The sequence below is a fragment of the Peromyscus eremicus genome, chromosome 12 (genome assembly GCF_949786415.1).
Source record: "Peromyscus eremicus chromosome 12, PerEre_H2_v1, whole genome shotgun sequence".
Lineage (NCBI taxonomy): Eukaryota > Metazoa > Chordata > Mammalia > Rodentia > Cricetidae > Peromyscus > Peromyscus eremicus.
In genome coordinates this window covers 39,667,445-39,733,501 of record NC_081428.1, presented here as the reverse complement: position 1 = coordinate 39,733,501, position 66,057 = coordinate 39,667,445, and the positions used below count along the sequence as shown (strand labels likewise).

General features: G+C 42.2%; 3 protein-coding genes and 1 non-coding gene across 4 annotated transcripts; all 4 read left to right on the top strand.

Annotated features, from left to right (window-relative positions):
• The first annotated feature begins 9,382 nt into the window (after window positions 1-9,382).
• LOC131922501 (putative tRNA (cytidine(32)/guanosine(34)-2'-O)-methyltransferase) lies at window positions 9,383-10,978 on the top strand. The gene has a single exon (XM_059277309.1). The coding sequence runs from the start codon at window positions 9,703-9,705 to the stop codon at window positions 10,471-10,473; it is 771 nt and encodes a 256-aa protein (XP_059133292.1). The 5' UTR covers window positions 9,383-9,702; the 3' UTR covers window positions 10,474-10,978.
• Window positions 10,979-16,973: 5,995 nt separating this feature from the next.
• Rpl24 (ribosomal protein L24) lies at window positions 16,974-23,333 on the top strand. The gene is made up of 6 exons (XM_059277083.1): window positions 16,974-17,133; window positions 17,242-17,317; window positions 17,821-17,931; window positions 21,416-21,552; window positions 22,023-22,086; window positions 23,214-23,333. The coding sequence occupies exons 1-6, from the start codon at window positions 17,129-17,131 to the stop codon at window positions 23,292-23,294; spliced, it is 474 nt and encodes a 157-aa protein (XP_059133066.1). The 5' UTR covers window positions 16,974-17,128; the 3' UTR covers window positions 23,295-23,333.
• A 2,826-nt stretch (window positions 23,334-26,159) lies between these two features.
• Window positions 26,160-59,095, top strand: Zbtb11 (zinc finger and BTB domain containing 11). Its single transcript, XM_059277084.1, has 11 exons — window positions 26,160-26,694; window positions 33,502-33,737; window positions 35,215-35,446; window positions 42,898-43,739; window positions 44,061-44,237; window positions 48,438-48,683; window positions 51,188-51,332; window positions 52,881-52,998; window positions 56,083-56,241; window positions 56,354-56,529; window positions 56,980-59,095. Exons 1-11 carry the CDS (start codon window positions 26,385-26,387, stop codon window positions 57,495-57,497), a joined length of 3,159 nt encoding a protein of 1,052 aa, XP_059133067.1. The 5' UTR covers window positions 26,160-26,384; the 3' UTR covers window positions 57,498-59,095.
• Window positions 46,214-46,318, top strand: LOC131923004 (U6 spliceosomal RNA). The gene has a single exon (XR_009382462.1). It is a non-coding gene; the product is annotated as a U6 spliceosomal RNA (small nuclear RNA).
• Window positions 59,096-66,057: the final 6,962 nt, after the last annotated feature.

Sequence of the window (66,057 nt, the reverse complement as noted above, 5' to 3'; positions counted from 1 at the left end):
ATTGGTTCAGTCTAAAGATCTGATTCTGAAGAAAGAATAAGAATTACCCCTTCCTTTTAACCAAGAGACCCTTTACTTAGAGAACAGTCTTACTATTTTATATGTAAAAGTACAAAGCAAGCCATGTATGGTGGCCCAAAGCTTTAATCCCAGCAGTCGGGAAGCAGAGGCTGTGAGTTAAAGGCCAGCTTAGTCTATACATCGAGTTCCAGGACAGCCAGAGCTACAGAACAGAGAAACTCTATCTTAAAAATGAACTGGAGTTATAGGCAGCTGTGAGCTGCCGTGTGAGTGCTGGGAACCCAAACCCAGTCCTCTGAAAGAGCAAGTGATCTCAGCTATCAAATCATCTCTCCATCCCTGGGGATTTTCTTTTAAACTCTAGCAAACTCGACCTTGGGTTTTCTTTTGGGTCCATTCTTAAGTTCTTTCACTAATGAGACTAAGAATCCCAAGAGGAGACCCTACATTCCCCTGTAACATGTGGTAGCTGTGACGGGACTTCCCAAAATTTCCAGTAACAGAAACAAGCCACCGTTTTAGGGCAGGACACCAGCAAACCCACACACCAAAGTAACAGTTCCTCTCTTGACCTTGGCCAGAGCCATAGTGTTCTTGGTTCCTGTCCTGGATCAAGAGTAGAAAGATGCCAAAAGGAAGTTCTGGTTGCTGGACCAGTTTCTTGTTCTTTCTTCCTCTAAGCATCCATTCCTGGAGATATACCTGACAGTGTGACCAAAACTCCAGTCCACAACTTATCCCTGCCGGTGAACGAGTCTGGAGTTGGACCTCTGGATTTTCATGGTGGGAATGGATGAGATCTATTCCATGATTTCATCTCCTCTCCTAAATGATTTTACTATTTGAGCGGGGGAGGGGGGAATGTTATAGTTGTCTTAGGAGATATTGAAGATGCCAGGACTTTGTTGAGACCTTTTGAAGGAAACCAATTTCATCCTGGTAAAAAGAATGGAATAGCTCTGCTCTTGGGTGGAGACATGACATTCTGATTGCTCCAAAGAGTAGAACTTTTTGTTTTGTTTTGTTTTGTTTTTGTTTTTCGAGACAGGGTTTCTCTGTAGCTTTGGAGCCTGTCCTGGACTAGTTCTGTAGACCAGGCTGGCCTTGAACTCACAGAGATCTGCCTGCCTCTGCCTCCCGAGTGCTGGGATTAAAGGCATGCGCCATCACCGCCCGGCAAGAGTAGAACATTACATACTACTTATTGTTGCTTCCGTTATGACTTCATCCAACTAGATGTGGTGGCACACACACCTTTATTCCAGCACCAGAGGCAGGCAGAGCTCTGTGATTGTCACCATCCACCATATGACTGGGTGTCTGGCATGAGGCTGCTTACAAATATCATGGCTTTCTCTCTCCCTCTTCTCTATCTCCATTCTTCCAGTAGCTGCTCATATTTACAGCTTGCCTGTCCTGTTATTTTTCTTTCTTTCAGATGCTAATAACATTGTCCTCAAACTTCCAAGTCTGTTTCTAAATTATTTTACTAAATTATTTTGCACACCTTTAATCCCAGCACTCAGGGAGGTAGAAGCAGGCAGATCTCCATGAGTTCCAGGCCAGCCTGGTCTACAGAGTGAGTTCCTGGACAGCCAGAGATGTTACATAGAGAAACCCTGTCTTGAAAAACAAAAACAAAAACAAAACAAAACAAAAAAAGACTAAGACACCAAAAACATTATCAAAGAATCCAATATCCTGATTTACTTTTGAAGATTTTATTTGTGTGTGTGTGTGTGTGTGTGTGTGTGTGTGTGTGTGTGTGTGTGTGTGAAGGACATCCAATGTGACCACCAGTGTGGATTCTGGGAACCAAATTCAGATTCTCTACAAATGCAACCATCTCTCCAAGTCCCTGGTTTATTTTGTCATTTTAAGGCTCCTCAGAGGGTCCCCACTTTAATTCTGACAATTCTGACATTTCTTTTATACCTGGAACAGGCTCAGAGGACTGTGGAGGAGAAGGTAAAAAAAAGGGCTCCAGGTTTCTCCTAGTTAGCAAAGTCAGTATTTAGAAAGGAGACCCGGGGGTGTTAGTGGGTGAAGGGACTTCAGGAGCACGGATCCTTTCAAGTTTACAATAGTAGCTGGGAGAGAGTTTTGTTTGATTCATCTGCCCTGAGTTCCTCAGGTAAGGGCCCTTAAAGGTTAGATGTTCCCATATGATCAAGTGATCCAGCCATCCTTCACAGTCATGACACAGATATACTTTTGTGTTTCAGGTACCAATTTGACATCTAAAATCAAACCACTGACCTTTTAACCAAATTGCCTTCTTGCCTGAATATTAAGCCCTGCAATTTCTGAATGAGTTGGAGAATTCTGCTAATTACACCCGCAAGCCTCTCAGAAAGGTAGTATTTCTTGGCAGGCACAGACTCTGCTTCCATTTCTATCAGCACTGTATATTCAATCCCCAGCTCTGTCTCCCAATTTCATCTGCCCACTGTTACTGGAATGATCCAAGCAAGACAATGCCCTTTATCACAACACTCTCACCCTCAAAAACTTCCTACTTGAAATTCAACTTCCCAAGGCCGAACCAAAGCTGGCCTCACTCGACTTCCCACCATTCATTCAGACTTCCCACCATTCATTCATTCCATTCATTTTCACTGAGGGACTGACACAAAGAAACGTGTGTTTAGAAAAGTTCAACTGCTCATATAACAGGATGAATTGAAAGGTAGAAGAGCTCAGGAAGGAGGCTTGTAATAGCGCATGGGAACGTCCAACAAGGTTCCAGGAGAGGATTATATACAAAGTTCAGATAACACAGTTAAGAGACCAAGTCAACACAGGACTAAAATAGCATTTGTGTGTTTGTTTTTTGAGAGAAGGACTACTCCACAGCCTAGGTTGGCATCACACTCACTAAGATACTCCTGCCTCAGACTTCTGCGTGCTAGGATTACTGACACCGCCACCATGCCTGGATACATTTGTGGATACTGCAATCTGCCATACAATGAAGGTGCTTCGGTAATTAGGATTGAATTTATCATGTCTGAAAGAAAAAAGTATAACTTTGATGGTTGCAAGTTGTCAAGTAAGTTATTGATGTGCACATGTAGGCGTCAAAGAATTGTTGTGGGAATTGGTTCTCTCCTACCATGTGAGAATAGGGGATAGAAGTCAGACTTGGTAACAAGTCTCATCATGAAATAAATAATAGAGGGGCTGGAGAGATGGGTCAGCAGCTGAGAGCATTTGCTGCTCTTTCAGAGAACTGGAGTTAAGTCTCCAGCACCCACATCAGGTGGCTCATAACTGCTTGTAACTCCACCTCCAGGGATCCAACTTCTTGCCTCTACAGGTACCTGCATGCATATGTACACATACACTCACACAGATAAAATGTGGTGATATTTTATCTGTGTACCCCAATAAAGCTTATCTGGAGATCAGAGAAAAAGCCAGCTACTATATTAAACAGAAGTCAGGCAGTGGTAGTGCACATCTTTAATCTTAGCATTCAGGAGGCAGAATCCATCGAGATCTCTGTGAGTTCAAGGCCACACTGGGAGCAGAGCCAGGCTTGGTGGCACAAGCCTTTAATCCCAGTACTAATCATAGAGGTCTAGAGGTCTATACAGACAGACAGGAAGTGATGTAGCTGGGTGGAGAGAGGAAGTGAGATGGCATAATAGAAAGACATATAGGCCTGGGTATACAGAAAGTAGCTTTCTCTGGAGGATGAGGTGTCGGTGAGGTGAGGTTGGCTGTGGCTTGTCCTATTCCTCTGATCTCTCAGTTTACACCCCAATATCTGGCTCTGGGCTTTTTTATTAATAAGACCATTTAGCAATTAGTCTTACATCATAAAACATAAAATAATTCTTTAAAAAAAATAAAAAGAATCAGATGAGCAGGGGTAGCACACACCTTTATTTGTTTTGTTTTGTTTTGTTTTGTTTTTGTTTTTCGAGACAGGGTTTCTCTGTGTAGCTTTGTGTCTTTCTTGGAACTCACTTGGTAGCCCAGGCTGGCCTCGAACTCACAGAGATCCGCCTGGCTCTGTCTCCCGAGTGCTGGGATTAAAGGCGTGCGCCACCACCGCCCGGCCGGTAGCACATACCTTTAATCCCAGCACTCAGGAGGCAGAGTCAGATGGATCTCCAGGCCAGCCTGGTCTACAGAATGAGTTTCAGGACAGCCAGGGCTACACAGAGAAACCCTGTCTTGGAAAAAAAAAAATCAAAAGAATTACATTTCACTTTACATAAAATGCCCTGAAATTAAAATTTCAGGGGACTGGAGAAATGGCTTAGCAGTTTCCAGAAGACCTGCATTTGATTCCCAGCACCCACATTCACAACCATCTGTAACTCCTGTCCCAGGAGATCCAACACCCTTTTCTGGCCTCCATGGACACCAGACACACAGTGGTACATAGATACACATGCAACCAAAACATTCATACACATAAAATAAAAATTTTTTAAAGTTTTTAAAAAAGAGTAACTTAGGAGGCTAAGGATAGCTAGCACACATCAAGTCTTGGGTTTGATTCTCCAGCACTTTATATGGAATTATATGTCTATAACCACAACACTTATAATCACAGTGCTTGGAAGGTGGAGATAAGAGGACTGTGGTGGTTTGAATGAAAATGACCTCCATAGGCTAGTACATTTGAAGGCTTGGTACCCGGTCAGTAGAACTGTTTAGGAAGAATTAGGAGGTGTGGCCTTGTTGGAGGAGGTATGTCACTGGAAGTGGGCTTTGAGGTTTCAAAAGCCCACATCAAGCTCAATCGTTTCTCATCAGGATGTAAAGTTCTCAGCTATTGCTCCAACACCATGCCGCCTGCTTCCCACCAAGATGATCAAGGACTAACCTTCTAAAACTGTAAGCATGCCCCTCAAATAAATGCTTTCTTTTATATGAGTAGCCTTGGTCATGGTGTCTCTTCACAGCAATATAACTTTGATAAAGATCAGAAGTTCAAGGTCATCTTCAGCTACAAAGTGAGTTCAAGGCTAGCCTGGGATGGCTACATGAGATCTTATCTCCAAAAGAAAAAAATAGTTATTTGTTAGCCTATGCCTGGTTGGTGGTGCTAGGCAGTGGTACCTACATACACAGTGTATATCATTGCCTTGCCTCTGCATTTGCACCCAAAATGGAACTAATGTTGCTTGTAAGATGGAGTCACCAGAGCTAACCATAGCCTTAAAACCACTGTTTTTACAAAATCTGGAGGAATTTAATGACATGTATGCTAGTTAGTTTTTTGTCAACTTGATACAAACAAATTAAGGAGGGAACCATAATTGAGAAAACGCCTCCATAAGACTGGCTTGTAGCCAAGCTCATGGGCATTTTCTTAATTAGTGATGGATGTGGGAGAACTTAGCCACTGTGGGTGGTGCCACCCATGAGCAGGTAGTCATGGGATGTATATGAAAGTAAATTGAAGGCTAGAGAGTTGCCTTAATGGATAAGAACATGTGTTGTTTTTTTCAGAGGACCCAGGTTCGATTCCCAGCATCCACGTGGTGGCTCACAACCATCTGTAACTCCAAAATCTGGGAATCTGATGTTTTCTTCTGTCCTCTGAAAGCACTAGGCAGACATGTGGTATATACATACATACATGCAGGCAAAACATACAAATAAAATAGTAACATAAAATTGTGTTTGTTTGTTGTTGTGTTTTTGTTTGTTTGTTTATTTGTTTGTTTTAAGAAGAAACTTCTTTGTGTAGCCCTGGTTGTCCTGGAATTTGCTCTGTAGACCATACTAGCCTCAAACTCAGAGATCCACCTGCCCCATCTCTGACATGAGTGGGCCACCAAAACCAATGTAAAATAAATCTGTGTGTGTGTGTGTGTGTGTGTCAGAGAGAGAGAGAGACAGAGAGAGAGAAAGAGAGAGAGAGGGAGAAAGAGAGAGAGAGAAAGCTGAGCAAGCTCTGGACAGAAAGCCAGCAAGCAGCAGTCCTCCATGGTGTCTGCCTCCAGTTTTCGGCCTTGACTTCCTGCCCTGACTACCTTCAATGATGGATTGTGATGTGGAAGTGTAACCAAAATAAACCCTCTCCTCCCCAAATACCAAGTTGCTTTTTGGTCATGGTATTTCATCACAGCAGTAGAAATACTAAGCCAGCAGAGCACAGCCTGATGTCACAACTCAACCCCCTGAGTACTGGAACCACAGGTGTACATCAGTACTGGTTTTAGCGGTGTTTTACAGACCTCCACGCAAGTACAAAGGAAATTTCTGTATTTTAGAATAAACTTAACTCTGTTCACCTAATTTCCAGTAAAAATTCCAGCAGTGGCACACGCCTTTAATCCCAGCACTCAGGAGGCAGAGCCAAGCAGATCTCTGTGAGTTCAAGGCCAGCATGGTCTACAGAGAGAGATCCAGGACAGGCACCAAAACTACACAGAGAAACCCTGTCTCGAAAACAAAAACAAAACAAAAGAAAGAAAAAAAAGAAAGAAAGAAAAAAGAACTGATTACCATTAGGCAAAACTGGAGAGAATAATATGAATTATTTTGGTGAACCTTGATATTTCAATCACTACCCATTCCTGGCCAATCAGTCTTTCAAACATGCCTTTGTGGATGACCCTTCTCTCACATTATTTTAAGGCAAATGTAGACTTTGTTATATCATCTTTAAGTACTTAATATGTAGTTCTAAAAACCAATGCTAAGATTAAAAAGTAACAGTTTTATTACAATGTGACCAAAATTAACAGTAACTAGTGTCATCAAAAATCCAAAGGTATCCTAATGTTCTTCCCAGCTTGTTTGTTCAAACCAAATACTGTATTTCTGTTACTGACTTCCATGTAATGACTCGCCCAAGGTGACGTCCTCTTGTCCTAGTTTGAGCTGACCCATCCTCCCAGCCCCCACTAACCACATCCTGCTGAGCACTGCATTCTCAGGCAGCTGCACCTGCACTCCTGGGGACACCATTGCTTCACAACACAAAACATTGTTTTAATCAACTCAGCTAAGACATTGGAAACGTCTACACGCTGGCCTGCCTCTGGCATGATGTGATTGTGGGTTTTCTACCCTGCTTTTCTATGGACCAAGAGTTCTTTTCAGTCAAAGCCTGCTCTTGATCTCCAACAAATAAGGGACTCTTAACCTGACCTTCATTGAGTGGCATTCTCTTGTGTCTCAAGTGGGTACAACAATTAATATGCCAACTTACATGTTCAGATTGTTATCAGTATTGTGTGGTGTCTATCTGCACACAAAAATGTTTTTCCAAGAAAAGCTTTGTAAAATCACATTCCATACCATGACTGACAAGTAAACATTAATTTTTTTTTGGGTTTTTTTTTTTTTTTTTTTTTGGTTTTTTCGAGACAGGGTTTCTCGTGTAGCTTTGCGCCTTTCCTGGAACTCACTTGGTAGTCCAGGCTGGCCTCGAACTCACAGAGATCCGCCTGGCTCTGCCTCCCGAGTGCTGGGATTAAAGGCGTGCGCCACCACCGCCCGGCTTTTTTTGGTTTTTTTGTTTTGTTTTGTTTTGTTTTTCGAGACAGGGTTTCTCTGTGTAGCTTTGGAGCCTGTCCTGGAACTCACTCTGTAGCCCAGGCTGGCCTTGAACTCACAGAGATCTGCTTGCCTCTGCCTCTCGAGGTAAACATTAATTTGATGACAGGCAATAAACAACTTTGAAAAAATTAAAACAAAATCATTATGAAAAGATAGAGATGTAAAAAAAGAATTTAATTCCCATTAGTAGGCTTTAAATTTTTGATCACATTTGTGTGTGTGTGTGTGTGTGTGGGTGGGTGGGTGTGTGTGTGTGTGGGCAGGAGGAGGTGTGCATGTATACCATGTCACATGTTTGGAAGTCAGAGGAAAACTTACAGAATCAGTTCTCTCCTTCCACTATGTGGGCCTTAGGACTCCAACTCAGGCTGTCAGGACTAGCAGCCTGACTTTTACCCAGTGAGCCATTTCACAGGCTAGCAGATTTGTTTTTACAAAAAGCTGTACTCAGGGCTGGAGAAATGGCTCAGCAGTTAAGAGAACTAACTACTTTTGCAGAGGACCAGGGTTTGAGTCCCAGCACTCACATGGCTGCTCGTAACTGTCTGTAACACCAGGGTTTCTGACATCTTCTTGTAACCTCTGTGGTCACTAGCTGCACATCGTGCGCAGACATACATACACCCAATATACATAAAATAAAAATGAAGGTTAAGTTTTTTAAAGCTGTATTCATTATATTAGAAATTGTGTCAGTAAGAATGCTGTGTAAACTTGTTTTCTTTTCCTTTGCCGTATATGTACCAACATGATATCTTCAACTTCTCTTACCTCAACAAGGCTGAAAGTATTCGCTATTTGGCCTTTTACAGAAGACATTTGCCGTTCCCTATCCAAGAGGAAGTCAAATGGAAGTAAGAATTTTGCCAGTGAAAAGGGGAAAGTCTTTCTAGACAAGGACAGACTAGGCACATGAGGATGGGCCAACGGAGTTTGTGGAAAAGAATAGACAAGTATTGCAATGCCAGGCCCTTGCGAAACGTAGATCGTTCCTTTTCCCGTGTTTGCCTTTCTGAGCCAAGCTGTAATATCGGATTCTTCCAGAAGAGGGCTCCCTTTATTTAGTTTGTTGAAATAGAAAAAGCCAAAAGGAAACTTTGAAAGAACTTTACAGCAAACATTTATATACTTATCACTTTGATTTCATCACCAACATTTTATACTTTTTTTAAATCACATATCTACTCATCTATCAATAAATCATGTTTTGGATAGGTGACTACACCTTTCTTAAAATAGATCAGCACGTATTGCACTTACTGGTAATACAAATTATGTAGTTTCCTTTTTTGAATGTTGATTGTTTTTATTTTTGCAGTGCTGGAGCCTTAGGCATGCTAGGCAACTACATCCATGGTTGGAGCCCACTAGGTTTCCTAGTGGCTGTACCCAGCAGGACTGCATAAGAGGTTGATTGGACCACGGGCCTGGGTACCAGATGACTGTAACTAGCAAGGGGGGAGGTCCTTTGCTCCACCCCGTGGCATTTTTATAAGTAGACCTTTGGAATAAAATTCTGGGCCCCCATTTGGATAAGGATTCAGGCCCAGCCGAGTCTATTCTGTGTTTTTCTCTCTATTTCTCTCTATATATTTTTTTTGTTTTTTGTTTGTTTTTTAATGTTTTTTTGTTTTGTTTTTTTGAGACAGGGTTTCTCTATAGCTTTGGAGCCTGTCCTGGACTAGCTCTGTAGACCAGGCTGGCCTTGAACTCACAGAGATCCGCCTGCCTCTGCCTCCCGAGTGCTAGGGTTACAGGCGTGTGCCACCACCGCCCGGCTACTCCCCCTATTTCTAACTAAGTCTCTTATCCCTCATTCCTCAAGAGTTCCTAGAACTGTTTCACAATGCAAAGTTTGCTGAGTTGCGACAACCTCTAGGATAGCATCAGCTCGCTGCCTGCCAGCAGAGTGAGATGGGACGGACGTCAAAGGATAAACGGGATGTCTACTACCATCTGGCCAAGGAGAATGGCTGGCGGGCCCGGAGTGCCTTCAAACTACTTCAACTGGATTAGGAATTCCAACTCTTCCAAGGTGTGAAACGAGCCGTTGACCTGTGTGCGGCCCCAGGCAGCTGGAGCCAGGTGCTGAGCCAGAAGGTTGGGGGCCCGAGTTCCGGTCAGGTGGTGGCTGTGGACTTGCAGGCTATGGCTCCACTCGCAGGTGTGATACAGATACAGGGGGACATCACTCAGCTTTCCACTGCCAAGGAGATCATCCAGCACTTTGAGGGCTGCCCTGCCGACCTAGTAGTGTGTGACGGGGCTCCTGATGTCACTGGCCTCCATGATGTCGATGAGTACATGCAGGCCCAGCTTCTGCTAGCTGCTCTCAACATTGCTACGCATGTCTTGAAGCTAGGAGGCTGCTTTGTAGCCAAGATATTCCGAGGCCGGGATGTATCTCTTCTCTACAGCCAGCTTCCTGTCTTCTTCTCCAGTGTGTTCTGTGCCAAGCCCAAGAGCAGCCGGAACTCCAGCATTGAGGCCTTTGCTGTTTGCCAGGGTTATGACCCTCCTGAGGGCTTCATTCCAGACCTGACCAGACCCCTGCTGGACCACTCGTACGATTTCAACCAGCTGGATGGTCCCACCCGTATTATTGTGCCCTTTGTGACCTGTGGGGACCTCAGCGCCTACGATTCGGATCGCAGTTACCCTCTGAATCTAGAAGATGGCTCCGAGTACAGATATACTCTGCCCACACAGCCCCCCATCTCACCCCCATACCAGGAGGCCTGCAAGTTGAAGAAGAATGGACAGCTGGCCAAGGAGGACTTCCCCCAAGACTGCTCCATCAACAGAATAGACAAGCTGTCCCAGCCTCTGACTGTTCCTCAGTGTCTTGCTCTGCTAGCCCCCAAGGTGGAAGACAATGAAATGAATTGTTCATCTAAACACGTTAAGGATTTGCAGTAAAACTCAAAGTAATACAACTCAGAAGCTGCTGCCTGTCAGAAAAACCAGAAGCTGGCTTGAGGAGTTTGCTAGCCTAGAGTGGAGATCTGCAACAACTCCATGACAACAAAGAACCCGAGGAAGTCTGCAGAGCTGCAGTAGGAATTTCTGGAGACTGTGAGCACACGCCTCTTCTTTCAGCCTCTCCTGGGGTGTCCTGAATAGGTTCAGGATTTCCTCTCCCCCGCAAAGTGGGGGTTCTTACCATGGATAACCATCAGGGACCTCCACCAACTTGATGGAGAACAGTGTTACACCTTCACTCTAACTGAAGTTCAGCTTTACTTATTCCCAGTCAATGAACATTGGCAACCAATCAATGGTAAAAGCCCTACCTATGCAAGTCCCTTCCCTTTTATGGTACAGTTTACAGGCATCTGAAATACTGCTCGTATTTCTCACTGCTTTGGATAATAGCAGATTTTATAAATCAATCCTATAATTAAACATCCCGTCTATTACTGCATCCCAATTTTTCCTGATTGGTTGGTCAGGTATTTTTAAGATAGTATCTTCCTATATAGCCTAGACTTCCCTCAAACTCAAGATCCTCCTGCATCTGTCCCCTGAGTGCTGAGATTACAGGCCTGTGCCACCAAACCTGGCTGCTGTATCGCAGTTTCATTTCAATTAAATAGACGGTGATAACTGTAAAAAAAAAAAAAAAAAAAAAAGAGTTCCTGGAGTAAATAAGTGTGGGGGCTGGTCTCCCACACTCCATTAATACCATCAGAATGTGACCCCAGTCTTTCCGTTACCTTAGAAGACAGACTTGAGCAATGGAGCTGGGAGATGGGGTCCCAGGAGACCAACCATCAAAGCTCTGTTTTTTTTTTTAATTTATTCATTATGGAGGCTGGAGAGATGGTTCAAGGGTTAAGAACACTGACTATTCTTCCAGAGGACCGGGGTTCAATTTCCAGTACCCACATGGCAGCTAACAACTGTCTGTAACTCCAAGATCTGACACCCTCACACAGACATACATGAAGGCAAAACACCAATGTACATAAAATAAGAACAAAAATTATTTTAAAATTTTTTCTTTATTATATATACAGTATTCTGCTTGCATATGTGCCTGCATGCCAGAAGAGGGCACCAGATCTCATCATAGGTGGTTATGAGCTATTACGTGGTTACTGGGAATTGAACTCAGGTCCTTTGGAAGAATGGCCAGTGCTCTTAACCTCTGAGCCATCTCTCTAGCACCTTGCTCTGATCTTTTTTTTAATGCCAACTTTCATGCTAAAACCTAAATTCAAAAAATTACAAAATGAGCCGGGCATGGTGGTGCATGTCTTTAATTCCAGCACTCAGGAGGCAGAAGTAGGCATATCTTTGTGAGTTCCAGGACAGCCTGGTCTACATAGTTCCAGGACAGCCAGGGCTACGTAAAGAGACCTTGTCTCAAAAAAAACAAAACAAAACTAAAAGAAAATGTTTTACTGATAGTCATGAGACCAATCATGGGACCTTTTGTGGTTAAGAAAAAAAGGGGGTGGGGGGCTTGGTATGATGGCACGTGCCTTTGATCTCAGCATTTAGGAGCCAGAGGCAGGTGAATCTTTGTGAGTTCAAGATCATCCTGATCTACATAGTGAGTTCCAGGACAGACAGGATTACATAGAGAGACCCTGTCTCAAAATAAAATAAAATAAAAAACAATAAAATAAAAGAGGGCCAAAGAGATGGCTCAGCAGGTAAGAGCATTGACTGCTCTTCTGAAGGACATGGGTTAGATTTCCAGTACCCACAGGGTGGCTCACAACTATCTGAAATACTAGTTCAAGGGCATCCAATGCTCTCTTCTGGCCTTTATGGGCACTGCGTGCATATGGTACACAGACATACACACAGGCAAGACACTCGTACACTAAAATAAGTAAATCTCAAAAAAAAATCTTTTTAAGAATTAGATAATTATAAGATAACCAAGAGCCAGGCGGTGGTGGTGCACGCCTTTAATCCCAGTGCTCAGGAGGCAGAGGCAGGCGGATCTTTGTGAGTTCGAGGACAGCCTGGTCTACAGAGCGAGATCCAGGAAAGGTGCAAAGCTACACAGAGAAAGTCTGTCTCGAAAAACCAAAAAAAAAGAAAAGAAAAAGATAACCAAGAAAACCACAGCTGCATCTTAGTGTTATGTCCAATGGTCAGGAGCTTGTTCCTGCCACATAAGATACACATGTACACCGAGGAGGGATGTGCATGTCCAATTACTGCTGCCATCGCCACTCCTATGGGCGTTTCTAGACAAACAGGGGAAGAGGAAAACTATAAAAGGGATGTCCCATCAGCTGTGATTTGGGAAGGGAAAAGCATTACCCCATGAATATGCTAACCACCTCATAAATATTCATAAACCTTCTTTACACCTCCCAAGGCAGAGCTGACTGGGCTGACAACTCCCAGACACCCCCTCCTTCTGTCCCCTCCACACCAATCTGTCTTTGGAATGCTTGCTTTGCAAGGTTAAATCAACTTCTGTTTAAAGTGAGTCTTCCGACCAATTTCTTAGCTCCAGAAACCAAGAGACCCCCTAATAACACTTAGAAGTAAAATTTATATACAGTGAAATCAACTAATTTTAAATGAACATTTCCCAAGTTTAGACAAACTGAAATTAACCCAGATCCCACCCAAATATAGAATGTTACCATTAACACACAAAGTGCCCTCCTTACCAATCACTCCCACTCCCAACTAGCAGGAACCACTTTTCTTTTTCTTTTCTTTTTTTTAATTTTATAATTTAATTTTTACATATCAGCCACTGATTCCCTTGTTCTCCCCCCTCCGGTGCCCCCCTTCCCCCCAACCCACCCCCCATTTCCATCTTCTCCAGGGCAAAGACACCCCTGGGGATTGAGCTCAACCTGGTAGATTCAGTCCAGGCAGGTCCAGTCCCCTCCTCCCAGGCCGAGCCAAGCGACCCTGCATAAGCCCCAGGTTTCAAACAGCCGACTCATGCAATGAGCACAGGACCCAGTCCCACTGCCTGGATGCCTCCCAAACAGATCAGGCTAATCAACTGTCTCACTTATCCAGAGAGCCTGATCCTGTTGGGGGCCCCTCAGCTATTGGTTCATAGTTCATGTGTTTCCATTCGTTTGGCTATTTGTCCCTGTGCTTTTTTCCAATCTTGGTCTCAACAACTCTCACTCATATAAACCCTCCTCTTTCTCGCCATTTGGACTCCTGGAGCTCCACTTGGGGCCTGACCATGGATCTCTGCATCCAGTTTCCTCAGTCATTGGATGAGGTTTCTAGCACGACAATTAGGGTGTTTGGCCATCCTATCACCAGAGTAGGTCAGTTTGGGCTTGCTCTCGACCATTGCCAGCAGTCTATTGTGGAGGAACCACTTTTCTTATACTCCTCCTCAACAGGCTAATTTTGACGGGTGTGGAATGAGATATTACCCACTCCTGGCCAAGCAGTTCTTCACACATGCCTCGAGACCTGTAACCCTCTCAAGTTGTCTTAAGGCAATTCTTAGACTTCATGGTATATCTTCTTCTTTTTCTTCTCCTTCTCCTCCTTCTCTCTTTTTTTCTTGGTTTTTCGAGACAGGATTTCTCCGTGTAACAGCCCTAGCTGTCCTGGAACTCACTCTGTAGACCACCACCGGCGTTATAGCATCTTTTGTTGTATGTCTTATTTTTGTTTATTTGTTTTTGCTTTTTCGAGACAGGGTTTCTGTGTAACAGCCCTGGCTGTCCAGGAGGTGGTGGTGAACGCCTTTAATCCCAGCAGCCTTTAATCCCAGCACTCGGGAGGCAAAGGCAGACAGATCTGTGTAAAAAATGGGGAGAGAGAGAGAGAGAGATAGAGATAGAGAGAGAGAGAGAGGGAACCAGGCATGGTGGCTCACACCTTTAACCCCAGCACTTTGGAGGCAAAGGCAGGCAGATCTCTGAGTTCTAGTCCAGCCTGGTCTACAGAGAAGTTGCAAGACAGTCAGGGCTACACAGAGAAACTCTGTCTCAAAAAAAACAAAAACAACAAACAAACAAAAACAATAACAACAACAAAAGTGAAACAGTGCCAGGTGGTGGTAGCACACGCCTTTAATCCCAGCACTTGAGAGGCAGAAGCAGGCAGATCTCTGTGAGTTCAAGGCCAGCCTGGTCTACAGAGCTAGTTCCAGAACAGCTGTTGCATAGAGAATTAAAATCAATCAATCAATCAATCAATCAATCAATCAATAAATAAATAAAAAGAGAAACGGTGAGCTGATAGATCAGGAATCAGCCAGTGGGCCTTTTGAACAAACATATCATCAGGTCGCTAGGCATCAGTAAAGGCGGTAGCCCTTCTCTGTCTTGGTGTGAGAAAATATCACATTAAAAAGCAAATGAAGAAAGTGCTACTGAAGATGGAGAAATACATTCAAGGAAAAAGAGAATAGACTTAGTTCTTCTAACGGCACCTTTTCCAACCCCTTGGTGTTACACTGGGCCTTGCAAATCATGTGTGCTGCCAGCCCTGTATACATCTCCTTTTCTCTCTTTGAATACAGCTAGAGCAACTGTTGTCTTGTTTCTTACACATTAATTTTTGTGAATTGCATTCCCGTGGAGACATTTGACACGTGCCTTTGTCACCTATATTCCCTAAAATTGGTAGATATAAAACCTTGGCTAAAGACTTTTTATTTTTAATGTGTGCATGTGTGTGGTGCACTGGCCCACACATGGAAGTTATGAGGTAGTCTTGGTTATCTTCTTCCAGTGATCTTCACTTTGTGGTTTTAAAATTAAAAAATATTATTCTGTGGGTATAATGTCTCTCTGTGTCTGTGCGAGAATGTGTACACCACAGCAAGCGCAGGAGATTAGGGGACAACTATGTAAGGTTGGTTTTGCTTTCCACATTCACGTAGGTTCTGGGGATTGAACTCAGGTCATCAAGCTTAAAGGGCAAGCATTTTACCTGCTGGTCCATCTCAACAACTTCAAGTAATTTTTATTTATTTATTTATTTATTTATTTATTTATTTATTTATTTTCAGTTTTTCAAGAGAGGGTTTCTCTGTATGTATTCTGGCTGTTCTGGAACTAGCTTTGTAGACTCAGGCTAGTCTTGAACTCACAGAGGTCCGCCTGCCTCAACCTCCCCAGTGCTGGGATTAAAGGCATGTGCCATCACCACCTGGCCAGGAAGTTCTTTAAAATAGCTGTTTTGTTTATTTGCTTGTTTGTTTTTCAAGACAGTTTGTGTTGCCTCAACTGTCTTGGAACGAGTTCCAGGCTGGCTTTTTAACTCACAGACATCTGCCTGCCTTTGCCTCCTTAGAACTGGGATTAAATGCCTGCTCCACCATTGCCCGACAAAAATAGATTTTTTAATTAAAAGCTTTATTTATTTATTTTTAGATTTATTCATCTTATTTTATGTGTCTGAATGTTTTGTATGAATGCATGTACATGCACCATGTGCCAGCGTGGTGCCAATTGGAGGTCATCAGACAGGGCTGGATTCCCTGGAACTGGAATTACAGATGGTTGTGAGCCACTATGTGGATGCTGGGACTCAAACACCAGTCCTCGGCTAGCACAAGCGCTCTTAACTTCTGAGTCATCTTTCCAGGCCTAAAATAGCTTCTCTCGCTCTGTCTCTCAAATTTATTTACCTTTATGTGCATTAGTGTTTTGCTTGCACGTATGTGTGTGAGGGTGACAGATCCCCTGGAAATGGAGTTATAGACAGATGTGAGCTGCCATGTGGGTGTTGGGAAATGAATGCGAATCCTCTGGAAGAGCAGTCAGTGCTCTGAGTCGCTGAACCATCTCTCCAGCCTCCTAAAATAGCTTTTCTGAAGAAAAGAAAAAAGTAAGAAAAAAAAAAAAAAGTTTAACTGTGTGTGTGTGTGTGTGTGTGTGTGTGTGTGTGTGTGTGGTGTGTACACCGAGACTTGCGGCAGTCTGCCTTCGTTCCTGAGTGCTGGTATCACAAGCGCGGGCTGTCTATTTAAACAAGCGGCTATTTTTAGTTTTGATACAGGCTCTCACTGCACAGCCTCGGCCCTCTCTTGCCACGCAGATCAGCCTGCAGGAGGCCTCCCAGAGAGAGCTAGGGTTGAAAACCTTGCGCCACCGAGCCGGGCTCAAAGTATTAAATTTTTTCTGAAATTGGAGATTTAACTCAGGGTTTTGCGTACCACTCGCGCTATCTCTGGGCCATTCTGTCGGCTACTACGATTTAATTTTGTTTCAAAAGCAAAGGCATGATGTGACCGTCCTAAGAAGAGAAGAGACACGTGGAACACCCCTGTATTTTGTCCATGTTCCCCGCAAAAGGCTGCCTCTGGATTCTAGAACACTTGCCTGCGGGAAACGGAAGGACACAGAACCAAAGTCCAGCCTGTCTTTTTGACGGCCACCTGCCTGGGCCTTACAGAACCTTGGAAGGACAGTGTCTGTCCGTAATTTGGGAAGAAAGCTGTTGCTAGGAAACCGAGAGCCGACTCCCGGACGTGACGTCATCACAGGGCGCCGGGGTCCAGGGAGGGGATTTAGGGAGGAGATTCTCCCCCGCCTATAAGGTGTTTTCCCATGATTCATCCTTTCTCTTCGCCATCTTTCCGTCCTCCGGCCGGCCGGCAGCTTTCGCCATGAAGTAAGCGAGCTCCCTGTCTCCCAATCCGCCTCCATCCTGCGGCAGAGTGCCCGGGGATGGCTTCCCCTTGCCGCGCACACCCTAACGGGCTTTGGGCTTTCCTTCCAGGGTCGAGCTGTGCAGTTTCAGCGGCTACAAGATCTACCCCGGACACGGGCGGCGCTACGCCAGGACCGACGGGAAGGTGAAAGGGCGGCTGGGCCGGCTCGGGACCCCGGCGAGGGAGAGGCCGGTCGGCCGGCCAGTGGGGGGCCGCGGGGACCGCGGGGCCGCGGGGCGTGGGATGGGAAACCTGGGTGAATGTAGATGGAGGTGAACCAGCCCGGAAGTGAGTGCGCTGGGTCACTAATAATAGCCACGGGAAAGAGAAATGACCGGGACTCGGAGTGATCTGGCTGCTTAACGGGCGGCCGGTCTTTTTTTTTTTTTTTTTTAACTCTGAGAGGGCTAAAAGCCACATTTCCTCAAAACGTAACGCCATCCGACCCTTGGGGACGAGTGTAGATTCGCCTGCTCCTGAGAAAAGATGAAATGTGGAGACCTTCATGCCACCCAGTTGCCTGGCGCTTGTGTCACAGACGACCGAAACGAGAAAACTAGAATAAAAATGGGATAAGGATTTTTCGATCTCAGCCTCTTATACTTTGTATAAAAGGAGTGACTAATTTATGAACTTGTTAACCCCAGGTTTTCCAGTTTCTTAATGCAAAATGCGAGTCCGCATTCCTTTCCAAAAGGAATCCTCGGCAGATAAACTGGACTGTCCTCTACAGAAGAAAACACAAGAAGGGACAGTCGGTAAGTGGAGTGCATCTTGCTAGCCTCTTAAAATTGCGCTGTCAGATTTTGCCATGTTAAACCTCGATTAAATAAGACTATGAAAATGGGCCCTTAAAATTGAAAGCATCAAGCGAGTGACAGATCACAGAACTAGTGTCGCCTTGTATACCATAGACTCGGGCTGTGTGTGGAGGTTTGAAAGGATCCCCTCTACGGTTGCGGAGTCCCTTAGGATGTATGGTGTTGCAGTGGATAGAGGTGTGGTGGTAGGACTACAGCCTAGGTCGTCAGGAGGCTTGGCATGTTTGGGGCTTACGAGTTTCTAGCTATCTGTTATAGTAAATAAATAGCACCAGATGTGAAATACGTCATATGGGCATGGTCACCACTCTTGTAATCCCAGTGTTTGGGAGGTTTCGGGAGCAAGATGGTGAGTAGTTCAAGGTCAACCTAAGCGCACATTGTTTCCCAAGCAGAACACAGGGGGTTAGTGGAAGGAAGGATTAATTTCTAATTTCATTTACTAGATCTTTTTGAATGCCCCAGTGGGGGTCTTACCGGTGTTGGTGAGGATGTAGAGAAACCTGAAACTTAGTACATTGCTAAAGTGAGATGACGCAGCTGCTGTGGCCAACTTTGTGTAACTCAGAGTTAATTTTGTTTTGTTTTTTGAGACAGGGTTTTTCTGTAGTCCTGGAACTATAGACCAGGCTGACGAAAAGTTAAAAATCTTAAAAATTGTAACATCTGGAAGTTCCTTTCTAAGTATTGAAAGCAGGTACATAAAATGTAATAAAATTTGGTACTGAGCTTGGACTGCTGAGACGAGAGAATTGACTTTGAGGCTAGCCAAGGCTACAAAGTAAAACCCTTTCTCCAAAAAGGCATGTACTTTGGGTTGAATGTTGAAGCTAGAAAGTTTGCCATTTAGGGTTCTTTTTTTTTTTTTTTTTTTTTGGACAGGGTTTCTGTGTTGCCTTGGCTGTCCTTGTCCACTCTGCCTCTGCCTCCTGAGGAGTGCTGAGATTAAAGGCATTTGCCACCACTGCCAGCTTGTTTTGGGATTCTTAAAAATAGTTGCATGTACATAAGATTTTTTGTGATGGGACCCAAGTCTAATAGAACCCATAGTTCTATTTCTCTTTTAGCCTAAAGGTGTTTTTTTTTTTAAGCAGTATTTATTTTTTAAAAAAGTTTATTTTCCTTCATTTTCCATACCAATCCCAGTTTCCCTCCCCCCTCACCCCATCCTACCCCCTTATCTGCTCCTAGAAAGAGTAAAGCCTCCCTTGGGGAGTCAAAAAATCTGGCATACTAAGTTGAGACAGGACCAAGCCCCTCCCCACTGTGTCAAGGCTGAGCAAGGTATCTCACCCTAGGGAATGCGTTCCAAAAAGCCATTTCATGCACCCAGGATAATTCCTGATCCTACTACTAGGGGCTTCCCAAACAGATCTAGCCACATAACTGTGAGCCACATTCAGAGGGCCTATTCAGACCCATGCATGTTCCCCAGCTGACAGGCCAGAGTCCATGAGCTCCCACCAGCTTGGGTCAGCTGTCTCTGTGGTTTTCCCCATTATGATCTTGACCTCACTTGCTCCTGTAATCCCTCCTCCCTCTCTTCAGCTGAAGTTTAGTAGCTCAGCCCAGTGCTTGGTTGTGGATCACTGCATCTGCTTCCATCTGTTACTGGATGTAGGTTCTATGATGACAATTAGGATAATCACTAATCTGATTATAGGGAAGGTAAGTTCAGGGACCCTCTTCATCATTGCTAGGAGTCATAGCTGGTGTCATCCTTGTGGATTCCTGGGGATTTCCCTAGCACCAGGCTTCTCCTTCCCTAACCCCCTAATGGTTCCCTCAACCAAGATATCTCTCCCTCTCCAAGATATCTCTCCCTCTCCATCCCTTCCTCCACTCTGCCATCTCAGTCCCATCCCTCCCTCCCCCAGTTTACCCAGGCGATCTTAACTATTTTCCCTTCCTGGAGCCCTCCATGTGTGACCCTCTTAGGGTCCTCCTTTTTACCTAGCTTCACTGGGGTTGTGGGTTGTAGCCTGGTTATCCTTTGCTTTGTGTCTAATATCCATTTAAGAGAGTACATACCGTGTTTGTCTTTCTGAGTCTAGCAGTGATTTTTTTTTTAACCTGTATTTTGTCAGCAATCCCTCACATGAACTCAGCATTGAAATTGAAATTTCCCATTTGTTGTGGTGGTGGTCCGATACCCTCCATGGGGAGGCAAGTTTTTGGTTAGGAATATGCAGCCACATACATATATGCAGTGGGATATTTAGCCTTTTAAAGGGTGAAAAACAGCCAGCTTTGAAGATAGGCTGAGGAAATAGGCTAGACCAGTGGTTCTCAACCTTCCTAATGCTGTGACCCTTTAATACAGTTCCTTCTGTGGTGACCCCCAACCATAAAAAATTATTTTCGTGTTACTTTTATAACTAGTTTTTTTGCTACTTTTTATGCATCATAATGTGAATATCTGTTTTCTGATAGTCTTAGGTGAGCTACGTTGAAAACTACTGAGCTGGGCTAGGCCAAAGGTTTTACTTTTATGAGGTGCCTAGAATAGGCAGATTAATAAAGACTGAAACATGAGGGGGGGATGGGGAATGGAATGGAGTTTTTTTGTTTGTTTGTTTCTTATTTTTGTTTTTTTTGGTTGGTTTTTCGAGACAGGGTTTCTCTGTGTAGCTTAGTGCCTTTCCTAGATCTTGCTCTGTAGACTAGGCTGGTCTTGAACTCAGAGATCCGCCTGGCTCTGCTCGCCCAGTACTGGGATTAAAGGCGTGTGCCACCACCACCCTTAGAGAATTGTTTTAGGAAGGACTTGGGATGAGAAATGAAACAAATTTTGGCTTTTTCTACTTTAAGATTCAATCTTTGTTTTAAAAAAAATTTTTATCAGGGTTTCCTTGTGGAGCTTTGACTGTCCCGGAACTCACTGTGTAGTCCAGGCTGGCCTTGAACTCAGATTAAAGGCGTGCACCACTACTACCAGGCTACACTACGAGATCTTGTTTCTCATAATAACTATAGTATAGACTTGCAGTATAGAATCTACAGCAAACTTTGGGTTCCTGGATATTAAAGCTTGGAAGATTTTAGTATTCTCTTCCTAAGCCCTCTTCATAACTAGATTTCTTGAGTCTGTAAACAGTCTTGCTAAGTCATTTTTAGAATAGCCTTTAGAAGTACTCTTATGTGCGTGACGTTTGCCTACATGCTTATAAGTGCAGTGTTTGTGCCTGGTGCCTGCAGAGGTCAGAGATAGTGTCGGGGCCCTGGTACTGGAATCACAGGTGGTTGTGACCCAAGGGGCCAGGCATCGTGGTACACACCTAATCCCTGCCCTGGGTTTTGGCAGGACTACAGAGAAGTCTGTCTCAACACATACACACACAGAGGAAACTGTTCTTAGACTTTAATTCCCACTTCCAAAGTCAGTGAGTAAGGTCGATCCAATCCTCTCTTTGCTCTGTAGGAAGAAATTCAAAAGAAAAGAACCCGCCGTGCAGTCAAATTCCAGCGGGCTATCACTGGTGCATCTCTTGCTGATATAATGGCCAAGAGGAACCAGAAACCAGAAGTTAGGAAAGCTCAGCGAGAACAGGCTATCAGGTAAGGAAATGCTGCACCATGAACATGGCAGCTACTGGGGTGACTAGATGGTTTTTCTGGTACAGGAACCTAATCTCATGGGACTGTCAGTTGTTAGAAGCTTAATGCAGGCATATACTTTAAATATGATTTGTTGAGTCTCCGTAGTCAGTACAGTTCCACATGTTAAGCTGACTTGGATAATGGAATTTATTGGCAACTCTTTGGAGCTGGTTTTTGTGGGGTTCTTTGCTAAGCTCTCCCTGTAAAGCCCCACTGCCCTTGGGTTTATGATCTTCCTGTCATGGCCTCAAGGGCTGTATGTATAACTAGGCTTGTACCATTGAGCCTGGTTCTGGATTTTGGATTTCATTCACAAATATGGGGAAGGAATATGATGGTTCCACCTGTCCAAAACTCTGGCTCCTTACCAATAAGTTGTGTCCTTAAAGAGTAAAGTCTTTGGCTTACTGTTGCTTATGACTCCACAGGGCTGCCAAGGAAGCAAAAAAGGCTAAGCAGGCGTCCAAGAAGACAGCAATGGCTGCTGCCAAGGTAACTGGGGGGTCTTCTTGGGTTCTTAGTGTAGGACATGGTACCTTTAATACAAGGGTTAGTAAAGGACAGGTGCAAGTTTCTATTGGAAATGGTCGTAGCTAGTTTCCAGGGGAATGGTTATATATATCTCAAATTTCTAGTGAGTCTCAATTTTAGATGCCTTAAAAAAGGGAACTTGAAGATAGCTTTTCTTTGTATTAGTTGAGATGAGTCACTGTAACCAAGGCTGGTTTAGAACTATGGACAAGACTTGTCTGAATTTAGGGACAGTCCTGCTGCCTAGATAGGATTATGTGTACGGTCCCTTGTTCCCAGCTTGGCTTTTGTCTTTTTAAGACTTTGAAGTAATTTTACACTTGGACTAGCTATATAACAGTACAATGAGTTTACCCAGCTTTTTCTAGTAATTAAAAAAAATTAAAGCCAGAAAGTTAGCAACAGTTTTTCATTTTTGAGTGGGCAAGATGGCTCTGCCAGAAAGGCCCTTGCTGCCAACCCTAGTATAGCCCTGGAGACCACAAGGTGAAAGGGAAGAACCAACACTGTGAGTTGTACTGTACTGACTTCCACACAGGTGTCATGCAAGACCCTGCCCTCAAGGATAGTAAACATTTTAAAGCAGTGATGGCTCTGGCTCAGCGGGTAAAGGCACGTGTTGCAAAGCCTGGTTTGATCTTGGAGGGCTGTGGTAGTGGGAGAGCTAATTCTGACAAGTTTTCCATGTTGTCTACATGTGTGCTGTGGTGTGCCCCATCCAAAATAAATTAACACATACGTCATTCTTAAATGGCTGTGTTTGTAAGTAGTGTGAGACTCCAGTCAGAGCATTGTGAAGACTGGGGACAGCAACAGTTCAGGGGACAGGAACAGTTCAAGGCCAAGGCCTGAATGTCTTTCAAGAATACCCAATTGTTACTAACAATTCAGGATCCCATACTACATTGTATCTTCTTACTGTTCAATCTGTAACAATATTATATGATGGAAATGAACTTTAAGCATAGGTTACTTTGAAGTTGGTAATAACACAGTTAAATTATTAGGACAGGACAGGTAGTAAAGAATCAACCATAAGGGCAAAGTGGCGAAATCCTATTGAATAATGTCCTGTTATTTTTTTACAGGCCCCTACCAAAGCAGCACCTAAACAAAAGATTGTGAAGCCTGTGAAGGTCTCTGCTCCCCGAGTTGGTGGAAAACGCTAACTTGGTAGATCAGAGTTTTGAATAAAGATCAATCTCTAACTCTAGGTGTTGGATTTTTTTTCTCTTTAATAAAACATGCAGTTGTATTTGGGGTGGGGTGGCTTAGCCACAGACTGTTTATTTAGCTTGCCTGAGTTCTTACAGTCAGTCTCCAACTAAAAGTGTTTTATTTCTTACTGGCTATGGTACCTGTCACACTTTTAATCTTCATCTGAGCACTCAGGAGGCAGAGGCAAGTGGACCTCTGAGTTCCAGGACAGCCAGAACTACATGCTAAGAGACCCTGTCTGGAAAACTTAAAAGTTTCTTTCTCAGCAATAATACCTCCTAATACAACCTTAGTTGAAGAGATGGGAAACAAAATGTGAGCTGTATTTGGAGCACAGCTATGATCCCAGCGCTTGGGAGACAAGAAAACAGTTCAAGCCCAGCCTCCATGAAACCTCTTTACCTCCTCACTACCCCTAAAAAATGTAGGGTTTTCTTGTATATGGTAAGCATTAAAAGCATATTACTTTAACATTAGGAAGCTTTCAATCCTAGGATGTTGCAGTATTTGTTTAAACTGGTAAACTTCAATACCTTTTCTTAGTGATTAGAATCATATTGGGTAGAATCATATAGGTTTGGCCTTCTATTGATTAGTACCTCAGCTATCCTTGGCTGTTAGAAGTTAAATTATCAATCTATGCTTCCACGATGAGCTTCAGTGAAAGTCACTGCTGCCTTGTGTAGTTTTTAGATTGAAGACTGTTGGAACCTCAAGATTGTCTTATAGCTTTAGTGTAAGGATTATATATAGTGAGTGCACCAATACATCCTGCTGTTTTGTTGTTGAAACATCTGTCACTTTGGCTGTCCTGAAATTTCCAGAAATTGTTTCAAGTCAAGGGCCACTGCCCTCAGTTTTTGGGGGGTAGGAGGCAGAAAGGTAAGGGATATATTGCCTACTCTGGCCTTCAGCTAAGTAATTTTCTTGAGTGTTTGCAGTACAGTTGCATGTGCTACCATGTTTAGCCTTTTGGGGGGGGGGTTGGTTTTGTTTTTGGAAACTTTCTCTGTAGTTCTGGTACCCTGGAACTTTGATTTGTAGGGCAGGCTGGCTCCAAACTTTTGAGATGCCCCTGCCTCTGCCTCCCAAGTGTTAGCATTAAAGGCATGTGCCACCAGTGCCCAGCTCAGTATTGCTTAAATGTGGTATAATGTACTTGTTTCTTGAACTGAATAAAGCCGTGTCAAATTTTAAATTTTCTCAGAAGTTCAAGGTCACCTTGGCTATGTAATGAATTTGAGTCAAGCTTGGAGTACACGAGACACTCTCAACTGACAACTTTCCAACTGAGCCCCCAGTTTGTTAGCCTGCTAATAGGTGTATATGAAAGTGAAGCAGATGTAGTCAGCTGCCTTTAATTTCAGCATGCAAGAATGAGGATTATCCCTGCAGTGGTGGCATACACCTTTAATCCGAGCATTGGGAGGCACAGCCAGGGAGATCTCTTGAGTTCAAGGCCAGCCTAGTCAACAGATCCAGGACAGGCAACCAAACTACACAGAGAAGCCCTGTCTTGTAAAATCAAAAAAAAAAAAAAAAAAAAAAAGATTGTTAAGGGTTTGAGACCAGCCTAGTAACAAGATCTTTCCCCCAAATAGCCATTAATTTGTGTAAAAAAGTCTGTTAAGACAAAATGCAGATCTTCGCAAGGACATAATTGGACAATCGCTTTGAAGAGCAGTTGACTTATAGCCCAGATGGTCCACAAAGATCTAGAAATAAACACAAGGTTAAGGTTTGACTTCTCTTAGGAAGAAAATTGTTGGATCACTAAGACAAAAATAATAGTAATATTTTCTGTTGCCTCCAAATGCTTAAAAGATTTAAAGTAAATTAATTGTATCATCGTTGGATTTACCACCTCATTATCCCTGTATTCTCAAGATTTTATTAAAAAATCTTGGTAACATTTTTAAATTAGTATTGGAGTCGTGAGGCCACACCCAGTACAGACCAAATTCCTTAGGTGGGTTTGGATATCTGCATCACCATAGAAGGATGCTCTCTTCATTTCCATTATAGTAGGAGAAACCCTAATCCCTGCCCTCTTTGAGTTCACAGCCCTATGCTTGCTCTTCACCTGAGATACCTTAAAGTTCTAAAATCTCCATAGATCCGTATCCTCCAGGCTGAAAAATATTAATGGCATTTTCAGCCAAAGCCCATAGGCTGGGAAGCCTGGAACCTTCCAGTTCAGCAAAGCACACCAGTGTCCCGACATTCCAAGGGCACATCAGATTGACACCAGGAAGGAGGGATCGCCTCTCCGTGTTAATTTAATTATTTAAATAATCTGGGCCTGCGTAGTCATCACCATGGTGATTCTAGAAAAATCTTACCTTGAGTAGTTTGGAATAGTTCTAAGAGGATAATTCCTAACATTGAGACACTTAATGCTTGATAATACTGCGACTATCTTTGGCCCAGAGCCCACAGTGAGTGGCAAACGACTCTTTCAAATCGGCGGAATTTAGTATATCGAGTCTCAACGTAGACAGAAAAAACGGTGTCCTTCACCCTTTGGGGGGGGAGGGTCTCAGTTAGGGCAACAAACACCGAACAGCTCAAACACGTGGCTTTCCAGAGAGCGTGGGAAAAGGAAGGGAAAAAAAAAAAAAAAAAACTGCCAGGACTTAAGATGTCCGCTGAAGACCCTTGTATCTGCCAGAAAGAGCGTACCCTCTTCCAAAATGTCCTCCCGCAGTATTGACGTCACTCCGCCCGCTCCCTCAGAGCCAGAAATCGAGAGCGCTCCAATCAGGCCAGAGGCCACGCCCCGCGCGCGCGTCACTTCCGGTGGTGCAGCAGCCATTTTGTCAGTCGCCAGCGGATCCCGCGCGCTGCAGAAGTGCAGTTCCCCCTGGTTACCAAGTCGTCGGTTCTTCCTGGGCGCTGCGGGCGCCCTCGAAGAGCGCCCACCAAAGGCGTAGGCGTTCCTCCTCAAAGTGTTGCCACTGCTGTTGCAGCTACACGGAGGCAGAGCGCTGTCTGCCTTTCCCTACCGCTGACAGGCGCCCTAAAGGGCGCTGCCATCCGCGATGTCAAGCGAGGAAAGCTATCGGGCCATCCTGCGCTATTTGACGAACGAACGTGAGCCTTATGCACCGGGCACCGAGGGCAATGTCAAGCGTAAAATCCGCAAGGCTGCCGCCTGCTACGTCGTGCGCGGCGGGACTCTGTACTACCAGCGGCGGCAGCGGCACCGCAAGACCTTTGCCGAGCTGGAGGTAGTGCTGCAGCCGGAGCGTCGCCAGGGCCTCATAGAGGCGGCACACCTGGGCCCCGGAGGCACTCACCACACCCGACATCAGACCTGGCACGACCTGTCCAAGACGTACTGGTGGCGAGGTGAGTGCTGGCCCGGGCGAGGGGGCGGCTCGGCGGCAGGCTTGCGGGGCTACGGCCCCGCGGCAAGGCCTGCGTGCGCACTCGCGAGCCCGGGGTCTCGGACGGCCGTCCCCTGGCCAGCCGGCGTTCGGCGGCGCAGCGGCCGCGGGACCCAGCCGAGCGGGTGGGGGACGCGAAAGCAGCCGCACTTCCCCACAGGAAGGAGGCCCGGGAGGCTGGGGGCGGACCCTCGCCCGGGGTGGGGCTTCGGGGGCTTCCCCGGGGGCAGGGCCAGCCGAGGGAGGGTGTGGCCAGGCCTCTGAGCCCGCCCCCTCAGGCCCCTAGGGAGGAGTGGGCGGGCGGGCGGGCGGGAGGCAGGCCGAGGCTCAGACCCTCTCCTCTCAGCACCAGATGGCCGTCCTGAACCCTGCAGGGGCTGCGGTCTGCAGTGAGCGCAGCTCGGGTTTGGCCAGTGGGCTCGGGAACCTCTGGATCCCCTTGCCCGCCTTTCTCTGTTTGTGCAACTGCGACGTAAAAATGGAATAGCGTAGTTATTAGGAATAATTGTGAGCAGTCGTCTTGAGTCCCTTTTTTAGAGCATTAGGTAGCCTTAAAGACTGTCAGAGACTTCCTTTTCTTGGGAGAAGGGACCACATGGACACATCATCATAAGAGATTTTATTAGTCAGAATTATGCCCCTTTGGGCATGTTTTTGTTTGTTTGTTTGTTTGTTTGTTTTGTTTTTTCTTGTTTTGAGTATGACAATCTTCCCACCTCAGCCTCTCAAGTGTTGAGATTACAGCCTTGGCTCACCAATCACGGTGATATCAGATCCTGTTCCATAATAGTATTTGTGTGTGTGTGTGTGTGTGTGTGTGTTTCAAAACAGGGTTTCTCAGTATGACAGTCCTAGCTATCCTGGAACTCACTCTGCAGACCAGGCTGGCCTTGAACTTCGCAGAGATCTGCCTGCCTCTGCCTCCTGAGTGCTGAGATTAAAGTAATGTGCCAGCCTGTCTTATATCTTTTGATTTTGTCAAAACGGCCCCGGGAACCGTGAGACACTATATATGTTGAGAAAAATATAAGGTTACTGTGATTCATTGACTGATTATCTATCTGAGGAAAGATCTCACTTGGTTTCTTAGGCTGGCATTGAATGTAAGTATCTGAATGTCTTAGTAGCCTGGATGGATTAAAAACCTGTGCTACCTGACCTGACTTAAGTGATTATTTGGGAGCCAGAAAATAATAACCCTAACATTTCTTGTTCCCCTGGGAAGCACAGGAGAGCAGAAGAGCTTGTTTTTCTTTTTAATTTTAAAATAATTAGGTATGTGAATATTTTCCCTGTATATATGTATGTGCACGATTTTTAAATGTGTGTGTATGTGTGCATACATGCAGGCCACAGGCAGATTATACTTTTGTACTGTGGTGGTCTGGATGAGCAGCAAGGACCTTTATTTGTTGCGTTAACTCATTTGTTCTAGATTCTAATTTTTGGTAGGTTTATTAACTTTGTCATCATGCCTATTTTAAAAACTCTTGGTAGTCCGTTTGTTCCTTAGAGAATTCCTTTGTGGATAACAGTCCAGATTTATCTTAATCTCATACAGTTTTTCTTTACATTTCATTTTTTTTTAGATTATTTATTTTATGTGTATGGGTGTTTTGCTTGTATGTATGTGTGCCCACTGGTGCCCATAGAGGTAAAAAGGTATTAGTGGATCTCTTGGAATTGGAGTTATGGATGGTTTTGAGCTACCATGTGGGTGCTGGGAATCAAACGTCTTCTGCAAGAACAAGTGCTCTGAACTGTTAGCCATCTCTCCAGCCTTTGTTTTATATTTTAAAAAATATTGGAATTAAGCAGGATATGGTGGGGCATGCCTTTAGTCCCAGCACTTGGAAGGCAGAAGCAGGCACTGAGTATGATACTATCCTCGTCTACAGAGCAAGCTCCAGGACAGCCAGGGCTACACAGAGAAACCTTGTCTCTAAAAACAAACAGCAATGAAATAAATGAATGAAATTTTTGTTTGTTTGCTTGTTTGCTGTTATTTTTTATTTTGCTGTTATTTGTTTATTTATTTTTTTAATGCCGAATGCCGTTTATTGAAGGAGGGAGGAGGTCTTAAATACAGGCTTACAGCACAATGGGAGAACCCCGGAGGGCAGAAGTTTGCTACCGATGCTTTACAATCTTGCATCTAAGCTGTTAATGCCCATTATGCCGGATACACAGACAAGGAACTTCCCTTAAGCGTTCAGGAGGGTGGAACCCGGCAAGGAATTAGCATAGGGAGGATATCAAGGTCAAGGTCAGCAAGCAAGGCAACAGTTACCCAAAACTTTTAATCCCCAGGATAGCCAGAACTACATAATGAGACCCTGTCTCAAAAACAAACAAAAACCCTGTTCTAGAGCAAGAAACTGTTTCTTGCTGTTTGTTAGATGAGTACTCACTCCATGCTTGACGGAAGTGCTTAGGAATAGTTTTGTTTGTTTGATTGTTTGAGACAATGGACTTTCTTTGCCAGGAGGCTGTTTTCTAATTCAGATGTTTTATTTTGGTTTTTTTTTTTTTTTTTGGTGGGGGGGTTGAAACGGTTTCTCTGTGTAGCTTTGGAGTCTGTCCTGGAACTCACTCTGTAGACCACAATGGCCTCTAACTCACAGAGATCTGCCTGCCTCTGCCTCCCAAATGCTGGGATCAAAGGTGTGCACCACCACCCGGCTTAAAAGACATTTTTAGAGAGAGATCTTATAGTGAACTAACTAAAGAAAATACTAGGTAGGCAAATCTAAGTAGATTTCACCTGATTTTGCATCTGGCTTCTCAATTCCCCATTGGTGGAATTACTCTTCCATCTCCTTGTCCTCCTCTCTTAGGAGTTGGGCCTAAGGATTGAGTTGTTAAATAGCTCCCAGGTCTTGTAGTAGATAGGGACGTAGTTTTTCTTACCATTTTCATCCTTATTCAATGCTTTTGATGAAGTTTCTCTAGTGCTACTTGAACTCAGCCAGCTAGTACCTTTTTTGTTGTGTGTGTGTGTGTGTGTGTGTGTGTGTGTGTGTGTGTGTGTGTTTTATGATCTATTTATGTGTATGAGTGTTTTATCTGCATGTGTATATGTGCATGCTTGATACAGAGGTCAGAAGAGGGCATTGGATTCTGTAACACATGGTTGTGTGACACCATATGGGTGCTGGGAACCGATCCTGGGTCCTCTGCAAGAACAGTAAGTGCTCTAAACTACTGAGCCATGCTTTCAAACCCCCCCACCCCATCCCTTTTTAAATTAATTTTTCTTGTTTTTTTTTTGTTTGTTTGTTTGTTTTTCGAGACAGTGTTTCTCTGTGTAGCTTTGCACCTTTCCTGGAACTCACTCTGTAGCCCATGCTGGCCTTGAACTCATGGAGATCCACCTGGTCTGCCTCCTGAGTGCTGGGATTAAAGGCATGCGCCACCACCGCCTGGCTAATTTTTCTTTATAAGGGTTTTGTGTTCATGTATACACAATGAATGTAATCATATATTCTCCCACACCTGGCTATAACAATGTACATTTTAATACAATTCTGGGCTGGAGTCGATTTGGAGAGTAATATATCTATATACTCACCAATTAGAGTGGAACTCTTTAAATAAGGTGGGGATTCCTGACTAGGATGATGGTGCATGCCTGTAATCCTGTGGCTTGAGAGGGAAGTGGATCACAGTTAAAGACCAGCTTCCATTACATGGTGAGTTTGAGGCTAACCTGAGCTAGCCAAGATGTCTCAGACAAACAAAAGGCACAGCATCAGTTTATCTGGTTTTCATTTTCAGATGAAAAGTGGAGTCTAGAATTTGTTAGCAAAGAGAGCGACAGGTTGCTAAAAGCTCACTTCCCCTCTTCCAGTGTCTCTCCCAAAACACTAATTTGCATTTCTATGTTGACTATTCTACAGCAGTAATAAGAGCCATCTCTCCAGCCCCAAATTCATTATACATTCAACCTTCACAAACCTGTTATATCCTATACTTAAAAGTATTTACTGAGGGCCTGGAGAGATGGCACAGAAGTTACAAACACTTGCTGATCTTGTAGAAGACTAGGATTTAGTTCCCAGCACCCGTATGTTAGCTTACAGTCATCTGTGACTCCAGTTCATCAGATTCAACACTCTTGTTATGCCTTCCATGGGCACCAGGCACACATGTGATGTACATACATACATGCAACCTGAAGGGACCCACACACAATGGGGTGCTGCCTCCCAGACCCCGGATTAAGCACAAACCACCCCCAAACACCCATTTTCACAGATTTTTTTATTAAGCAGGGAAGAAAAGTAAAGTGGCTGATTTCAGACTCAGACAGAAAACAGCAGCAAATGACCTTGCAGGTGGGAATTTTTAAGAGGAAAACCGGGGAGGTTTATGTTAGAATGGGTCAGGATTCAGTGGTATGTTTTGATTGAGCATGTTAATTGGGGTACCCTAAAAGGGGCTTTTGATTGCTCAACTTTATTACTTTGATTGTTGGACCTTGGTGATCAGCCTTAAGAGTGAGTCTAGTATAAGAAAGTGTCCAAATAAGGGAACAGACCTTGGTGGCTAGTTTTAGGGGTGTAATCTTTGTTTGCTAGAGCCCTTCACAACCAACCACTCATACACATATAATATAAATAAATCTTTTTTTTTTTTTTTTTTTTTTTTCTTGTTTTCCGAGACAGGGTTTCTCTGTGTAGCTTTGCGCCTTTCCTGGAACTCACTTGGTAGTCCAGGCTGGCCTCGAACTCACAGAGATCCGCCTGGCTCTGCCTCCCAGTTCTGGGATTAAAGGCGTGCGCCACCACCGCCCGGCAAATCTTTTTTTTCTTAAAGGAGTGGTCTTTAAAGATAATTTTTTTAAGTAGTCACTGCATAAGGCTGGGCAGACGGCTCGTCAGATAAAGGCACTTGCTGCCAACCTGACAGCATGAGTTCAGTCCCTGGAACCCACAGGAAAGAGGAGAACTAACTCCTGAAAGCTGTCCTCTGACTTTCACACATGTGCTGTGGCATGATCAAGCACATACATAGTAAAATAAATACATTTTATAAGAAAAAGTTAATGTTGTCACTGTTCTAATAAATTCTGAAATAGGTTTTCTTTTTATTTATTTATTTACTTTATTTTATGTGAATTGTTGTTTTCCTACGTGTATGTCTTTGTGAGGGTGCTGGATCCCCTGGATATAGACTGTTGTGAGCTACCATGTGGGTGCTGGTACTTGAACCTGGGTCCTTTGAAAGAGTAGCCAGTGCTTTTAACCTCTGAGCCATCTCTCCAGCCCCCATAGGTTTTAATTTTACAGATACATAATAGATATATTAAAAACTCTCACGTCTGCAGTGATCTACTGAACCTAGGAATTTACCATATCTCTTGGCTCACAGACTAAATTGCTACGGTTTGAATCTATCAACCTAAAATTCATGTGTTATATTATCTCATTATAGATGGTTATGAGCCACTATGTGGGTGCTGGGAATTGAACCCAGGTCCTCTGGAAGAAGGGTCAGTGCTCTTAACCTCTGAGCCATCTCTCCAGCCCCCTCTATGCAGTATTGTTAATAGCAATATCCTTAAGTAATTACTGCCATCATAACGAGTAGGGTTCATTATGGAGAGTAGGTTTGGAATGACAGAGGAGTCAGCCTCTCTAGCTGCTTATTGCCACGTGTCTTCTGCTGTTATGAAGTATCGGCCAGTCTTCATCAGATGTTGGCCTTCAGTCTTGAATTCCCAGCTTCAAGAACTGACCAAATAAATTCAAATTAGGAATGACTCAATCTTTGATGTTCTATTATAAAGCAGTGATAAACAAACTAGCACACACACAAATAAATGGGTTGAGGTTTAGTATAACTACTCAAAAAACATTTACAAAGGCATAGACTTTGAGACCAACAGAGTTGTATGCTAGTGTCTGAGAGGCTTAAAGTCAAGATTTTCTTTCTTTTTTTTTTTTTAAAGAAGATCTAATTGTGTGTATATGTGTGAGTATGTGTACGTGTATGCCATGTGTGGATGCCACAGAGGCCAGAAGAGAGCTGCTAAAGTTGGTGTTACAGGCAGTTGTGAACTGCCTGACTGGCTGGGAACTGAGCTCAGGTCCTCTGGATGCGCAGTGAGCATTGTTAACTGCTGAGCTATCTCTCTAGCCCAATTTAGCTATTTCTGCATGAGGTATAGTGGCAACTTTAAAAACAATTTGGAAAAATTACTTCTCATTGTGGCTTCAGCCATATAAACTGTGTAGGTCAAGGCAGTTGAGTACTGGTTTCGTGTATTTAGCATCAGGGGTATAGTGTAGATACTGAGGAATGTATTAAGTGATTTTGTGGTCTTCTGAACGTAGAATGTACTTCTATGAATCTAGATGGTATGGGCTATATTACAGTAGCATTGTCATATATTTGGTCCATAGCTGACAGAAACATCATTCTGCAAAATATAACTTTTATTGCATAGATGCCTTGTAATGCACAAAGAAATGGGCAAGGATATATAATCATCTCATGCTAGGGGAAATTGAATACCTGATAATAATTAAGAAAAGTCTGTCTCAATGTGGAAGCAAATTACAATCATATACTTAAATTTTTGAGACAATATGTCTCACATTCTGAAGAATTCACTCTACATTCTTTATGAGTGTGATTCTGCTTGCATATATGCATCTGAACATAAATTAGTGTATATATAAAATGATAACATTCTTCAACTTTCAAGTAGGAACACTTACATTTGGTGTTAATTTTGTTGTTGTTATTGTTTTCTGGACTGAAGGTATTCTAAAGCAAGTTAAAGATTACATAAAACAGTGTAGCAAATGCCAGGAGAAGCTTGATCGCTCCCGTCCAATATCAGATGCTTCAGAAATGTTGGAAGAATTGGGATTGGACCTTGAATCTGGAGAAGAAAGTAATGAATCAGAGGATGACCTGAGCAACTTCACTTCACCTCCAACCACAGCCTCCAAGTCTTCAAAAAAGAAGCCAGTATCGAAACATGAACTTGTATTTGTAAGTGTGCTTTCTAGCCAACTTTTATCTGAAAGGATTTTGTGGTTGTTTGTTTTTCCAAGTCTGTAACATTGTTTGACTATGAGTGCTGAGACTGAGGGGATGTATTTGTCTAAAGCAGTGGTCTCAAACTTCTAATGCTGAGACCCTTTAATATACTTCCTCATACTGTGGTGACCCCAACCATAAAAATGTTTTTGTGGCTACTTCATAACTGTAATTTTGCTTCTGCTATGAATAGTAATGTAAATATTGGATCTGCAGGATATCTGAGGTGAGATCCCCGTGAAAGGGTTTTTTGACCCCCAAGTGGGTCAAGACTACAGGTTTAGAACCACTGGTCTAAAGTAAAGCTTATTTAAGTCATGTTGATTGTCTACTATGTGATATGAGCTAAGTGTGTACTAGTAGTAGTTTTGGTTCCTGTCCTGGATCTCACTCTGTAGCCCAGGCTGGCCCCGAACTCATAGAGATCCACCTGCCTCTGCCTCCCGAGTGCTGGGATTAAAGGCGTGCGCCACCACTGCCTGGCATCTCCTCCTTTTTTTAATGATACACTGGCCCAGGTTTACAGAATATTTTTCGGAATTAGGACTTCTTCTTGTTTGGTGTTTTTAGACAGGGTCTCATGTTGTCAAGGCTGGCCTTGAAATAGTTATATAAGTGAGGGTGACCTTGAAGTTGTGATATTCCTGCCTTCAGTGTTGGCATCACAAACATGTTCCATGGGTTGTGTTTTGTGAGGTGCTGGGATCAAACCTAGGCCTTTGTACATGTTAGGAAAGACTCTCTTCCTTGCTAGGTTGTTTTTTTCTGAGACAGGGTTTTCTGTATATAGCCTTGGCTGTCCTGGAACTCTCTCTGGGATCAAAGGCATGTGCCGCCACTGCCACCAACCCCTGGCCCTTGCTAGGTTTTTGTTGTTAGTGTTCTTTTTGAGATAGGGTCTCTTTATTGTATCCCTGGCAGTCCTTGAACTTTCTGTGTAAGCCAGGATGCTCCTGCCTCTGCTTCCCCAAATTAAAGGTGTGTCCTGCCATGCCTTAATTCGTGGCTAGGGTTTTGGTTGTGTTTGCTTACTTGTTGATTGGTTTTGTTTCAGGCTAAATCAGTATCCTACATCATCACATTTTTGACCAGAAAGAAGAGAAAACAAGGAGTAGGGATAGGTTTTTGCTAGGATCAAGTAAAGCAGCGTGGCTGGGTGTGGTGGCACACAACTTTAATCCCAACACTTGGAAGGCAGAAGCAGGAGGAGCTCTGGGAGTTCTAGGCCAGCCTGGTCTACATAGTGAGTTCTAGGTTAGCCAAACTACATAGAGAGACCCTGTCTTTAAAAAAGACAGAAAATAGTAATGTATTTTATTTAAGTATATAGATAACAGTTTTTTTTACCTGTTAAGAATGGATTTTTGTTAAGGGTATATATATAGGTTATGTATAATATATCTCTTGATCTCAAACATATTTTTGACAGGTTGACACCAAAGGAGTGGTGAAACGTTCTTCTCCAAAACATTGCCAGGCAGTTTTGAAACAGCTGAATGAACAGAGGCTTTCCAACCAATTCTGTGATGTTACGTTGTTAATTGAAGGAGAAGAGTACAAAGCTCATAAGTCTGTTCTGTCAGCAAATAGTGAATATTTTCGAGATCTTTTTATTGAAAAGGGAGCTGTTTCTAGTCATGAGGCGGTCGTGGATCTTTCTGGTAAGATTTTTCTAATACTCTTTGCTGTTTATTAATAAGCGTACTCTAGAAGGGAAATACATATGTATCTTCCAAACAAATAGATGTATGTCAAAATGTAGGCCTGTTTTCTCAATGAGAAAGTCCTTTTAAAGCAAGGCTTCTAAGATGATTGTGGAAAGGCTGTTTTGTTTTGTTTTGGGGGTATTGTGTCCCCTCCTCTCCCCACCTCCAAAGGTTTCTCTGTGTAGCCCTGGCTGTCCTTGAACCCACTCTATATACCAGGCTGGCCTCTGAACTCAGATCCATCTCACTTTGCCTCCCAATCACTGAGATTCAAGGTGTGTGCAACCACACCTGGCAGAAAGGCTATCGTTTCTTAGCATTGCCTCTTAAGGTCAGGGAATTGTAGTAGAGTTATTTCTGGGATTGGAATGAAACAGAGAAATCTACAACTTAGTATTATTATGTTGAATGAAAATAATACTTTAAGATTGCCTACTTAATATCTTGTTTTCTGAAACATGGGACTTTATATATTGTACTTGTGTGTGATTATAATTTTGTTTAAGTGGTGAATGTATTTGTTAGCATGTATAGTGGTCTACATCAGGTGTCTTTTCTCTATTGCTCTCCATATTTATTTTTTGAGACCAAGTCTCACTATACCTGAAGCTCATCATTTGGGCCAGGTTGCTTGGCCAATGAATTTCAGGGATCTGCCTGAAAGAGATATATTATACATAACCTATATATATACCCTTAACAAAAATCCATTCTTAAACATGAAAAGGCATGTTCCTTTTATTCTTAGTTTATTTGGGGCTTTTTTGTCCTGAAGGCATGTTGAGCTTTGTTGAAGGTCCTCCTGCTATCAATTGAGATTATAAAGTGGTTGGTTTACTTACTTTTTTCTTTCTTGTTTTAGACAAGGTGTATCTATAAAGCTCTGCTTGGTCTGAAACTCGCTATGTTGACCATGCTGACCGTAATTCACAGAGATTCACATGCCATTGTCTCCTGTGTGTAAAGTAATGGGCTGCCATGCCCTTCTCTCATGTTGTTTCTATTCTTAAGTCTATGTGCTGTATTACGAACGCTTTATTGGTTTGCATTTGATGAATCAATCTTGAGTCCCTGGATGAAACCACTTGGGTCATGAGGTATTAATGTGTTCTTTGTCGGGAATGGGAATGGAGTGGGGGTAGTGTCTTACCATGTAGTTCTGGCTGTCCTGGAACTCATTGTGAAGACTAGGCTAGCCTCAAATTCATAGAGATTTCCCTGCCTCTCCCTCCTGAGTGCTGGGATCAAAGTATCTGTCTACACCTGGTGCCTTAATGTGTTCAATTTACAACAGTACTGTTCAGAATTCTTTTCTTTTTTGTTTTGTTTTGTTTTAGAGGCAGGGACAGCTCTGGCTATCCTGGAACTCACTATGTAGACCAGGCTGACATTGAACCCATAGAGATCTGCCTGCCTCTGCCTCCCAAGTGCTGTGATTAAAAGTACGCATCATTGTGCCTGGCTCAGAATTTTTGTATCTGTTCACCAGGAAAATTAGTTTGTAGTCATCTCTCACTTTATTTATTTATTTTATTTATTTATTTTATTATTTATTAGTTCGTTTGTTTCATGTTCTTACCCAATTTTATACCAGGGTAATGGTGGTTTCTTAGAATGAACTTGGCGTTCTGTTTTATAAACATTTTGAGGAACGTTGGGATTCGCTAGGATCTGGTCAGCTTGAGGCTTCCTGCCTGCAGTTGTTCTTGTACTTAGGCATCCATGGGAGCCTAGGGTTTAATAACAGGTTCTCTGTCAAGATGGTGCCCAGCTGCTGCTCTCTGAGTTATTATTCAGGGACAATGTGGAATGATTTCTTTTCTCTGCTGGAGGTGTGCAGAGAGCAGGCTGCCCATCCCTTCCTTACCTAGCTTACCTTTTGAAAGTGCTTCCCTGCCCACCCCACAAGGAGCTGCAGGGCTGAATTGTGTTGATTTTGTGGATTTAGAAGTTCTCGATTTGTTTATTATGTATACAGTGTTCTGCCTACATGTGTGCCTGCAGGCCAGAAAGGACACCAGATCTCATTACAGATGGTTGTGAGCAACCATGTGGTTGCTGGGAATTGAACTCAGGACCTCTGGAAGAACAGCCAGTGCTCTTAACCTCTGAGCCATCTCTCCAGCTCCCTGTTTTTATTTCTGTTTGTTTTTCAATATAGGGTTCTCTGTGTAACAGCTCTGGCTTCAAACTCACAGCCCCTGAGTGCTTGCTGGGATTAAAGGCAGTCACCACTATCCAGCCTTTTTTTTTTTTTTTTTTTTTTTTTTTTTCCCTTAATTTTCCCCCCTTACTAGGTCACATAGAAGTTACTTCTGGCCTGCTAGCTTGCCCTAGTAGTTCTATCTATTTGATTTTGATTAAAATGTTCGGGGGGGGGGGGGCGGCGGGATGAGAGTGTGTGTGTGTGTGTGTGTGTGTGTGTGTGTGTGTGTGTAAACAAGCTAAAGGTAAAAATAAAGTGGAGTTATCAATTACCTCATAAGAAAAGGAATCTGAGTGGATTAATTTCTTTCTTACTTTTTTTTGTTGTTTTTTTGTTTTTTCGGGACAGGGTTTCTCTGTGTAGCTTTGCACCTTTCCTGGAACTCACTCTGTAGCCCAGGCTGGCCTCGAACTCACAGAGATCCGCCTGGCTCTGCCTCCTGAGTGCTGGGATTAAAGGCGTGTGCCACCACTGCCCAGCAGAATTTCTTACTTTCTTTACAATACTTTAAACACATCACTTTTTTTAGATACTTAGTCATTTGGAATTCCTTCTAAGAGGAATTCCCTTGCCCTTTAGATCTTTGAACTTAGAAATTAAAAAGACATTAGGTAAAAAGTCAAAATGGATTATTGTTAGTATATGATTTAATGACTTGTCTGTCTATGTATATAAAAGCTCCATATTTTATATACCTAGGATAAAAACAGTTGCTTTTTCTATGTATTAAATCGGTCTAACAGTTTATCTCCGTGTTTTAGGAGGATGTACTGTATGAAAAGAGCAAAGTGTAGGCAGTGTGTATAGGGGATGGAGAGGGGATAAGAATACCTGGATGACATAAAGAAACTTGACAAGACAAGAGATTGAAAGACCTGCCATACAAAGGGATTGGCAGAATGAATTTTATAAAAATGGCTACGTTCTCAAATCTACAGATTCAACATAATCTTCATCATAATTCGAGAAATCCATGGAGTCTATTTAATGAACAAAGGAATTTGTTTAGGGGTTAACTCACTACCATGGGAGATTTATCATAAGGTCCCGCTGATTTGCCTGGTCCAATATCTCAGCATCCAATATCACCAGGAGGCGAAGAGAGGCGCCCGTGCATCCCAGGTCTTGAGGGTCCCCCTGAGCAGCCACGCCCCAGCGGCATGTACTTCAAGGTCATAGGCAGGTGTAACAGTTAACCTGCTACCTCACTAGGGCGGTGCTTCAAGGCTAGAACAGCTACGCACTACACCATCAAAATCCATGACATTCTTCACAGAACTTGGGGAAAAAAACAAAAACGAAAATTCATATGGAAACAAAACAGTGCAAGCAGCAAAAGCAATCCTTAGCAGAAAGAGCAGTGCTGGATATGCCAGAGTACCGAGCCTGGGTCATATATATTACAGAGCCAACGTGACAGAGGACATTTTGGACAATGGAATACAACAGAGGGGGGCCTAGCAGTGCACCCATATAGTTCGAACTTTACTTTTGACAAACAAACATTGGAGAAAAACAGCTGCTTTAACATAGTGTTGGGCAAACTGGGTTTGCTCAAGAAGAATGGCACTAGATCCATATCTTGGCAAGGACTCTTTGAAAGAATTGATGAATGCGATTTCTTGAAATTGAAAAGCAAAGGAAAAAAAGTGAGACAGCTTACAGAGTGGGGAGAAACTCTGGCAATTACATATCAGACTGAGATTAATAACCAAAATATATGAAGAACTGCAAAAATCAAACACCCTTGATACACACACACACACACACACACACACAGAGAGAGAGAGAGAGAGAGAGAGAGAGAGAGAGAGAGAGAGAGAGAGAGAGAGAAAGCTCCTCCCAAATCTTTCAGCCAATTAATGGATAAATGAATTGAATACAGTTCTCAAAAGAAGAAATACAAAGGCTAATAAAAACTTGAACTTGAAGTTCGAGGCCAGCCTGGTCTACAGAGCGAGATCCAGGAAAGGCACAAAGCTATACAGAGAAACCCTGTCTCGAAAAACCAAAACCAAAACAAAACCTTGAACTTGAGTGTTCAGCATCCTTAGCCATCAGGGGAATGCAAATTAAAATTGCCAGAGAGATTGACTCAGTAGTTAAGAGGACTGGTTGCTCTTCTTGGGGACCCAGGGTCAATTCTCAGCACTCACATGGCAGCTGACAACCATCTGTAACTCCCATTCCAGGGGACCTGACTCCCTCTTCTGCTCTCTGAGGATACCAGATATTAAAGTAATGCACACACCTACATGCAAGCAATCACCTATATCCATTTATAATAATAAAAATTGCTTTGAGATTCCTTCTCACCCACATCAGAATAACGAAACAAATGACTACAGATACTGGTGAAAATGTGAGAAAAGAAGCTGGGCGGCGGTGGCGCACGCCTTTAATCCCAGCACTCGGGAGGCAGAGCCATGTGGATCTTTGTGAGTTCGAGGCCAGTCAGGGCTACTAAGTGAGTTCCAGAAAAGGCCCAAAGCTATACAGAGAAACCTTGTCTCGAAAAACCAAAAAAAAAAAAAAAAAAAAAAAAAAGTGAGAAAAGAAGATCTTATTCATTGTGGGTGGGAAAGTATACTTGTGTAGACATTATAAAAATATGTATGGAGTTGTTGGATGAGGGGGTACACATCATTATCCCAGCATTCAGAGACAGGCCTCTGCCAATTTGAGGCCAGCATGGTCTACATAGTCAGTTACAGGACAGCCAAGACTATGTAAAGAGATCCTGCCTCAAAAATAAATAAAATAAACAACAACAACAACCAAACACGAAAAATAAACTGCTACAGATGACCCACTTTTACCTTTCCTGGGTAAAGTCAATATGCTGTAGAAATACTTGTATATCTATGTTTATTGCTTCACTATTCATAATAGGTAAGAAATTGAACCAGACTAGATATTCATCAAGATAAATGGATAAAGAATTATATTGTACATGCACAGAATGGAATTTCATTCATCCCTAGAGAATGAAATCCGTGCTTATTTAGGACAACAGATAGAATTTGAAATCATTGTTAAGTGAAGTTTATATAGTGAGATCCTTTTTCAAAACAAAAACCAAAAAGAAACAAAATGTTTTCTTTTCCTGTCATTTTTAAGGACAAATTATCCCTTAAGGAGTTTTAGCCATTGTCTATTTTGTGCCATTTATTTCAAAGAAGTCTGTTTTGTTTTGTTTTGTTTTGTTTTTCTGAGATTCATTTTAGGATTTTCAATGTTAACAGTGAGATGAATTCTTTAGCCATTGTTTTATTTGTAATAAATTATTGCTTTAAGTTAGAACAAGCCAGGCGGCGGTGGCGCACGCCTTTAATCCCAGCACTTGGGAGGCAAAGCCAGGCCGATCCCTGTGAGTTCGAGGATAGGCTGGTCTACAGAGCGAGATCCAGGAGAGGCACCAAAACTACACAGAGAAACCCTGTCTCAAAAAAAAAGTTAGAACAACAAAAAATACTACCTGTTTTTTCTCATTCATCTCCCACATTTTAAAGTAGGCATGCTTGCCGATCATAAAATAGAAAGGAAGAGGAAAGGAGGGGATTTTAAAGGAGATGGGAAATAGAATAGTATCATGAATAGAAGGGGGCTTTGGGAGGAGGAAGGGAATCATCTGTCTGAAGGGGGAGGTGTTTAGTAGAGGCCACAACGAAAGAATGAAGTATAAGCACACATAGAGAGAGAAGTCAACACCCATAACTTGGTTTGTTAACCTAAAACCAACTCCAGAAAGATAAGCGTTTTCTTTGGACAAGGGAAAGAGAAAAGTGGGTGTTGGATCTAGGACTTCGCAGGTGTGCTGTGCACTGACTTTCACCTGTAGTCTTGTACAACTTCATCACCATCTGTCTGTGGAAATAGAATAACAGTCATCACTGCAGAGGGCTTTTCTCTTACATTTTAGGGTGTGTGTGTGTGTGTGTGTATGAATGAATTTAAAATGACTACTGAAAGTAAAGCACCGAGAAGCAAATAGAACTTATCCTGTTACAAGAAAATAATCCAATATTTCATAGTATTAACTAATGATTATACAGTAATTATTTTATTCCTTGAATCTAGGATAAACCATCTAACCCAGTTATCTATCCTCCTTTCTATTTTTGTAATGAAAGTTGGGCATCTATACCCATTTAATCTGCTTTTCAGCTATAATTTCAAAGCAGAGTGGTTATGACAGATACCTTATGACCTGCAGTATTTCTCCTCTGATTCATGGCAGAAAGTATTTAGTAACCCTTACTTTAAATTGTAGTTTTTGTTTTTGTTATTTTGGAGGTAAGATTTTATATATCCCAGGCTGGCCTTGAACCTTACGTAGCCCAAGAGATGACTTGGAACTTTGATCTTCCTTGCTCCAATTTGAATGCTAGGATTACAGGGATACACCACACACACCTGGTACTATGTGTTAAAGAGAGATCAAGCCCACTGGTTCCTGCTAGTCGAGAATTCTAGCAACTGAGCTATATCTACATCCCTGGGCTCAAAATTTAGGTTGTTGTTTTTTAATACATTTATTTAGTATGGGTGTAGGTGTGGGGGCATTTGTGTGCCAGGCAAGGTACAGTTGTAGAGGTCTGAAGACAACTTGTGGAAATTGGTTCTCTCCTTCATCATGTGGGTTCTAGGGATTGACCTCAAGTTATCAAGTGCCTTTACCAGAGTCATCTCACTGGCTCCAAATCTTAGTTTTTAATGTGCATAGGTAGAGCACTTTGTTCAATTAAATTTTTATATGGACTGCTACTATTAGAAAATATAGCTATCTATAATAAGTGAAGAAAGGGGACAGGTTGGTTGGTCCCTGTCTATTCACTTTCCTACCCCCTCCCTTTTTTACCCTCTATTCTCCAGCAACTGTTTCTTGAAGGGAATTGAGGAACCCCCAGGGTTCTAAGGAGTACAGTTTGAAAATGGCTGCCTTATAACAACTCTTGAGGTATTAAGTCTGTTATTATTTTCTTCTTTATAGTGGTTTAGAAACTCAGCTCATGGATGTGAGTTAGTCAAGGTTGTTTAATAGCAACCAGAAATTAGAGAAAATCCACTGATAACTAATTGTAGAATAATGGTAGCAATTGGCTTTTCACTGTATTCTTGTCACAAGTCTATATTCTTCATAGAAAGTAGTTTTGTAGTGATTGACTGTTTTGTTCTTTGCTTGTCTTGTTTCATACAGGTTTTTGTAAAGCAAGCTTCCTTCCTTTGCTGGAATTTGCCTATACCTCTGTACTAAGTTTTGACTTCTGCAGCATGGCTGATGTAGCTATCTTAGCTCGCCATCTTTTTATGTCAGAAGTTTTAGAAATTTGTGAAAGTGTGCATAAACTAATGGAAGAAAAGCAGCTAACAGTGTATAAGAAAGGTGAAGTACAAACGGTCGCATCTACTCAGGACTTGCCAGCACACAATGGAACTACAGCAGCACCTGTGATTAGGAATGAAGCAACCACAGCTTTGTCGAGTGAACTTGGACATTGTGAAATTGTCCTGCTGGTAAATGGAGAATTGCCAGAAACAGAACAGAGTGGGGAGCCGGGACAGCAGTCTCTGCCGCAGGTTTCTCCAGGGGCTGAGGCTAGTGCGTCCCCTGTAGAGTGTATAACTGATCCCCATTCTGAAATAGGGACTGCTAGCTCAGAAACAAATACCAACCAAACAGAAATAGAGACTGCAGCCGTCAGAGAGGAGGGCCCAGGTGATAATGTTCATCCTAACATTTCAAAAGAGAATGTAATCAATATTTCTCAAGAAGACAGTGATCCAGGAAGTGACACATCGCCTGGGGACATCAGTGCCAAGGACTTTCCCGATGGTAGTCAGAGCCCTGACCAGCCTCTAAAAGTTCAGGAAGCTCTGATTGAGACCACAGAAAAGACAGACTCAGGCCCAGAGGATGATACTTACAGAAGTAGGCTTAGGCAGCGGTCTGTTAATGAAGGGGGCTACATCCGGCTACACAAGGGCATGGAGAAAAAGTTACAGAAGCGGAAAGCCATTTCTAAGTCTGCAGTTCAGCAGGTATGATGTAAAATAGGTGGTTTTGTCACTCTAGATTGAGGGCATTCTAGTAATGAACTCGTGCCTACAATGAAAATTGTAGGAGGGGGATGTGCAGGGAAGGGGGAAGCAGTTTATTGCCTAAAGTACTGTCTTACAAATCCCATGACTTTAAAAATGATACTGAGGCCAGACATGGTGTTGAATGTGAGGCAAGAGGATTGCTGTGAGTTGGAGGCCAATCTAGGCTACATAATACCAGGCCAGCCTGGACTACTACCAAGACCACATCTTAAAAAATAATGAGTGTATTTTCTTAGATTGTGTTTTCTGTCTACTTAGGTGGCCCAGAAATTAGTTCAAAGAGGGAAAAAGATGAAACAACCCAAAAGGGATGCTAAGGAGAACACTGAAGAAACGTCTCATAAATGTGGGGAATGTGGAATGGTTTTTCAAAGACGATATGCCTTTATAATGCACACATTGAAACATGAAAGAGCTAGAGATTACAAATGCCCGGTAAGTGCCTGGAAAGCTAACTGAAAATGACCCTACATTCATTAATGGAATTCATCTGCTCTTATTATCCCTACTACAGTTTTTGTTTTGTTTTGTTTTTTCGAGACAGGGTTTCTCTGTGTAGCTAAATAGAAGATGAAGTCTTACACTGTAACTCAGGCTAGCCTCAGATTTGAGGCAGTCCTCCTAATTCAGGCTTTCAAGTACTGGGATAACAGGCATGCATAACCACACCCCCAACCATTTCTTATATTGCTAAAAGATTCTGATTCGGGGCTGGAGAGATGGCTCAGAGGTTAAGAGCACTGGCTGCTCTTCCAGAGGTCTGAGTTCAATTCCCAGCAACCACATGGTGGCTCACAACCATCTGTAATGAGATCTGGTGCCCTCTTCTGGCCTGCAGGGATACAAGCAGGCAGAACACTGTATAAATAATAAATAAATAAATCTTAAAAAAAAAAAAAAAGAATCTGAGGACAGTGGGGCTGGAGAGATGACTCAGAGGTTAAGAGCACTGGCTGCTCTTCCAGAGGTCTGAGTTCAATTCCCAGCAACCACATGGTGGCTCACAACCATCTGTAATGAGATCTAGTGCCCTCTTCTGGCCTGCAGGGATACAAGCAGGCAGAACACTGTATAAATAATAAATAAATCTTTAAAAAAAAAAAAAAAGAATCTGAGGACAGTGGGGCTGGAGAGATGGCTCAGAGGTTAAGAGCACTGGTTGCTCTTCAGAGGTCCTGAGTTCAATTCCCAGCAACCACATGGTGGCTCACAACCACCTGTAATTTACAAACAGTAAACTTGGGGCTACAGAGATGGCTCAGCAGTTTAAAACATTTGTTTTTTTTTTTTTTTTTTTTTTTTTTTTTGCAGAGGACCCAGTTGTGGTTCCCAGCATCCTCATGGTGGCTTACAACCATCTATAGGCACATGTTTGATGCACACACATATATGCAGACAAAACAGTCACACACATAAAAATTAATCAATCTAAATTTAAAAAACATTGAAAGGTAAGGTAGCAGAAGAGGAGACCTAGGCAACTAAATTCTGTCTGCCAATAAATGTATAAAGCGATTCTGTGAATTTGAATTAGATTTCCAATAGAGAAAGCTGAGAATCCATCACATTTGTATTATAGAGCCAACAAGACCCAAGAATTGAATTTGCTGATCATTTTGAGATTAGGAGCAATAACATTATCACCTTTTGGCCAAGGATCTCCCTTCCCTTTGGGGGAAAAAATTATAACTGCCCTGGGGAGGACAGTGTACAGTGAGGGTAGTTATCTACCCCAAACCAGAAAAAGGAGTTTACTTACTGAATATTGAAACCTTTCAAGTTCTTTCCTTACTCAAGTCCCATGATGTTAGGACTCAAACCCTTAACCTTAAAACAAAATGTTTTCTCTGCAAATAGAGAGATCTGAAGGTCAATAACAAAAGACCTAATGGTATTGCTAGCCAGAGCCTCAGGTTGATACTGAGAAATACTGCCTCCACTTCAGTGTTGATTGGTGCTGGGGATAGCATCCAGGGCCTTGCACATGCTAGTTACATACTGCATCACAGTTAGTTGGTTTTTTGTTTTTGTTTCATTTTCTGCCCAATTATACAAAAAAAAAAAAAAATATCACAAATCTTATGACAAAAGATTCCAAGAAAGGTTGAGGAATCCAAGATCTTGATAATAAAAAAAACAACAACAAAATCTCTCCCAAGCAAGGAGGAGTGGTGGTGTATTCTTGTAATCATAGCATATGGAGGCTGAGGCAGGAAGAGTGTGAGTACAAGCAAAATCTTGATTATATAAATGAGGAACTGTCCCCCAAAAGAAATAAAGTCCACAAAATAAGATTTATGTAAAAAATAAGTTGCATCTGTGAAACAACCAAATACAGTCAAGCCCCCTGTTTGATAGATTCCATACCCACAGATTCAAGCAGTGCATGTTAAAAATATTTTCAGGGGCTAGTGCTCGCTTCGGCAGCACATACACTAAAATTGGAACGATAGAGAAGATTAGCATGGCCCCTGCGCAAGGATGACACGCAAATTCGTGAAGCATTCCAATTTTCAAAGAAAAGAAAAAAAAAAAAAAGAAAGAAAAAAAAAATTTTCAGGGGCTAGAGAGATGGTTCGCCCTCAAGAGCACTTGTTGCTCTTGTACAGGACTCACGTTTGGTTTCCTACACCAACATGATAGCTAACAACCATTTGTAACCCCAGGGGATCTGACTCTCTTCTGACTTCTGCAGGTATCAGGTATGAACGTGGTGTATGTACATACAGACATGTAAACAAAATCCTCCTCACATAAACACAACTTTTAAAATGTTTACAATTTTTTCCTATGCTAAAAACATGTATAGGTCTTTTCATTATTCCTTAGAACTTTTTTTTGTTTTGTTTTGGTTTGGTTTGGTTTTTTGAGACAGGGTTTCTCTGTGTAATAGTCCTGGTTGTCATGGAACTCACTTTGTAGACCAGGCTGGCCTCGAACTCACAGAAATCCCTCTGGCTCTGCCTCCCGAGTGCTGGGATTAAAGGCATGTGCCACCAGAGTGCTGGGATTAAAGGCATGTGCCACCACTGCCCGGCGATAAAATATTCTTACCAAAGGAATTGAAGGGGAAAGGCTTTATTCTGGCTGCAAGAGCTTGAAGTAGGTGTTGGTCCCATCACGTCCGCAGTCAGGAAGCAGAGCGCTCTGAAGAAGGGCTGCTGCTCAGCACTTTCCCCCTTCGTCACCTGTCCTGTCCTTTGTCACAGGAATAGCAGTCAAGACAGTGTCAGATGCACACCCAGGGACAAAGGCACACTGAGGAAAACAGCAGCTTTTAAATAAAATACCTATGTCTCCAACAAACAGAGATCTGACTGGAAGACTTTTAAATAAAATACCTATGTCTCCAACAAACAGATCTGACTGGAAGACTTTTAAATAAAATACCTATGTCTCCAACAAACAGAGATCTGACTGGAAGACTTTTAAATAAAATGCATATGTCTCCAACAAACAGAGATCTGACTGGAAGACTTTTAAATAAAATGCATATGTCTCCAACAAACAGATCTGGCTGGAAGACTTTTAACTTTATTATGATGTGACCCCCCTGTAAATGGAAGAACATCTAGATAATAACAAATACCTCAGAAAAGTTGGTGTGTACAGTTGAATAAATGTCCCAGAAAATAGAGCAAGAGAATCAATTAGAAAACAGGAGTGAAAATAAATAGGAAGATTAGATTGTTTTGAAGTTTTTAAGTAATGTTTTTAGAGCATGGATAGAAAGAAGGGGAGAAAAAGCCAGATGTTTTCATCTTAAAATATTAAATCTAGAGCAAGGCATGTTGGCGCCTGCCTTAGATCCCAACATTCAGAAACAGCAGCATGGGTTTCTGTGAATTTGAGGCAAGCCAGAGCTACACAGAGGGACCTTGTCTCAAAAAAATTAATTCTAGAGGCCAATACAGAAAAAATGAGTCAGAAGACTTGTTTTTTTTTTAATAAAAAAAATTAAATAAGTTTTTAATATGGCGAGCATATATATCCTCAATTTATGAGCACATAAGAGCTTTCCTGAACCCCAGTAACTATAAGATAAAATCTGAAGACTGTCATAGTCTTAACTTTTCTACTTTTTCTAGTCCCTGTTTCATTTCCACCGAAAACTCTTGGTATTTATATATTGATAATACTTTCTGCATGTGTTCTGGGGTAGTCTCTTGGTGATTGTGCCAGGATTCAAACTCAGGACCTCATACAGATTAAGCAAGCCCTCTATCCCAAGTAACATAAAAACTCTACTATTCCTTTAAGACCCAACTCAAGCCTACTCTGATTATGCCCTCTTAAATACTCAATTCTCTCCAGAGTCTTATCTTTCTCATATTTATAATCTGGTACCTAGTACTTTTTATTTTTTATTTTTATTTTTTATTTTTTTTGAGACAGGGTCTCATATGGCCTAGGCTATCTTGTGTGTCTATATGTAGATGGCTGTGTGCCACACAGCATCAGAGTTGTGTGGCAAGTACTTAACCCCCTGAGACATCTCCCCAGTTCCATATGTATTAACTTTTAAACCATGTATTTGTTTATTTAATTTTATAATTATAACCAGAATTGGAAAACAGAAATGTGAATTTTCACTTAACATTTTATATAGGAAGAACTTTCATTTTTCTTTTTTAGTTATGTAAAAAACAGTTTCAGTATAGTGCCTCATTGCGAGCACACCTTATACGACATATGAGGAAGGATTCCCCCAGTTCATCTTCATCCAATTCCACATCGAATGAGGCGTCAGGAGCATCATCTGAGAAGGGAAGAACCAAAAGAGAATTTATATGTTCCATATGTGGAAGGACATTACCTAAATTATACTCTCTCCGGATACATATGCTGAAGCACACAGGGGTAAAGCCACATGCATGCCAGGTAAAGGCCTGTTTGTTTCACTACTTAAAGAAGGTTGGAGATAACTGTAGTGATGACATGGGTTGATATGTATTCTCTGAAGTCATCTTTACTCTTCTGAAATGTTAGGGAAATTTATCTTTGGTTTGTTGCCTACATTGAATGTGATTCCCTGTTGTAGTCTTTAATTTGAAGTTATACTTCAAAATTTTTCGTGTCCAGAGTATTCTACTGAGTGAGAATAGCTGTTTATCACCCATATCATCGCTTAGCCTTTAGTAGAAATTACCTGGAGTGAAAAAAAAAAATGTACGGCATAAGCAAATACAGCTCAGGAAAAGCCCTTCCTAAGCTATCTTTTTGTTGTTGCTGAGGATTGAGGGGAAGTAAAAGCCAAAACTCTGGGTTAAAGAATCCTGTGATTATCCAGCTTTGGGCTGTTTGGAACATGGAACAGTTTTGAGCAACACCGATAGCCTTACATATAAACATGGCGATCTGTTTTTATTATCAAACAATTGCATAACCAATATAGTTTTGTTATTGAATTTTTTTTTAGAACTTCGTACATGAGCACTGCATCTGCCTTACTTCTGCAGCTCCTCCTGTCTTCAACTCTTCCTGTGTCCCCTCATCTATGATTGCTTCTTTAATTACTGTTATATGTGTGTGTGTGTTGTTATATTTGTATGTATGCACACACATGTGTATACACCTCCTGGGTCCACTTAGCTTTGCTCATATGTACATACATGTGTCTAGGGCTGACTGCTTGGGATTGGACATCTTATGTGGGAACTTGTCCCTGGAGGAGACTGATTCTCCCTCTCTCAGCAGCCATTACCCCCTCACCCCCCACCCCCATAGCTCTTTATGTAGGGGTGGGACCACGTGGAATTGTACCTGTCTATTTTTGGCTTGTCAGTTGATGTTGTCATTGTGGAGCTAACTGTATTGTTGAGAGTCAATGGGTGTAGCTCCCCTGACAACTGGAGAAGACACCATCCTAATCCACTGGTTTTCATAGATCCAGTCCCCCGCCTTTCTGAGATTTTCTGAGTTATATCGGTTGGAGTTGGGAAATCATAGTTATTTACACTCTTCATTGCTGTGGGATGTTCTGTATGACAAATGTGTTGCTCTGATTGGTTAATAAATAAAACACTGATTGGCCAGGCAGGAAGTATAGGCGGGACAAGGAGAGAGGAGAGTTCTGGGAAGTGGAAGGCTGAGGCAGAGAGACACTGCCAGCCTCCGCCATGACAAGTGAGATGTAAGGTAACGGTAAGCCACAAGCCATGTGGCAAAGTATAGATTAATAAAAGTGGGTTCGCCGGGCGGTGGTGGCGCACGCCTTTAATCCCAGCACTCGGGAGGCAGAGCCAGGCGGATCTCTGTGAGTTCCAGGCCAGCCTGGGCTACCAAGTGAGTTCCAGGAAAGGCTCAAAGCTACACAGAGAAACCCTGTCTCGAGAAAAAAAAAAAAAAAAAAGGGTTAATTTAAGATAAAAGAACTAGATAGCAAGAAGCCTAAGCCTTTAGGCCAAACAGTTTAAATAATATAAGAGTCTGTGTATTTATTTTATAAGTGGGCTCCGGGACTGGCGGGTTTGGTGGGAGCTGAAGATGAACTCTCCAGCTACACTTCATTTTGACCTGTTTTGAATCTCTGTAATAGTCTCCATCTAGTGTAGAAAGGAGCCACACTTATCTGCAGGAATAAAGATAAGTATTTTAGAATAGTTAGGAAATATATTTGTTTAGGAAAAGGGCAGTAGAAGGGTCTCCTCAGCTCTATGGCCTCTCTAGCCACAGTCTCTTTTTAAGCATCTTACTACATGAAAGTAGAATTCCTTAGAAGAGAGCCTTTCATCAATATTTAATATTTGCCAGCTCCTGGGCAGTCTGTTTTATTTTTATTATCATTGTTTTTCTTCACTGTTGCAATGATTTTTGAGATTAGGCTCTAAGAGTTCCTTATTCATCAGTTTAAACACTAAGCGTTAGTTTTAGCATCTGGTCTTGAGTGTAACACTACTCAATGTGTATTCCATGGAAAATAAACACAGAAATAAGAGTAGGAAAGCTCTCGGAGCTGTTGACAATGCTACATTTGTTGTGCTTAACAAGAAAATTTCCCAAGGGATTGGGCAAATTGAAAATAATTTGTTCTTCATCCAGAGTCTGAGAAGAACTATTTTATATGGTGTCTTGGGAGACGAGAAGGGTTCTTAATTAAGCTTTCATGCTCCTTAAGGTGTGTGTGCCTTGCCAGGCTGGCAAGGGTAACACAATGGTTTTTCCTACTGTTGTGTGCACTTTTGTACTGAGTGAGAAAATGAGTCAACTAAGATCCTTGGTATGTGTGGCTTTATCTTTGACATTGTCTTTTTGCTAACTTTAACATAATAAATTATAGCTTAGTTATTTAACGTTTCTGTTTACAGTAATGTTAGGATTCTTTGTATACAGTCTTCAAAAATAAATTCTTTTTTGTTTCGCTACCTTAAACATTTCTATGTTAGGTCTGTGGAAAAACTTTTATCTATAAGCATGGTCTAAAATTACATCAAAGTCTCCATCAGTCACAAAAGCAGTTCCAGTGTGAACTGTGTGTCAAGTCATTTGTTACCAAACGGAGTCTTCAGGAACATATGAGTATTCACACAGGTAATTATAAAACTATTGACATAGTTATATTTTATATTTCTAATTTAGTATTATGTTGATTGGTTATACTGTAATTACATCGGAACATTGTATTCCAGCACTTGGAACCATGAGGCAGGAGGATGATGAGTTTAAGGCCAGCTTGGGCTTCATAAAAGTTCTAGGCTAGTCTGCTCTACATAGCTGGGCTTTGTCTCAAATTTCTCTTAACCCCCAAGTAGAAGTAATTGTATTAAGATGCTCATAAGTTAATATGTGCAATCTTTTAGTTAGTAATAAAATTTTTTTAAAAGATTTATTTATTTATTATGTATACAGCATGTATGCCTGCAGGCCAGAAGAGGACACCAGATCTCGTTATAGATGGTTGTGAGCCACCATGTGGTTGCTGGGAATTAAACTCAGGACCTCTGAAAGAGCAGTCAGTGCTCTTAACCTCTGAGCCATCTCTCCAGCCCCCTAGTAATAAAATTTTAAAACTTTCTTAAATACAGTTTTTAGAAATGTTCTTTTTTAAAAGTTCACTTAATTATTTTGTATGTGTTCGTGTGTGTGTGTGTGTGTGTGTGTGTGTGTGTGTGTGTGTGTGTGTGTGGCAATTGGGTACTATGGCATATGTTTGTGGAAGTCAGAGGACAACTTTGAGGAGTCAGTTCACTTCCTCCATCATGTGGGTCCCAGGAATTGAAGCGAAGTTGAAAGGGTTAGCAACAAGTGCTTTACCCACCAAGCCTCACATACTTACGTTCAGATGTGCTGGTAATTAAGCAAGAGTGTAAGAATGGCCAGTGCTGCTGAACTTCTATTTAACCCAATTACTATTACAGTTCATAAATTATTCAGACATAGTATATTCTTACACAGTGGCCTTTACTGGTATAGTCATTCATCATCCTGGCTGTCCTGGAACTTGAACTGTAGATCAGGCTGGCCTAAAACTCAGAGATCTTCCTGCCTCTGCTTCTCATGTCCTTGGATTAAAGGCATGTGCCATCATGCCTCCCAAAATGTTTAAAGCACATCATCAGGTAGTCATGGCAGTGACCCTAGTCTGGGTTCCAATTCTGTTTCTGTCAATCTGTTCATAGCGGTGACAGATAGTCTGGGTCAGGGAGGCTGGGCGGAAATGAAGGGAGCAGTAATAGCTTGGTAGGTGGGCACCCCTCCCAGCCTAGAGGTTACCCTCTCCACTTCCTTTGAATGGCTTTTCCTTTTACCACTCTGTTCAGCACTTCTCCATCGGGAGCTCCTGTCCTCTTCCCCCTTCCTCTCCTAGGGATATTGCAGTGCTGTGACTCAGCTCTCACCTGCAAAGGTTTTCCTACCAGGGACACAGTACTATCACAGTATGTTAAGTTTCTTGATGATGGTATAGTTTTGAAAGGAAATAGAAAATTTAATGAAGTTGTTTACCAAGTTTTTGTAAAATGACACTGTTTCTGTGTTCTCTTATCTTCATAAAATTTGAACTTCTGAAATATAACTAAATTATGTTGAAAAGAGGGCCTACTTACAAGATTTATAACATGGCTTTTCCTTTTCTCACAGGAGAGTCCAAGTACTTTTGCTCAGTTTGTGGAAAGTCTTTTCACAGGGGCTCTGGACTTAGCAAGCACCTTAAGAAACACCAGCCAAAGCCTGAAGTTCGAGGCTATCACTGTACTCAGTAAGTGTTTAATATGTGAAATCCACTTCACTTATCTCACCTGGCTTATTTGAATATTGCTTTTTTTTTTTTATAAGATAACATTTAATTGTAATTTCAGCATACTGAGTGATCAGTCTGCCTAGCTCTTACTGTTTGTTTTCAGAGTTTTTTAAAGAGTGATTGAAAAAGACTTTCCAAGGTCCTTCCTACCTGGGGTGGAGACAGTAGGGAGAGGTGTACAACTAGCTAGGCTCCTTTGTAGGGTTCCTTGAAGCACTGTATACTGTTTCTCCTTCCTTATGAATCTTCTCTATTCACTTTCCAAAGTTACCTGTTTTACAATTGAAGTTAAATTCATGAAATCAAAAAGTAATCACATTATGTCACATTGAGTAGGCTCCGGATGCACCTGCCATCATCTGGGGGTCATCCCATTCATCTACGGGTCACCAAGCACCCACTGGTTTTCGGACAGCTGGCAAGGAGCACTACTGTGTTTTCAGTTCACAGTGAGAATAAATCTACAGTGTTTGACCTGTCTTTAAAAAAAAAAAAAAAAAAAAGGTAGCCGGATGGTGGTGGCGCACACCTTTAATCCCAGCACTCAGGAGGCAGAGCCAGGCAGATCTCTGTGAGTTCGAGGCCAGCCTGGGCTACCAAGTGAGTTCCAGGACAGGCACCAAAACTACACAGAGAAACAAACAAACAACAAAAAAACAACAAAAGGAAAGTAACCACCTTAAAGGGAGTTTTTATTAATACATTCATAGTTTTGTACAAATAGGATTACTAATTCTAGAATCCTTCCAGTAGTCAGCCTAACAGTTTGCCAGCTCTTTTAGCATTCACTGGCAGGTTGTGCAGCTTCGGGTCAGCCAGCTACAGCACAGGGCCTGTGCAGATGGATCTCAGCATGTTTCCAGTGAATGCATCCTGCAGCTTTATTCCAGGAAGAGAGAGAAAGAATTTTCAAAGTTCTTATTCCCCAAGCACCTCACTCTCATGCTTGGGATATTTGGGTTTCTACAACATGTATTCCTTGTCCCCAAGAGATACTGGCTACTGTATTTGGTTTTAAATGTTCTCAACAAACAACTCTACTCCAATCGCACAGTTATGGGAGGGTTGGGATATAAGTAAAAGGCAAAGATGGGCTCCTTCAGCGAGCTAGCCAATAGTTTTAAACAGTCATAGTTCTAGGACAGACCTGGTAGTGCATGCCTTTAGTCCCAACAATCAGGAGGCAGAGTTAGGTGGTAGATCTCTGTGAGTTGGAGGCCAGCCTGCAGGTCTACATAGTGAGTTTTAGGACAGCCAGAACTACATATCGAGACCCTGTTTCCAAAAAACAAACAAAATAAAACAGTCATAGTTTTTTAACTGTAGGTCCGTGTAGTACTAGGAGCCCTCATTAGGAATGCAGGCTGTTGTTTTCAAGGCTGCTGCTAAGCTCTGGGGAACTAGGATAAATTTAAAATGCCATGAAACCTTAGATATGCAGTCAATGTTTTTCCTAAAGATGCATTTATTTTTATTGTGTGTGTATGTGTGTTTGTCTGCATGTGTGTATGTGTACAATGACTGTGCCTGGTTCATGCAGCAGCCAGAAAAAGATGTTGGATCTCCTGGAACTGGAGTTACAGATGGTTGTGAGCTGCTCTGTGGGTGTTGAGAATCGAATCCGAGTCCTCTGCAAGAGCAAATGGTCTTTACTGCCGAGCTGTCTATGCAGCCCTAGGAATTGTTCTTCTTGATTGACCATTTGCTGGCCATTATAAGCTTTTTCGTCTTTGAGTTTTTCTTTTTTGTTTGTTTTTTAAAATAGGGTCTTTCTATTTAGTTCTGGCCATCCCGAGTCATTGTTTTTTGGGACAGGGTTTCACTGTGTAAGCTCTGGCTTGCTTGGAACTCCTTGGGTACCTCCTTGGCTGACCTGGAACTCAAAAGAGGTCTGCTTGCTTCCAGGATGATGGGATTAAAAGCATATGCTACCACACCCAGATACAGTATATACTTTTGATACGTTCCTAGACTTCCAAAGCCAATTGATCTAAAACTTTTATGGATAAATAGGTTTTTCCATTTCCTACTCTGCTGTATTTGCTGGTTTCTTATTTTAAAGTAGAGTTAGCCATCATGTCATATGTGGCAGGAAAATTGCATGCTTGAGACATGCTTGGGCTACAAAGTGAAACTGTCTCAAATGACCAATAGTAATAATAAAATAATAATAATCCAGCAAATACATGTTGGACCTTTTTTTTGAGACACAGTCATAATAATAGCCTTGGCTATTCTCAGACTTGCTATGTTGACCAGGCTGGCCTTGAACTCACAAAGATCTGCCTGCCTTTGTCCCTGAAGTGTTGGGACTAAAGACATGCGCCACCAGCACCTGTCCCCAGGTACAGTTTTTTGTCAGTACTTTTTTGTTGTTATCATCTGTGAAAGAAAATCCAACCTAACTGCCTTGAATGAAAAGTCAAGTCTGGAGGTCTGAGTGGTTGGTCTAAGTTGGATTCAGATTGATTAGTATCTGGTTTCTCTCAGGCTCCGTATGGACAAAGTGTGGCAGTGGTTTCAGCTTCTCATCCTCTCAACTTCCAAATTGTCAAGATTCTTTTCTGGTAGTTCCTGTAAAAGTCCCGAGTTTCACTCTGATTGGATCAAGTTAAGTCATTTGGCATCCCTGAGCTGACTGCTGCTCCCAAGGGAATGCTGTTATTGTAATTGATTAGGCCTGAATCATTGCTTCATTCCTAGTGTCAATGATGAAACCTACCTTCCTAACATGGACGAAAGAGGAAGGGGATGAAGGGGATGCAAAAAGAGGGAGCGGAAGAGAGGGATAAAGAGAGGTGGACCTTAAATTCACTTTGGCAATTTTTGGGAACTCTGCATGATGCCTTCTCAAGCATTTTGAGTATTCTAAATAGAATTTAAACCTTGCATCCTTGATGCAAGATTGAAAAATTAGATCTCTCTCTCTCTCTAATGTTGGAAATTTGGAATAATTTTATGAAGCTTCAAAAAATTAATATAGTGAATTCTTGGAGACTTGTTTTAAAGATGGTCCAATTGGGTACTTCAACTTTATTACAGATGTGAAAAAAGTTTCTTTGAAGCCAGAGATCTGCGCCAACATATGAACAAGCATCTTGGTGTGAAGCCCTTTCAGTGCCAGTTTTGTGATAAGTGCTACAGCTGGAAGAAAGACTGGTACTCCCATGTGAAGTCCCACTCCGTCACTGAGCCGTACCGGTGAGTCCATCTGAGAGGAATCTGAACTCAGCGAGAAATATAGCCACTTTTAGTTGATTCTTAAGGCTGTTTTTTCTTTGGAGGAAAACAATTTGGGACTTTTCTATTTTAGGTGTAATATATGCGGCAAAGAATTTTATGAGAAAGCTTTATTCAGAAGACACGTAAAGAAAGCCACCCATGGGAAGAAAGGACGGGCAAAGCAGAACCTGGAGCGTGTGTGCGATCAGTGTGGAAGAAAATTCACTCAGCTGCGAGAGTACAGAAGACACATGAACAACCATGAAGGTAGTGTATTATCCTGCTAGGAGAGAGAGTAGCATTCTTATTTTGTCGGCTCTTTTACCTGTTTTCTTCTCACTTGGTAGATAAATCCAGTATCTTGAAAGTTTTATTTATGTGATACTGAGTCTGAAACTGATTGGGAGACTTATCCTAAGAATATCAGATTGCAGTTAAAGGATAAGATCATGGCAAACTCACAGTTGTTCATAAGTAACTTCTGTTATGAGAGAACACTTTGAGAGAAATTATAGCGCAAAACCTTGGTTAGTCCATTGAAAACTATTAGATGCTAACTAAAAGATTATAGTAATAAAAATGAAGTGGTTGTGGTAATAAAAGTGAAGTGGTTGTGGACTACTGTACTTTAAAAACATTTGCAAGATGATTTTCATATATATTGGAATTTGGACCCTTACCCCACAAACCCTCTTTTCTTTCCTTTTTTTTTGATAGGTGTTAAGCCCTTTGAGTGCTTAACATGTGGAGTAGCTTGGGCTGATGCCAGATCACTAAAACGTCATGTCCGAACACATACTGGTGAAAGGCCCTATGTGTGTCCCGTGTGTAGTGAAGCGTACATAGACGCGCGCACCCTTCGTAAGCATATGACTAAATTCCACAGAGACTATGTGCCTTGCAAAATTATGCTGGAAAAAGACACTCTGCAGTTTCATAACCAGGGAACTCAAGTGGAGCATGCTGTCAGCATCTTAACTGCAGACATGCAGGAACAGGAAAGCAGTGGGCCTCAGGAACTTGAGACTGTGGTGGTGACAGGAGAAACGATGGAAGTTCTGGAGGCTGTTGCAGCTACTGAAGAGTGTCCATCAGTGTCTACCCTTTCTGACCAAAGTATTATGCAAGTCGTTAACTACGTGTTGGCGCAGCAGCAAGGACAGAAGCTGTCTGAAGTTGCAGAAGCCATTCAGACTGTTGAAGTAGAAGTTGCACATATGCCGGAAGCAGAGTGAGTACTGCAGCCGCAAAGAGACGACTGCCCATTGAGCTCACAGAGCACGTGTTTACAGTGTGTGTCACCAGCCACTAGACCACTTATGTGGAACTGGGCTGTGGTGACATTCCTAACTTGTCTGGCCAGTGAGTTCTGTAGGAAAGTCCACTTTCTGTAAAGAAATTGAGAACAAAAACCTGTTGGATGGAAGTTGTTGATCATGGTATGCCTTTTATGAATTAATGTTTATAAATAACTGTACAAAATTTAAAGATGTGCAGTTTCATTTATATTTTGACATTATTTTATTACATATTTTGAATTTAAAAGGCTGCGCGGTTGGCTTTTCTTCTGTTTTATTCTCAAAATATAGAGGTTCTGTGACTAGTTGTTTGTGGATTTAAAAAATTCTAATATAAAGCATATCCTTAAGATGCATAAGTATATTACATTTTAAAAATGCTTTAGATCTGTGATTCTTGACTTACTATTTATTTTAACTGCTTCTAAGTCAGAGAGTCTAGTCTGTCTTGAAGCACTTAATGAGTTATGTGTTGTAATCAAGTTTGCATAATTTATTTGTCTGTATGGGACCCACAAATGCAAAGCTAATTTTAAAATACCATTAAAATGCATGAGATGCCTATTAAAGCCTTACTATACTATCTCTTTAAGGCAAGTAATTGGCCATGAGAAAAGAGTACTGTTATTAAACACTGTTGATGGGAAGTTTCTGCTTGATAACATTGGACTATAAATGGAAACAAAAAAAACTGATTCTTTTGCGGAAGAATGAACAAGTTAACGAAGAAGTTAAGTTTGGTATGTTTTAGCTTTTGTATCATGTTTGTTTAAATTTGTTGAAAAACTGCATCTATTGTGGTAATATGGATGCTATATAATTGTTAGATAATTTCAGAATGTTGAAAATTCTTATTGCAGCCCTCATTATACTATGTTACATAAAAAATTGATTATGATACTATTTGCTGAAAGTATTTTGAAAGTTTTCTTAAGACTAAATTATATTCATGTGTTCGATTTTTTTTTTTTTTTAATTTCTCACCTTTCTGAGTTGTCAAATTCAGATTTTGAAAATAACTATGGGGAGATGGCCATTTCTCTCTAGAAAACTATCATTCAAGCTATAATTGTTAAAATTAAGCTTTTAGGTTATAGAAGCTTTCTTAAAGTATAAAATTAAGATATAAACAATCATATGTAAATCATTCCTAAAGCACAAGAAATGAATGTGCCTTGATGTACATATATAATATTAAGATGCTTACTCCAGTTTACTTTCAAAATGGCTTTAAGGTTAAGGAGTAAATATAATAGCCCTGCATGCAATTTCTTGCATATGTAATGTGTGCATTTGCAAATTTGTTGCTTTAATAGCTGTGTGGCTTTCAGTTTTAAAAGTGAATCTATATCTAGCCCACAACTTCATGTAGGCTATTCACTGGTCATGTCCATCAGTTAGTGAAGAAGTATTTCAATGTAATTAAAATTTGAAATTGTCTTTTATGTTCCATTTTCACCATTGTTAGATTTGGTTAAAAGTATAAGATCATTCATGTATGTCAGAAATATGTAAATAAAAGAGGTTCAGTCTTGTTAAAAGCAACTTTGGAGTTGACCTTGACATCCTTTTCAATCTATGCCAGATAATATAGTTTAACATGTTATAAAGGGTGCAGAAATTATTTTTGTGGGTGTGGTCTGTGCACATGCACTTACCTATTTGTGCAAGTGTAGAAGCCAGGGGTCAACCTTATCTGATGTCTTCCTTTATTGTTCTCTACTTATTTGTTTATTTTTTACTTCCACTTTTAAATTTGTGGGGTGTGTGGGTACACATGTCAGGGCACACGTGTGGAGATCTGAGGACAACTTGTGGGAGTGTGTTCTCTTCCTCTCACCATGTGGGTCCCAAAGATTGAATTCAGTCCATTAGTCTTTGTGGCATGTGCCTTTACAAAGAATCATCTTGTGCCCCGGGTGGTGGTGGCGCATGCCTTTAATCCCTGTCCCAGGACAGGTTCCAAAGCTACACAGAGAAACCCTGTCTCAAAAAACAAACAAACAAATAAACAAAAAAAGCATCTTGTTAGCCCTCCACCTTATTTTCTTGAAAGTGTATCACTAAACCTGGAGCTTGCTGCTTGGGCTAGACTGCCTGACCTGGAATCTGCGTAGATGCTCATGCCTCACCCCGTAGCACTGATACAACAACAGATGTGCATTACTGTTGTAGAATATTATTTTAATGTGTGTTACTTGTGCTTATGCTGCACTTGTTTAACTCTGTGAAGCTGTATTACTTTGCCTGTCTAAAACACCTGCTGGTCTAATAAAGAACTGAATAGCCAATAGGTAGGCAGGAGAAAGGATAGGTGGAGCTGGCAGGCAGAGAGGATATACAGAAGGAGAAATCTGGGAGAAAGGAGAAGTAACCAGAGAAAGAGGAGGACACCAAGGGTCAGCCACCCAGCTACATAGCCAAGCCAGGGAGTAAGAGTAAGATCTACAGAACGGGAAAAGCCCAGAGGCAGAAGGTAGATGAAATCATTTAAAATTAAGAAAAGTAGGCAAGAAATAAGCCAAGCTAAGGCCAAGCATTCATAAGTAAGAATAAGCCTCCAGGTGTGATTTACTTGGGAGCTGGGTGGCGGGCCCCCCAAAAGAGCCAAAAAAAAAAAAAAAAAAACACATTACCATGCTCAGATTTTAAGTGTGCTCTGGGAATCTAAACCCAGGTCTTCCTGCTCACACAGCTGCATTTTAAACACACACACACACACACACACACACACACACACACACACGCACACCCGCAATCTTCTCAGTCTCTAGAATAAGGAAATTAAACATGTATTAAAAGTAATTGTGGTGATATTTTGTTTGTGCTCTAACAAATAAAGCTTGCCTAGAGATCTGATCTTTCAGCTTTCACCCCAATATCTTGCTCCAGGTTTTTTAATTGATAAGACTGTTTAGCAATTCATGTTACAACTGTTAGGGGAAAACAATTTATTAAAACTTCCTACTCAGAAGTTTACAAAGTTAATGGGAGAGCAAATAACTGCCAAGTTTAGATAAGTTAAATTTATAGTTGGGGGTGGGGCATTGGTGGCACACACCTTTAGTCCCAGATCAAAGGAAAAAGCTGGCCACTATATTAAACATAGAGGTCAGGCAGTGATAGCAAAAGCCTTTAATCCCAGCATTTGGGAGGCAGAGATTCATCCAATCTCTATGAGCTCAAGGCCACACTGGGAACAGCCAAGTGTGGTGGTACACACCTTTAATCCAAGTGCTAGTTAACCATAGAGGTCTGGAGGTCTGTACAGATAGACAGGAAGTGATAGAGCTGGGTGGAAAGAGGAAGTGATGTAGCTGGGCGGAGAGAGGAAGTAAGATGGCAGGGCACAGAAAGATATATAAGGCGTGAGTCTACAGGAAGTAGCTCTCTTGGGCTGAGAATTTCCTGGTGGTAAGAGCTTGTAGCTGGTCTGTTCTATCCCTCTGATCTTTCAGCTTTCACCCCAATATCTTGCTCCAGGTTTTTTAATTGATAAGACTGTTTAGCAATTCATGTTACAACTGTTAGGGGAAAACAATTTATTAAAACTTCCTACTCAGAAGTTTACAAAGTTAATGGGAGAGCAAATAACTGCCAAGTTTAGATAAGTTAAATTTATAGTTGGGGGTGGGGCATTGGTGGCACACACCTTTAGTCCCAGCTCTTAGGAGGCAGAGGCAGTAGAACCTCTGAGTTTGAGGCCAGCCTGGTCTACAGAGCAAGTTCCAGGACAGCCAGCACTACATGGAGAAACACCATCTCAAAAAAAAAAAAAAATGGAGGCAAGGGGGGTACAATTAGGGGCTGGAGATATGATCTATCAGTTAAGAGCTCATACCGCTCTTTCAAAGGACCTGCTCATGACATGTAATTATAGCTCCCAAGAAATCCAACCACTCTAGTCTCCTGGGGAAACTGCATGACCATGCACAAACCCATAAAGACACATACGTACATCAAAACAAATTAAGAAGCTTCCCAAACTTAAGCAGAGTTTGTTTTGTGATTTTTGTGGATTTATTTACTTTCAATGGGTGTGCATGTGCCTGTGGGAGCCAGAGGATGTTGGATCCCCTGTAATTAAGTGGTTATGAGCTGTCCAGCCTGGGTTCTGGGAACCAAACATCCAAAGTGCTCTTAAACACTAAACCATCACTGTAGTTCGTGTTTTGTTTTTGAGGCAGGTGTCCCGAGGTAGCCTCCAGTGGCCTAGAACTGGCTATGCAGACCAGGCAGACTGGTGTCAGACCTGTAGCATCTGTTCTGATTTTTGTCTCTGGGGTACTGGGATTACAGGTGTGTGCAGCCCAGTACAGTTGTAATGATAGCATATGGAAAAGTCTGTATTTTATCTATAGTGATTCTGTTTAGAAACACAAACTGTTTTGTTGTCAGATGAATTGTCTCCTGACCAAGTCTGAGTATCTGTAGAAACACCTTTAGTTTTTGTTTTTGAGACAGGGTCTTCTGTAGCCCAGAGTGGTCTTGAACTCAAATGTGTAGCTAAGGATGAGCTTGAACTTCTGATGTTCCTACCACATCACCAGTACTGGGATTACATACACATCCATCCACAATATATCCAGTTTATGTGGCGCTGGGGATCAAAGCCAGTGCCTCACACATTCTAGGCCATTCTACCAGCCGAGCTACACATCCCCAGCCTTTCTGTTACTGCTCCTGCTGTCCCAGCAATTTGGTCACTGGAGTTAGTGAGGTAATGCTTCTATTGTTAGTAGAAACTAATCCTCTAACATATTTGTGTGTGTGTGTGTGTGTGTGTGTGTGTGTGTGTGTGTATGTATGTAGCCCAGGCTGGTCTTGCACTCACATTTTTGCCTCAGTCTCCTGCTTGTTGGGATTATAGGAGTCACCATAACATCTGTTTTTCTCTGTCTACTTATTACAAAGGACGGTGATTGTTTGCAGAATTTCTCCAGGATACTACAGGTAGCTTCCAGGTTAAACTTCTGGACGTGAAGCTAACTTACATCTCCAGGGTTTACTGATTGGGATTTGATTTCATGTAATGTATAAGGGTATTTTGCCTGTATATGTCTGTGCACCACTTTGGTACCTGATGCCCATGAAGGCCAGGAGAGGGTGTTGGATTTTCTGGAACTGGAGTTAAAGATAATTGTGAACTGCCATGTGGGTGCTGGGAAATTGAACTTGGGTCCTCTATAAGAATAGCCAGTGTGCCGGGTGGTGGTGACGCACACCTTTAATCCCAGTGCTCAGGAGGCAGAGGCAGGTGGATCTCTATTATGAGTTTGAGGCCAGCCTGGGCTACAGAGTGAGTTCTAGGACAGGCTCCAAAGCTACACAGAGAAACCCTGTCTCAAAAAACCAAACCAAAACAAAAAAAAAAAAAAAAAACCAGCCAGTGCTCCTAACCATTGAGCTGTCTCTACAGTCCCACTTGTTTTACTCTATGTCCTGCCCATAATTTTATCAAACTTTGGAATTCCTAACAGGTCTTCCTACTTTGCATATAAAGTTAGCCCTCAGCCGGGTGGTGGCATACACCTTTGCTGTGGGATGGTCTGTATGTCAAATGTGTTGTTGATTGGTCAATAAATAAATCACTGATTGGTCAGTGGCCAGGCAGGAAGTATAGGCGGGACTAACAGAGAGGAGAATTGAGAGAACAGGAAGCTGGGTGAAGGAGACACTGCCAGCCGCCATGAGGACAAGGAAGATGTAAAGTACCGGTAAGCCACAAGCTACGTGGCAAGGTATAGATGAATAGAAATGGATTAATTTAAGCTGTAAGAACAGTTAGCAAGAAGCCTGCCACGGCCATACAGTTTGTAAGCAATATAAGTCTCTGTTTACTTGGTCGGGTCTGAGTGGCTGTGGGACTGGCGGGTGAGAGAGACTTGCCCTGACCGTGGGCCAGGCAGGAAAACTCTAGCTACACAGAGGCAGGTGGATCTCTGTGAGTTCGAGGCCAACCTGGGCTACAGTGTGAGTTTCAGGAAAGGTGCAAAGCTACACAGAGAAACCCTGTCTCGAAAAAACAAACAAAAAGCCCTCAACTCTGCTGAAAAATAGATTAGTAAATCTATTGAAATGTGTGGTGTGAAGGTACTTAAGTAATAATTTTCAATGTACTTTTTTCTCAAGTTTTGGAGTTTGTTGCTACTTTGTTGGACTTTTCTCAAGGGATATGATCTCTGCTCTAGCAGGGTCTACTCTATTTTGAATGTTTTCCTGTTATTCAGCATTCATGTTCCGAGCAACCCACAAGGCAGCTCACAAGCATCTGTCCCATCAGTTCCAGAGGATCCAGTGCCTTCCTGACGCTTCTGTGGCTGTCAGGTGCACAGACATATATGGAGGCAAAACACCCCCCATGAGAAGGAAATAAAAATTAGTAGCCTTTGGAAGGTGATCATTAGGTCAGGAAGGCTCCACCTCCAACAAGTAAATTAGCGCTGTAACAGGCCTAGGTGGTTTTGGCTCTTCTGCCTTCAGCCTAGTAACAGCAAGTGCCATCTCGATGCAGAGGTGAAAGTAGATCATGGACTTCCACCTCCACACTTAGGAGAGAGTGACCTATAAATCTATAGGTCTTATCTATAAATTACCATTCTGGTATTTTGTCCTAGCAGTACAAAGCCTTACCTTTGGGAGCTGTTACCCCGATGTCCAGGACTGGTCCCTCCTGGTCAGTTTGCTTGTTTCTGCTGGGTTGCTCAAGAGACTATTTTACATTAACTCTGCAGCATGTGACCTCCCTAGTGAGCAACTGCAGTTTGAATTCTTCAGCAATATGAGAACAGGCCCACTGCCATTTTAATGTTGGTGAATGTTTTTAGCTGGTTTACACTTTGAGTGAAGGAGTGTTGTTCACTGGCTTCTATGGGCCCAATTCATCTTCACAATTTGTTAAAAGGCTTTAAGACTAATAATCTCAGCCAGGCATAGTGGCACACGTCTTTAGTCCCCTCACTGGGAGGTAGATCTCTTGTGAGTTTGAGGACAGTGTGGCCTACATTGTGAGTTCCAGGGCTTACTGATTCCAAGTACTGTTTTTTGCTGTTATTGTTTGGTTTTTCAAGACGGGGTTTCACTGTATAGCCCTGGCAGTCCTGGAACTCACTGAGATCCATCTGCCTCTACCTCTGAAATGCTGGGATTAGAGGTGTGCAGCACTATTATACCCAGCTTGTTTCTTTCAAGTTTTTAATTGTGTGTGTGTGCCATAGCTGTAGAGATACTCATACAAGGATAGGCTTTTACTCATTATTCAGCTTTGCTCTTTTTCCATCTCTGATCCTCAATAACATAGTCTTAGTTTTATGCTAATTTTGACATCTGGTAGAGTAAGTCCAGATTTTTTGGGGAAGGGGGGGTGTTCTTGAGACATACATAGCCTTCCATAGCTGTCCTGCAACTCACCATGCAGATGGACCCTGCTGGCTTTGAACTCAGAGGTCTATCTGTCTCTGCCTCCTAAGTGTTGGTATTAAAAGCCTATACCACCATGCTTGATTACCCCCTTGTTATTTCATTTTGTCTTGAATTTTAGAATTATCTTCTCAATCTGTAATAAAAAACTTATTTGTATTTTACCTAAACTTAAAATTTTTGAATATAAATAAGATTAGAGAAAACTGGGATCGTTTTAAATTGAATGTTTTAAAAATTTCATTATTTTACGTGTATGAATGTTTTGCCTGAATGTTTGTCTGTTGTATCTCATGCACAGGCCAGAGGAGCACATCAGATCCCCTTGGAAGTTCTAGACAGTTGTGAGTCTCCATGTGGGTGCTGGGACTCAAACCCGGGCCCATGGAAGAGCAGCCAGTGCTCTTAACCACCAAACCATCTCTCTAGCTCCATTTCCTTTTTATTTTTTTTGGGGGGGGAGGGCACACAGGAGTTTTGTCTCCCTGGCTGGCCTTGAACTCACAAAGATCTGCCTGCCTCTCCCTCCTGAGTATTAGGATTAAAGGTGTACACCCCCCCCCAGACCTACCATAATTGAATTTTTTATTTTCTGAACCTGCTAACTACCATATCTCTATCTAGACTACCTTTAGTTCCTCTCAGAAGTCATTTTTACAAATAATGTGAGTTCAATGGACATTGTAAATAAAATGTCCCCAGCTGGGCAGTGGTGGCACACACCTTTAATCGCAGCACTCAGGAGGCAGAGGCAGGTGGATGTCTATGAGTTCGAGCCAGCCTGATCTCTAGAGCGAGTTCCAGGACAGCTAGAGGGGTTACACAGAGAAAACCTGCCTCAAAAAATGTCCCCAAAGTGGACATGATCTCTGAAAAACAGAAAACTAAGATTTTGAACAATAGGTACATTAGTATTTTTACATAAGAAATGTACACAGGCCCTATACTTAATCCTAGTACTTGGGAGGCAGAGGCAGGGGAATCTCAAAGTTGGAGGCCAGACTAGTCTACACAGCAAGTTTCAAGTCAGCCATGGCTACACAGAGACTGTCTCAAAGGACAAAACAAACTAAGAGCA

What these genes read in the sequence shown, in the direction of transcription:
- LOC131922501 (XM_059277309.1), top strand. Translation starts at nt 9,703, where the DNA reads ATGGCTCCACTCGCAGGTGTGATACAGATACAGGGGGACATCACTCAG.
- Rpl24 (XM_059277083.1), top strand. An exon ending in AACACAAGAAGGGACAGTCG is followed by an intron (nt 17,932 to 21,415) that starts GTAAGTGGAGTG and finishes TTTGCTCTGTAG; the next exon opens with GAAGAAATTCAAAAGAAAAG. An exon ending in CAGCGAGAACAGGCTATCAG is followed by an intron (nt 21,553 to 22,022) that starts GTAAGGAAATGC and finishes ATGACTCCACAG; the next exon opens with GGCTGCCAAGGAAGCAAAAA.
- Zbtb11 (XM_059277084.1), top strand. Translation starts at nt 26,385, where the DNA reads ATGTCAAGCGAGGAAAGCTATCGGGCCATCCTGCGCTATTTGACGAAC. An exon ending in TAAAGCCACATGCATGCCAG is followed by an intron (nt 48,684 to 51,187) that starts GTAAAGGCCTGT and finishes TTTCTATGTTAG; the next exon opens with GTCTGTGGAAAAACTTTTAT. An exon ending in TCCGTCACTGAGCCGTACCG is followed by an intron (nt 56,242 to 56,353) that starts GTGAGTCCATCT and finishes TTTCTATTTTAG; the next exon opens with GTGTAATATATGCGGCAAAG.